This window comes from Cheilinus undulatus, linkage group 4, assembly GCF_018320785.1.
Source record: "Cheilinus undulatus linkage group 4, ASM1832078v1, whole genome shotgun sequence".
NCBI classification, from domain to species: domain Eukaryota; kingdom Metazoa; phylum Chordata; class Actinopteri; order Labriformes; family Labridae; genus Cheilinus; species Cheilinus undulatus.
In genome coordinates, this window is record NC_054868.1 from 12,659,420 (window position 1) to 12,721,459 (window position 62,040).

The window sequence follows — 62,040 nt, forward strand, 5'->3', positions numbered from 1 at the left end:
ATGCTTTTTTGGAAGAACTTTAAATTAATGTCCCCCGCCAAAATAATATTTTGTTTTAATTTTATTTTTCATGTACATGTGATATAATGTTGCTGGCTTTTAATTAAAGCCACTGCATAATATTTGTCTTTTGGAATTGTCCTAGTTTGAGTTATTTCTTTCCAGAGAGAGTACCGAGCTATATATATATATATATATATATATATATATATATATATATATATATATATATATATATAGTGTGTCGTTGTTCTAGAAAAAAAAAATCACGATTTTAAATGTAGGCTATATTGCACAGCCATACTCATTCCCAGTAAAAAAGAAACTAATTTTAAAAACTCCTGTCCGTCCCGGCACATCAATAGCCACACGGAGGCAGTATGAGCTCGTTTCTTATTATTACCATAAAACTATATTCAAAACATTGTTTCTGGACGCCGGAAGATAAGCTTAAATTATATGAGGGATCGATAGCTTAATATATTGAACAACAGAATTTCAAATCATTATGCTTTAATCCCTGCTTTAAAGTTTTTATTTCAAACTTGGTCTATTATTGAAAAATGTCTTAAAACAAAGGTTTAACACTCTGTTATTCGGTAATACCAAAAAATCTAATCTCGACCCTGTGTAGTTGCACTGCTGTAGTTAATACAAGAGAGACAAATAGTTGCTGATGAAAAAATAAATAATGCCTGTACGTCTCGAAACGCCCCCGTATTATTCAGCTCTGCTGTCCTCTATTCTGTGTGCTGCTCGCCCCCACCTCTTCCCCCCAGCGGAGAGGAAGAGCAGAGACAAGTGAACAACAAGCCAGGGCAAGGAAGATAGGAAATTGCATAGGTGGGTGTTTTCTCTTTTCTTCATTGCGAGTGCTGAGCTTTCTTCCTCCGGTGGACAGTGTACTTAATCAGCTCTAAGGTGTTTTTAGACCACGCCGAGTTGTTTTTGTTGTCTCATCTCTACTCACTTCTGCGAGCCTGCGGGTCGACGTCTGGATCGTGTCGGCGCAGCAGCAGCGACACTCGGCTAGGCTAGGCCTGAAACCGCCTCGTAAACACTTATGGACTTTTAAAAACAAGGCAAACAGTCTGCATAATCGGTAATGGCATGCTTTTTTTATATTATTCTCTCGATATGGCTGATTTGGGGTAGTTCTGGGTGGGCAGAAGAGTCAGGTGAACTTGCTTGTAGTCAACGCAGCGTTAGCAAGCTAGCTACCTAGCACAGGCTAATATCGCTAACACCAGTGCATGCCATTCGTCGGTTTGATTAAATACTTATTTGGAGTCAGACTAGAGAGGATTTAAGAAACTAGTGGTCGTAGTTATTACTTTTTGATTCAGATACTTAAGTATAAATAACCAAGCTAGCATGCTTCTATTCGGCTAACATAATAGTTTGATACACTAGCAGGCTAGTTTGTAGGTGACTTAAGGTGTATCATTTTGGCACGACACATTAAGTATTTTTGTTTTACTGACTTTTAACAACAAAGCAGATTTTAACTTTAGCTCTGCGACACCTCTCCATAAGATTTCGGCTATTGAGGGCAGGTGAGAGCACACGGAAGTAGTCGTTTCGCCCGCCGTGTCACAGCCCATGAGTTAGGAGTCAAAGTCCAGTCTCGGTTTACTGATCAGTTTCCTATTTTCTGTTATACCTGCGACGCCCACTCTCTGCGGACACTCGACCCGTGTGGTGCTTTTTAGGTGACTAATCTTGAATGGTGTGTGTTTTATTTGCATATTGGCTTCTATATTTTCTATTTTTCGTGCTAAAAGTCTACAGTGAAAACATAAGGTGTAACGTTCCAGCAGCTGTCTTTTGATGTGGTCTCCCAGGTAGGGAGGAAGGCAGGGCTGGTCCTGGTGTCGGAGCTGCAGCGAGGGACAAAAGCAAGAACCTGTTGTGTGAGTCTGGCTGTGTCGGGTGTGGTAAGGTGGCAGGCGTGTTTGTAGCCTCATTATTCAGCCCCTTATGTAAAGGCTTGCAACTACAGACACCTTCTCACCTTACACTTCTCAGTGTGAACGGATGCTGGATTATAATGAGAAACCAGACTTATCATGATAACCAGACTGCTGTTGTAGTGGATGTCTGTTGAAGTAGGCCTTTGTCTGTTGTGGGGTTTTAGTAATTATTTATTTGTATTAAGTTGTCACATTAAACAAGATGTTGAAACCAGTCCGGGAAATGTTTGCTAGCTGTTCTAAAAGTGTTATGATTTTTTGATTTCTACTGGTACAGTCAGTGAATTGGTGAGTTTCAGTGCAGCAGGACATGCCTGTCATATAACCCTTAAAGCCCTGCAGGTATGTATACTTTGACCTGTTGGAACAGAGATGGAAAAGATTGTGAGCGAGTTTGGGCATGATGTTTGTTCAGATATGCTCCAGCTGTAAGATGAGAAAAATAAATAAGTTGGACGGTTCCTTTGCTGCCTAGAATTTACTTCTAGCCATGCTGTCTGCTGGGGCTAAAGTTTTGCTGCACAGCCAGTTGTTTTAGCCAGGGCTATCATTTGTGAACCTCAGTAATGACGGCCTTCAGAGCACACCACGGGTGTGTCCCTTTGACACACAGGAGCTGGGGTTTTCTTACATTTGCTCCTCCCAGTCAGTTTTTCTCTCTCCCTATCTCTCTTCCCTTCTCTGCTTTCAGCGGTTACACCTGCAGTCTGTGTTTTTATTTGAATGTTAAGCATGCCTACTCCCTTGCCGTGCAGGGGAGGATGTGAGATGGTGTACGCAGGTGAAATCAAAGTGAACAGATTACTTAAGCTGTCTAATCTGCTGCACATTACTCTTTCCTAGAGCTGCTGGTTAACTTTATGGACATGCTGAATGTCACTTTGCACTTGTATGGTCCCCCACTGCACCTACTAAGCTACCTTCTTTTTCTCATGGTCCTCGCACTGTTATTGCGTTGTGATAAATCTTTACCGATAGCTGGATGTTGTTTTTTTAGAGCACTCTAATTTTTTATAGCATACTTGTTTAAGCATGAAAATTCTGTACAAAGGTCCCATTTGTATTTGAAACATTTTATGAAATGTATCTGTATTTGCTGAATAGTTGTGATTGCTGTAACATCTTTGAATTGTCTGCGGTTGAAATGAAAATTAAAATGAAGTCATTGCCTCTATGTACACCCCAGACTGAAGTAATAAATGTGGGTGTGTTAACATAGTTTCATCATTTGATGACTATCACATAACTGATATGATGAAAAAAGAATCTTTTTTTTAATTGCTTAGGTATAAATGCTCATTAAGCTTAGTATTTTATTTTAGCTAAATGTTGGTAAACATTAAAGTTGTGTTTTCTATATATTTTTTATATTTTAATAAAAATTGAAATATTAAACTTCCATTTTAAAATACAGGAATATCTTTTTGCAGACAATGTGGAGTCTGTGGTCAATTACATTGCTAACAGGGTGTTATGGCCAGCCAATTTCTAATTTTGGTTTTAATGACAGTATGAAAGCGTTATTATTGTTTCTTTTCATGTTGCCTGCTTAAGGTGGGGAGTCAAATTTAAGGTCTTGTTGCACCTAGTCTGTATTGTGAAATGTACAGCGGTAGAATGTTTGGATGAATTTCTTTTGCAGCTGATCCCATATCAGAGACTTTACAGTTGCAGTATATAGGGTGGCAGCTGGCAGGGCAACTCTGTGTGCATGACTGAGCAAGTGTGTATGTGAAGCCCCTGATGTATATTCACATTGTGTCTCTTGTGCTTCTGCAACACAGTATTGTAGTGTGAAATCACACACTTGGAACCCTATTACGCTGTTGTGGATGCAATATAAAAAGTACAAGGGTTTTATGACAATGAAACCCTGTGAAGGTATTATTGTGAAATTGCAGTGTTTGAAGGATGTTTGTCTATACCCAGAAGACAGTCAGCCTTGTATGCATAAATCTCATTCCATGGTTAGTCGTACATATACTGAAATTGACTGGTATGTTTTTTTTTTCACTCTTCTTTTTCCCTGAGTTACAGTTTCTTGCCATTTCCTTCCTCACCAAGAATAGTAAGTTGGTGTCCTGTAGATCAAACAGCTGGCCTTTCGGAGGTCTCTGAAAAGTCTGGAGGGCAATTGTGGGTGGGCGTGTGCAAACTAACACAACGTAGACCTCATGGGTAAATGTTGGGGGTTGGCTTATGGTTTCATGTCAGGATGGCAGAAGCGGTAGTAGTTGGATATGGGCCAAGGCTCACACACAAAATACACAACAGACACACACAGTGGCTAAATCTCTGTGTGACCATTCAAATGAGGCTGAGTCAGCGAAACAGTTGGCCAAGCCACAACAGCATTTTACCACAGCTTCACTTCAGCTTTATGTGGGTGTTGGTGTGTGTGCAGACTTGAACTGAATGCATGTCAGCGTGCCACAGCCACCAGTGACTAAGTGGCTGAAATAACTATGATAGCATATGAAAAGGATGGAACACACTGCAGACACTAAGCTTGGTGGGATCTGGGTGATAGCCCAACAAACTGGCTGTGAGTGTGTGCTTCACAAAGTTTTTAGTCAGTTGTGAACACTGATGGTGTGTGTGTACGACGGTGCTATGTGGCTCAGTAATCAAAGTGGCTTAACACTGTAAATCCAGGGCTAGCCCATTAGCAGATACGATTTAGCGTTGCTGCGGATGGCCTTACAATAGATTAACGACTAATGACTGGACTTTAAGTGGCCAAAGCCATTTTAAAACTCTCACAAGCAATTGCTTTCTGCCACAAGAATGTAAGTGGTGGGACTTGTAGAGCTAAAGAGGCTGTGTGGGTCTGTCTGTTGCATTAAGGCGCTGGGGACTGCCTTACCCTGTGCTCTTAAAAAGTGTTGACGTTTTGACAGAACCACAAAGAACATCCCCACAATCTGTGGTATGTTGACTTATCTGATTTATGGTGTCAGTTCTGCATTGCTAAGTTGAAATCTTGGTCCCTAATGTAAAGCTTGACAGCTGCTATAGGCACCCTTCAAGAGACAGACACTTTTTTGCAGCTTATTGCTGAATTTAGTTACCTACTTTTTCATTTTTGGGATTGAGGTTAAGATGCATTGGTGGTGAATAGATTAAGGTCTCAATTTTAATTTAACTGCACACTTTGGGATGCCCAGACCACCTTTTTTTGCTGCCAAAGCCAATTACCAATGAGTGAGCTACAGTAATATTTTGCAGTTTGATCAAGCGGCATCTTGAACAGTTGGCCAGTCTACTTAACTTCGTGATGCACTGGGATCACGAGCAAGTGGCGGTGTAACCAGTTAAAAGGAACACAAAAGTCATCATTTTCCAGTCAACAGAATACTTTTATTTTGTTCAGCAGAGCAGCAAAAATCTTTCAACAAGGCGCGCGTATCGTACAGTAAGAACAACTAGTTTACACAATTTGAGGATTCACTAATTAAATGTGCCAATTTATGTGAATTATCCCACTTATCAACAAAGTAAAAAATACTAAGCCTGTTCAATAAGATAAAAAGAGCATATAGTCAAATAAATAAAAAGCAATGGGTATCAGAACATAAACTTAGTTGCATTATGATGATGCAATTATTTTATATCACTGAGAAAATATTTATCTCCAGAAAACACTGTATTTATTCAAGCGGCTTACCAAAAGGGTTATTTCCTTTTCTTGCAGTTACATTTAAGTGCATCATGGTGACATCTCTTAATCTTTGCCTGAAAGTAATTTTATTGGCTGTATATCAAACACATAATATTGTAACTTTTTGTCACCTTGTTCAGTAGCTACTTAGTGTTTATCCTGCCCTTTTTGATACAGATTTGAACACAGGATTCACTGTTTAAACTAACAAGACTTAAAAGTTTTAAAAGGAATTTAACCAAATCTTCTTTGAGTGGTTGACTGATCATCATCATCATCAGCAGCAGTGGTACAGCAGGTGTTGGATTTTTTTCTGGCTGACAGCTGAAGGTGCAGCGTGCTAGTTTAACATGATTCACAATGCTGATGTGCTTACTAGGAGTGTAAAGGTACACATGTTCTTACTGATCCACTTTGTGTACCAATCTGAATATGTATGTACCTGATATACTTAAAATCTGAGTTCCCTCGTGGACTGCACGCTCAGACCATCATGGTAACCACAACAGATGATAAGCAGGAGGCTGAAGGTCTCCTGTTTGTGAACACTTTGGTGTCCCTGTGAAAAACAACAATGGACAAAGACAAGAGGACAAGATGAAAGCTTTATGTGGACATTATTCAGTAGGGATTCAGCACAATTCTGACATGTCAAATTTGATGCATTTGAATTGACACCACAGAGGGGTGAATATCACTGCAGCTATGAAAAGACACTGTAGAGCAGGGGTGTCAAGCTCAAGGCCTGGGGGCCAAATCAGTTCTATCTGGCCCACCAGATCATATCAGATTTTTATTATAACTGGCCCACTGATCTGCAGATTTCCTCCAGTTTAAACATGTAAGCCTAACCTGATGATTTAAAATGTCCGTGTACTGTCATAAAAATAAAGAGTTAAAATAATTAGATAAAAAGTCAGGAATGTGGAAAAATAAATTTCTGTTTTCATTTCATATTCTTGATTCTGCATCTCGTAGTTATCGGGCAAAGTTATGGTTTTGACTTTTCATTTCATATGTTGACCTTTTCAGTTCACATTTTTGACTTTTTATCTTATTTTCTACCTTTTTTGAGCCTCAATTTTAAGTAATATTTTGATCCTTGAACTTTATTTTTTTCTCACAGTTTTAACTTTTTAGCTCTTTACTTTGACTTTTATCTCATGATTTGGCCTTTTGTATCCTCCATCTTAAATTTTAAGAAATGTTTTGATATGTGAAACTCAAAATTTATTCATTTTTTTCTCAGGCTTTGACATTTTGAACCAGTGATTTTGAAATTGACCTTATATTTTGACCTATAAAGGTCATGATTTCAAATTTTCATCTTGTTTTGACCCTTAAAAATCATGGTTTAAACTTTCTTTCTTATACATATTTGCCTTTTAAAAACATGATTGGACTTTAAATGCCTTTTGAGTTCTAATAAGTATGAATTTTTATCTCAGATTTTGAGCCTTTAAACTTAACATTTTTATGTTTTTACATCTCAAAATCCTACATCATCAGTGCTAATGTTCCCCCCCCCCAATTCATTGCTGGTGAAAAATGAGGTTGACAGTTTATAGTTAAATGTTGGCCTTGTTCGGCCCTCAGGTTGGCCCCAAATTCAGAATTCGGCCCCTGCAGTGACTAAGTTTGACATCCCTGCTGTAGAGCAAACACGGCTCCCCCTGGCATTTTAATAGCCTTTTGCTGGTAATTCCAAGTGGGCGAAAGCAATAACAAATACTATTGACATTTCTATAGCAGCAGATCTATGTCTATATTTAGTGTTTCCCACAGGATTTTAGGACACTGTAGTAGAGGACCCTAACCTTCTAGGGGGGTCCAGGGGAACAGCCTTTACTTCCTGTATTAGTGTTTTATTTCATTCCATAATTTATAGTGGAGTTAATATTTTATGTTTGTTAGCCTTAGTAAGGCAAAATCTAGTTCAATGTTATGAGAATTTAATTTCTGTTGGGTTTACATTCTAGAGGGAAATTATTGGTCATTATTACCTCCGCCAAGGAGGTTATATGATTTGCAGGGTTTGTTTGTTTGTTAGTTTGTTAGAAACATAACTCAAAAATTTTTTGGACAGATTTTGATCAAATTGTCAGGAAATGTCAGAAATGGCATAAGGAAGAACTGATAAGATTTTGGGAGTGATCCGGATCACTGTCTGGATCCAGGAATTTTTTAAAGGATTCTTTACTCCTGGGAGATAGGGCTAATGGCGGAGGTCTGCGCTCTCCGAGTGCTTTTACTAGTTAACACTGTTTCTTTTCCCTTGTTGATGTAACTCTGGAACTTATCAAATCACAGAAACAGGAAAGTTTACAACAGCTGTACACTGTAATTCCTGAAGGGATCATGAATTATCCAAAAATAACCAAAATCAGAGATTTTTTCACCTGGCTAGAAGAAAAAGAAAATCTTTTACCTGACCGTCTCTTTCTTGTCTTCACTTTATTAGTAGGTGCAAAGAGTTTTTTTTACGCTTCTTTTTTTAATCTTTTATCCAAAATAAATACTGTTGATATTTTTTGTTAAGTGATACACCTGACTGAAGCTCCGTCTACTCAATCAGAAACTTGCCAGCATATTAAATTAGACATTAAGGTGCGTGAGAGAAACACAGTGGGAGCACGCAAATTCATACAGATAAACAGATCCTACATGGATATAAGGTTATGGGTAACATTTTTCACCTGAAATGTTTCAAGGCTTCGTCTCCTGTAGCTTGAGTGTCTGAAGCTCAGTTGCACAGTGTAGCGCGTTATCCGCGCCACACTCTGTGTGCACAGCACCGCTCACATGCACATGGGGGTTCACTGCTGAGCATGACAATGTAACGATGGAGGGGCAAATTAGGCTATGGCAGGGAGGATTAGAGATAATTGATGGGAAACCCTGATCAGTTTTGAGGACACAGCACACAAGTAAGCTGAAAAATGTATTTCCTTGTTCACAATTTAGAGATTAAGTTAAACCAGTCCTTTATGAACGCACAATCTCACATCAGTTCTTGGAAAGGCCCCATGAGCCCTAAGTACATCAGCTTTGTGAACCAAATGAAACCAACCTGCAGCACCTTTGAGTGCTGTCTTAAAGAAGGGTTCAGCTGCTGCAGAACAGATATCTTCTTCATGTATTTAATTCAGTCATGAAAAGGGCTGCCAGATTTTGTAGTTAATCTCATTAGTTAAAAACATTAATCCAATGTGGAACTCTGTATTGAAATCAGCAGGAAAAGTCATCAGCTGACTTTAGGGCTCTTTTAAGGCCTGGTTCACACTAAAAGATTTTAAAAATGTTAGCCAGTTATTTTTTTTCAGCGTGAGAGTACCCAGACAGAAAATAATGGCAGATTTAGCCCAGTTGTTCTTTTACTGTGTGCTACCTTATCCCGGGGTATTAAAAAAAAAAGCCATGGTATTGCTTTAATTACTGACACCAAGACAGTGCTGTGCCATGAGCACATGCTTATGAAATGCCTAGAGAATGTGTGTCTATGTCTAGGAGCAACACCACTGTCTTTTGTGGAGATACAATAAAAGTGATTAAAAACCCGTTAATGAGCCTAATTTAGCTCATACCACTTCTGCTATGAAGTTTTACTGTCTCGTCTTTCCAACAAATAGCAGAAAAGTGGCATCAATTGTGGTATCAATAAGGACTCTGATCATTAAGGAGTATCAGTATCAATATCAATAGAATATGTTACCCATATGTTACCCATCCCTAGTAGGCTATTTTTTGTAATTTATTTCAAAATCTTTTTTCTAATGAATAACTTTTTGGTAGTTGGCTGGAGCATTATTCTATTTTTTTTTATTCCTCCTCCAAATATTTCACATATTTTACTTTTTAGAAATGTTTCTTTTCTTACTAGTTAGCTGCTGATATTTTTGTTATATCATCACACTACACCCCACACACGGTGCTCCTCTCAGCTGCAGACATCAGATTATTAACCACAGGTGACTGGGTTGGAGACCGTAAGCATCAATTCCAATCAACTGATCACATAATTCTTATGAAAACTGGCCAATAATGAAATTGGCCAATAATGTCAAATCACTCAGAGCAGCTCTAATGTTTTGATTCATACATGTGCACTCCTGAAATCCCTACATCTTTTGCTTTGTGAGCACTGTCCTTTGTAGAAGCATATTAGTTTGTGGTTTGGCTTCCTGACTGGGTCAGGGAAAGTTACGACATCTACTTTCTCTTTTCGGGTTTAAAGTTTTTAGTTGGAAAGATAAATGTCGGGGTGACAGATGAGAGCAGCACAATCAACAAGTGAATGTTTCCCTTATTAGGACAGCGTCCAACTGCTGAGACAGGATATGACACGCAAAATCTCACTGTGGAATGTATGACAATAGTGAATGTGTGTGTTTTTGTGCAGCTCATACGTGTTTGGTTTCTCAAGTGTATGTTTTTCTTTCCCCATGTAGATGGAGATAAACAAGGCAGCATTAGCTTTACCAAAACTTGCCACAGTTCTGTTTGAGTATTCAAGGATATGACCTATGAGATTCACACACATATTTGTGACCATTATTTCGTCTCTGATGTGTGTGCACATTCACCAGCCCGAATGTGCACACTCAAACTCAATACAGGATTCTTTGTTTGCCCAGGCAGCCCTGTGTACGCAGAAAGAGAGCAGATTTGATCTACATGAGTCAGTTAACTTTGAAGTAGAAAATGGTTTTTGCCGTGCTTTGGAGATGAGCCACACTCGTGTCATCCCGTCAGTAGACAGGCATGGTTGAGGTAATCTTCCCCAGATTCCTCACCCTTCTCTCACCAGCTTCCCTGCTGAGGAGGTGGAATGGCTTCGTCATTGTACTAATTTGAATTCAGGGGCAATTTTCACTTATTTTGATGCCTAGACTATTTAATGTCATCAGTGGCACCTAAAGTCAATTTTAAGAAATCAACTTTTACTTCTTTGTTTCCTGGTATTCTAATCTCTTGAACTACTGTTCTCCGTCATTCGTTAACAAATTGTTTGTATTTTCAATGATTTTTTACATTTTAAGCAACTTATTTAAAAATGCTGGTGCTGTCCTCTTTTGAAAAAGCGCTGAGGGAAGCAAAAATGTATGTAAAATATGTTGACATATGAATTACAAAGAGTGTTAACATGGCCATATCTTATAATATGAATAGTTAACAGATTTGAAGGTTTTGTTTTTAAATAGGTGGTTAAGTTTTCTTCCTGGAGTGAAAGTTGTGCACTCTTTTTTTTAATCAAGCCCTACAGATTTTTCCCCAGTAACACAATCACTAAGACTCACTGCTGAAAATGTGAATAGGTTCTATCATAAAAACATACATTTTGTCACATTGAGTTGTAACAGTAAGAGTGATTCATAACTGATAATATCTCACAGAGCTGGGAAGGACTCTTAAGCCATTTGTCACTTAACATTGATTTCAAGAAAGCAGAGCCTTGGATGCTTTCTGTCTTTGGTCTTTGGGTTTTTGCTCTTTGTGGATGTTGAAAGGGTCAGTTGGTATAGAAATGGCCCTGATTTACCTATAGTCCTTGAGTACCATTTCTTATTGAATGTTAAATGTATAAAATGTAAATGACTTTGGAGAGAGAAAAGGGCAGATCATAAACCTTGAAGAGTTGCATAAAAGGTGAAAACAGATTCAGTATTTAAAGAGATATACAAAATAGATTATACAGATATGTTGGGGATTTAATATATTGATGGATAACTGATGTGAAGCAGTAAGATACTTGGGAGAGCACATTTGACTCTGTGTGAACACTGGATGTGTTCCACACTACAGCTAAATAGCCCTAGCGATCTAGCTACTGTGAAGATTTGGAGATACTTAGGGAGCTATGAAAAGATGTCTACTGCTGATGAAGCTTATCTCATTCGACTCAAAGGATGGCATTAAGTGCTTTATTGGCCCAGGTTTCATAGAATAAAATACACGTTTTTGCTATGAGTAAAGCTTGTTGTAAAGTTTCACCAAACACTTGTCAGAAAGAGCATCTAGTCCAAAAGCAACTTATCAACTGCATGCACATTAAATATCAGTACAATTAATATTGTATAATGATGCTATCGAACAACTTGGAAAACAAAGTAAGTATTGTTGAAAGCAGGGATAACAAGGCTGCTATCTTCTTCGCTCCAGAGAGCACAACCTCTTAATTCAAAAGCCCTCTGGCTTTAAGTACATCCTAACTTTTAGGTGTGATGCGGCCTCTCAACAACTCCTCTCAATGCTCCCACACTGTCTTTGCATCCTTTGCATAAGGATGTGCTAACAAGCTCAACATGCTGAAGCTGAAAACCTGCTGTAATAATCTACAGTCACGCATCTCACTTTCTATTTTTAACCCTGCATCACTGAAGGTGAAGAAACACGCTAGAAAAGAGCATCCTTCCCTGCTGATGTTGGTCCCTCCTTGAATTCTTCCAGAATAATCGCTTTTGCAAACGTATTCTTGAATTTTGAGCACTTTCACAATTCCTGCTCCTCTCCCTCACTGTTTTTCAGTTTGCTTAAGTTGTGTCTTTACTCACATTATCTCTGTACCTGCACTTTTTTATCTTCACAGTTCTCTCTTTTTCCTCATTTGTCACACCTTCCTGTGTGAGGCCCTGCAGCTTTTTAACCTCCAAATAAAAACTTCATTAGCACTTCAGTGTGTGCATTCATAGATGACACTGTGCCAGGAGCCCCTTCTGACTATGTCTGTATACTGGGTGATTCAGCATGGCTGTTGGTCTCTTCTTTAAATAAATCTGGGTGTTGGATCTATCTGGGTGTTGATCGCTTCTCTTTGGTGTTGACCCTATCCTGTCCTGTGCTCTGCTCTCAGTGTGTGAATGGAGCAGTGTGCGAGTACGGCCTCCCTGCTGGCCTCGGTGCGGGAGCAGGAGAGGCAGTTTGAGATGCTGAGCCGAGCTCTGGAGGAGGAGCGGAGGTCATGTGCCGGCACCCTGCCCCGCCCCCTCCCCAACATGCAGGTAACACAGAATACCCCCAGCCCACTACTCACAACCCTCCATGCTCACTTTCCATCCTTCAATCCCTTGGATTCTCCCTTGATCCAAAGGAGTTGTCTACTGTCATCGCTATGGTCACCCCATCTCATCTGAGTGGACATGCATGATGGCTGCAAAACTTAACCGCACTGTAGCAGGGGTTCCTCCTTGGTTAGTGTTAAGTAGGGGTGGGGATCATCAGGTTTCATTGATATTGATAACCTTATTGATACTTTTTAATCATGTCCCTGCAAATACTGCTATTGATTTGTTAATATTGTCATAGAAAAAGTTGTTTAATTTGTTGTACACCAGTTCTGGTGAATTTCCTTTTCTCAAATTAATGTCTCAAATTAAAGCTACCAACCTTTATCCTGTCGAATACAATGAGGATTTCAACATTGGATCAACGAGATTTACCCCCCAAAAATTAGGGCTGCTTTGAGAGGAAGAGGAGGATGACTTGCATGCAGCATGCATGCATCTATTTCTTGATGGAACAAGGTTTTGATCTCCATCCCAAGGTTGGGCTTTGAAGGTTGTTTGAATATCCTTTGAGTTAATGCTCTGAAATTCAAATGAATTAAGTTACTGAAATACAATAAAATGATCATGGAGGGTTGAGCTGAAATAAGATAAACACTTAAGTCAGATTTGCATTTTCTTTTGATATGCATACCTCACTGGAAGTTAACGTGATGCAGCCAGTTTCTCCCAAAGTTTCCAAAAGTACAGAGTTGCTCCTTGTGACAGAATTCTTATAAATGTTTTGGAATCATGACATTTTCGAATTATTTCCTCTCAAAGTTACGATGAGACTTTGTAAAGCCACAAGTTATTCATAAAGCATTTTATCCCTAAAGTGAGATCCTACGGCATCTTTTAAGAAGCTTGAGTGTTTCTCAAGCTTTGGAGAAAATAAAGAAATGTTCTAAGTAGAATTTTTTAATGAATTATAGTTGAGCTGGGACAAAAGCTATTAATGCAAAGTCAGACATTGCAGTCCAGTTTGGACTTCCTTTAAGTGCAAAGTGAGACATGCATTGTGTGTCCCTTTTAAATGTGATTTACTCCACAGGTGCCTCTTATCACTGTTTAGAGTCTATAGGACAGCTTGGAATTTATGCACTAAAAGATGTAAATCGGTCATAATGATCATAATTTCGGACTAGACAGTATAATAAAACCGATGGATTTCCCTGAGCACATTTTTTCTTCCTTTTTTATATAAACCAATCACAGCTTCTGAAAAGTGTGTCCTACCTAGGAATTGGGTCAACCACACCTCCTCAGTTAGATAAAAGTAATGCTGTGTGATTGCAATTATGTAGGACAATATTGCGTTTATGATATAATACAAAAATGGTATCATGAGTCTACCTGTGTGGGTGTCAAGGAAGTTGCAGTGAATAATGATAGTCTTGAAGTGTGCATTTCTCAACCCAAAACATTCAATTATTAAGTACAGAACCTGAAGTTTTTACAGTACTGCTTTGAGAATAACATTTTTCCAAAAATATACGTTTTTCCATTTTTGAAAATAAAGTACCATTACAATTTTAATAGTGACACGTTTGTGAACTTAAAGGCCTTTCTGTAGGTATTATTGGAAACCTTTTAAGTACTACTTAATACAAAAATAGTTGCAAGCACTTATGTCTTTACATGATTGCACAGCCTGACATCACAATTGCAATTAGATTAATTGTGCAACACTTGAGTAAGATAGTTAGATAAAGATAGTTTCTGTCCTTTCTCACACAGAGTTGTTCTGGATTGACCAGCTATCATAGGAGCTCTCTGAGAATATTCCCAGAATGTTTGTGAATATGGGCCAGACATATTAATATCTCCCATTTACTTTTCAACTCTCCACTGCTGCGTTAAGAATCTCAGTCATTTTGGAGTGTATGATTTTATTGGGTGAAGGATTTTAGTCTGCTAGACAGTAGGCCCAAGTTCACAGCAGCTTGGCTTGCAGCCCCTGATGCCCTGCCAAACATAAAAAACTCACTGATTTTCAGCCTGTCCTGACATCCTTTTAACTGAAGACCATCAGAGAAACATTGTTTATCATCATAGGCTTTTATTTGTCCTGCAGAGGAGGAGACCTCTTTATTGCTTCTCTTAGGAGTGTTGTGAATGATGATCACCAATAAATTTATACCTAAAATGTTATGGAATAATATTAGCTCAAGCTTAGTTTGCAGTCCCTCCTTGCATGATGCAGGAGGAGTGTTGCAGAAATACTTATTTTATTTTTTTTTTTACTTATCTTGCTTAATTGTTTATTGAATTTATGCTTTTTGATTACATTTATTTAGAGAAAGGTTAAGGCCAGACATGGGTGATGATACCTGTTGAACATGCTAATAAAGTAAAATATAAAGTTATGTAACTATGTTTTTCTCTTTGGCTTTCTCTATCATAAGGATACTCACCAAACTAGCAGCATAAACAGATTTTGTCCTCTATAACATCAATCATTAAGAAAGTATCAGATAATAATACTTCCCACATTGCTCAAGACTTGCACCTTCCAGTTGAGCTTTTCCAGGAGGTGATTAAACCCTCTGTTGCTTTCCAAATAGCTTTTCACCACTGATTTCCCCATCCTCCATTGATCCTTAATTAACAGTAAATGTGTCATTCAAAATTAAAGTCTGCCCATCATCATCTTTACATCCCCCGCCAATCAAGCTTAATAACCATGTGTAACTCATCGTGTTTGTCTCAACTTGCCCATTGAATATTGCATGCAGGGTGATGTCTTGCTTGACATTTTGTTTTGCTGCTGACCTTTTCCTTGACTATCCTCAAGAGTACAGCATGCCAGAAATATGAGTTATTTTATTTTGTTGTGTTTATTTCTAGTATAAGAAAAATGTTCCTCAGCTGCTATTTCAACCGATCAAAGTTTGTTGTCAGACTGTTTCATCTGCTGTGAATTCTCGGTCAAAGTCTTGGAAGCTTTTTTGTGTGTCAAAGCCAGTGTGTCTGCTGTTTGCTTACACACCCTCTTTATCATGCTCGAGTCACTAACCTGGTTCAGAGACTGAAGAATGACTTCATAGTTTGAGTCTGCCTCACAGACGGACTTGCAGGCACGCACACACATTTACTCACTCGTTTGCTTCCTTATTGACTCTCCTGGTCATAACTGTGCGTCTATAAACCAGCACACATGCACGCACACGTACACTTTTTGCCCTCAGGCTACCTTTGAAACACTCTCATAAACAAGTAAGCTCTCCAGCCCGCTCACTTTCTCTTTTTCATTTGCCGCTCTTGTGTGTAGGCACACACTTCCCAGGATATGTCCCGGTCCTAGGTAGTCCTAGTGGCTGATAACAAACAGAAATAAAGGTGGAGTGTGTGTTACAGTAAGAGCAGGATAGAAATGAAGCCTGTGCTAGCTCTTATCTGTGCTGCGCGTGTTTACATAGCCCAAAGGCTTCGGCATGCCTCTGCCACTCTCCCAGGCAGTGAAACACGACCTTAGTTCTTACTGACAGGTTCCCACATGCTTGCATCTCCCTGGCACTTTTGACTATTCTCTCATGCTGAGTCCTTATCTGAACTAGAGAGTGTGGTCTTTTGCTTCGTCTGTCTTGCTTATTTGCTCTTGGCAGAGTGGCACTTAAAGAGCTTGTCACTGCTCCTCACTGTGGTTTTATTTCCAGCCTCATGAAGATATTTTTGTTTTACAGATTCAAACACACACCACGTTTGTCAGCTCAAGACAGCTCTTTTATTTGCTGTTTAACACTCCCTCCTCCTGGCTGTTCCCCTTTACCTCCATAGCAGAGGAGATAAAACTGTAGATTACACTGGAGATATGTTAAGCTCCCCCTGTGGCTGGAATGGAAATTGCACCACACCCATCACCACTCCAGGGCAGTCGATGCTGGTGGTGTTGACTTATCCTTTGTCCCTCTTTTTGCTCATATCCATTTCATTACTAATTATGTAATGCATTCATTCCATTACCTTTTAATTCATATGTTTGTTGGATGAGTGTGTTTGTGTTACAGTTTCCTCATTTTGTTTAGTACAGAAGAGTGCATGAAGCTGAAAAGTGTTTATGCTTACATTCATAGTATTAATGTACATTTATGTTGAAAAATCCCTTAATTTAAAAATTATATATTGCTTTGATTATTGTGTAGCTATTATATCTAAGAAATAGTTGCTTAAAGAAGGAAATAGAGCAATTTTCAGCTGTGATGTAATTTTGAAAAGCTGAAGTTTGTGGATTTAAAGATGGATGATATGAAAATCAAGAATTACAGTTGATTGTGGTTGCTCCTTTGATTTTGATTAAAAAATGTTTTAGTAATTCATACTTTCAACCTGGTTGTCTATAAAAGTTAGCCTCCCTTGATGTAACTTGTTATTGTGAAAGAATAGTCATCCTTATATTCCCAGCAATAAGTATGTATGTATTTGTTCTTCCTCATCATAGAACGGCCGCATTCCTTGTGATGCAGACATAGAGAGGCTGACACTGAACGAGGGTTACATCAACGGGACACATCTCGTAAGCATTGTTTCAGCCCTCACATTTCCAGTGTGAAATTCATAACAAGATGAGGAAGTATGAGCCCTCTAGCAGAAAGATATTTTAAAATCTGTGTCTATAATCAACAGTTCAGTATGGAGCCGGGTCAGGTGGTGCAGGAGACATACACTGTGGAGGAAGATCCACAGGAGCTTCCTCCTGTTGTCTCAGTGGAGACCAGTGAAGATGGAACAACGCGGCGTACAGAAACCACGGTTAGTTGATCATTACAGGAGTGTGCAGTTAACCACACATGTATGGATATAAAAGTTTCTGGCTTGTTCTTAGTTGGCTTTCTTACTTAATGAAAGTATTATTGGTCAAACATGTTTCTCTTACTACACATGCACTTACAGCTTACACATTTCCACTGAATTAGACCTCATGTTTTCGCTCTTTTGGGTGTTAATGTGATATGCCAATAAATAATGATGAGGATAAAACCATGTGGTTCAGTAATAGAGTGTTATAAACTAAATGTTGGGTTTTCACACACAGCTGCTGTAAGTTTCCAATGAGTGACATCTTTAGTATATTTTTGGCATCTGAAAATGATTAGCTTAAAAGTTCAGCAATGCGTTATCTTAAAATTTTTGGGTGAAACTGAAGAAAACAGCAGCCGAATCTTTTGAATAATTAACAGAGGTGTGTGGGGAACACTGCATTTCACCTACACGTGTGTTTGAATGGCACAAAAAAGGTAGAGAGGATGTCCAGGACTATGAATGCTCTTGTCGCCCATAAATGAAAAACTTCTGAAAACATTCAACAAATTGAATGAATTGTTTGAAATATTGAAAACTCAGTATAAGAATGATAGCAGAAGTGGTCTTCAATGATAGACAGTTCAGCAAACTTGGATCGAACATTTAAACATGACAAAAGTGTGTGCCAAAGTTGTCCGAAAACCTTTGACCTCTGATTGAAAGGGAAAACGCAAGCAAATTTGTGGAGACATTTTGAAACAAGTTGAAGACAGCCCACAATTTTAATAGGGAGTGATTATATGCGATGAGACTTGGATCTTCCAAAACGATCCTGAAACAAAACAGCAGTCAGTGCATTTCAAAACAACATGGTCACCAAGGTTGAAGTAGCACGACAAAGAAAGTTCAAATTCAAGGCCATGATTTTTGTTTTCTTTTACATTAAGGGTATTATTTGGGAGGAGTGGGTTCCAGAAGGGTCATCCATGGATCAACACTTTCAAACTGGTTCTACAAAAACTGTGAGGAAAAGACAGAAGAACAAGATCACAGTTTCTGGCCCAAAACCAAATCACAGTGCTTGATCACTCTCTCTTTTGATCTAATCTAGCACCATGGGACTTTTCCCTTTTCCTAAGATCAAATCTGTGCTCAAAGGAACACTTTCTAAGTCTTAGTCAGAAATTAAGAAAATAACAACAGAGCTTCTGAGACAACTGTCCGAAGAAACCCTACTGCACTTTTTTAATAAGTGGAAGTCTAGTTTTTTTTGATAGCCATACCTCGTCAGTATAAGATCACTTCATCACAAGGATACAGATTTTGGGGAAAACCTTGATATATTTACAACCCTGTCTGCATTACTTTTGATTGTATCTAGACTGACTTGAAAGTGGGTCTAAAAGGTATAATTTACTTTTTCAGCTTGTAAATTAATACAATGTTTCTTGTATCTTACCTTTGCTTTTTAAGGTAAAGAAAGTTGTAAAGACTACCCATACCCGCACAGTTATCCCCTCTGTGTCAGACACACTCTCCCTGGATGGTGGTGGTTCAGTAACAGGGATGGGGGGCTACACTACACCCATGGACAGGGTCTACAGGCAAGCACCTGGAAGTGGTGTGCCCATGGACTACCCCACCCACACAGTGCCACGCAACTACCACTATGGACCTCCGGCGGGCTACGACGACTACCGAACTGGACTCCCATCTGAGACCTACACAAGCCTTACCAGGGGAGCTCACATGGATGATCGCTACAGGTATCACTCTGATGAAAATCATTTCTGAAATGAATCAGATTATCTTTTAGCCAATAATCTCACACTCATATTGCTTATCTCTCTTCAATGCAGACCGGTCCATCCGGATGGCTACAGAACTCTGGATCCTAACTACAGAGCCCACAGCAGGAACCAGCTGGACCCCTATGCTGCTCAGCCACAGGTATGTTCAACAATCTGTGTACCACTTCCTTCAGTGCTTTTCTTTTTTCAGAAACATATCTTCATCTCCTGACACCTCAGAATTTCCTTGGTAGTTTTAGTGTTTTGCCTTCATGGTATGTAGAAAAATGTCAGCGAACACAGTCTATAAGCTAGAGTTTCCCAGAGCACTTGAACTGAGGAGTAAATTTCTTTGGGTCATACTGCCTGTGTCTGTGTAGGTTGGGCGAATGGGAAGTGCCATGGAGCTATCCGCCATCCCCCGGTTTGTCCCGGAACCATATGGGCTTGAGGATGATCAGCGCAGCATGGGTTATGATGACCCAGACTATGGCATGGGACCCGCAATGCACTTCAGCACTGTGCCACGCAACTACCAGGGATTCCCTCATGGACCCCCACGTAGAACCGGGTATGTTTTGCTTTTCTTGTAAATGGAAATTGAAGTATATTCTTAGTGTTTTGGTATTCAAATCACTATCTTGTTGGTTATATTTCACACAAAAATATTTTTCATCTTTTTTTTATGTTGCTGCTCTTCTTTTTCTCCAGGAGTTATGAGGGCACCTTGGATGTTGACATGAGTGGTCCAGGGTACTGGCCAGGAGCACCCCTGGCTCAGGGTGAAAGAGGAAGCATGGCTTCGTTGGACAGCACTCTGAGAAAAGGTCCTGGCCCTGGTGGCTGGCGTCAGCCTGAGCTACCAGAAGTCATCGCCATGCTTAACTACAGAATGGATGCTGTCAAGAGCAATGCAGCAGCATACTTGCAGCACCTCACCTATAAGAATGATAAAGTAAGCTGCACCTTTTCCAGTGTTTGATTTTTTTGTTACTGACTTGTAAGAAAGTAGCAAGCATAGTTTTTAATAGCCTTGTTTCCACCAGATTGTCCACTTTGACCGAGTACAGGTTGGTCTGGTTGAGTGTACACCCCAAAATAATTTGTTTGTTATGAATGAAGTTATTTCTGTTTGGTTAAATGCTGAAGTTATTTCTGTGAACTATCTGATAGTTTAACAGCAATATAAAAGGAGAGAATTTTAATGGGAGAATCTGTCACATGAAAAAAACAAAACAAAAAAAAACAACTAAATCTTATCTGGTGTTAGAATCAAATGAGATTTAGTAAGAAATACTGGCTATGTTGATCTTGTTTTAGAAAAAGCTACAGCCCAAACATTTGCACACAGATTCAACAGCCACAAAGCGATCTTTTCACAGGTTCCCTAAAGTAGAATGATGTAAATGAATCACTGAATTACAGAGAATAAATTGATCTTAACCTTTATATTAAGAAAACTTTGACAATAATTCATTTTCACGCTCATCACGGATGAACCAGGTTATGTACCCTCAGGTTCTGCTTCGTACACTTAAAATCAGGCCCACATAAACGTCAGAAAACTGATTTGTGGCCACATATCACTGTCCACGGATCAATGTCGGGTCCAGATATCCCCGAATGAAGTGGATATTAGTCTGTTATTCTTCTGTTTTCACCCACACCTCATAGAGCAGACAGCTGTATTTTGTTTTGCAGCCCGGCTGAGCAGTCATGCCATATGCTGAAAATGATGTCTGTGCAAACCCCTATTGTATGTGTAACTCCACCTTTATTGCACAGATGGATAAGCCTGGCACCCGTATGGAAGGGTGGTACAGGTGGGTTGATTGGGACCAAGGTTGTTATAGCGAACTAATACTAACTAAATAACTAAAACTAAAATTCAAAAATCAATGTAGTTAACTTAAACTAAATTAAAACTAAGCTTTACCAATAAAAAGGAAAACTAACTAAAACTGTGTTGTGCCCTTACAAAACTAACTAAAATAAAATAAAAATGGAGACAAAATATCCTTAGTTTTAGTCTTTGACACAACCTAACTGACTGGCACTGACACCCAAGTCTGGGGAGTGTAAAATTGCCTCATCTGGTTGGTTAAGACTTCACATAGTGGTAGTTTTATGTCTGGAGTTGTTCTGAAACATCATCATTAAATGAATAAATAAGTGAAGAATAGTAGCCTGTTCAGATAGTTTTTAAAAAAATGTATGACGCTTCACTCAGCCCTGACATCTATCCGTAAAAAACAAAAACTATTACAAACTAAACTAAAACAAAGCATTTTTGCAAAATAAAAACAAAACTAACAAACCAGCAGTCAAAACTTAAAAAAAACTAAACTTAAATCAAACACAGGAAGTAGAAAAGAAATAAAAATAGAAACTAATGAAAAATCCCAAACTGTTATCACCTTGATTGGGACCCTTCCAACTACTGATAATGGAAACACACAAAACAAACTGAACCAGACAACTCAGTGGAAATTACCTAAATGTGTTCACTTATCCACATTTAACTTGCAAATGAGAAGTTATATTTTTTATGCTTTTACTTCTTTAAAGGTATTAGCCAAACTGTTAATTTAAATAGCCAGCGTTTACTGTTTTGTGTTTGCTCCTAAAGCCTTCTCAGCTCATGGTGGGACTTCTGTTGTGACCTTGGACAGTCAATGATTTTTTCTTTATTGGTTATGGTCTTTCATAAGCGACTGACTTCAAGGCTTTTCTTTTCTTTTTCTTCCATCATTTACATAGCTTAAAAAACTGAACCTATCTTGTTACCTTACTAATTTAACATTTTCTTTTACTTGCCAGGTTAAGTCTGATGTGCGTCGTCTGAAAGGCATCCCAGCTTTGGTCTCCATGCTTGATAACACAAACAAAGAGGTCTGTTTCACAATGTTCTCCATGGTTTTCTGTTAATTTTTTTCCTCTTTAGAGGTGTGTTATGATTGACCTTGAGGGGTGAAAGTGAGGCTTAAGGGATGCAATGTGGTTCTTATATTATACTGATAGGGTGCATTTTCCAGAGACTAGGGGAACTTGAGACATGCCACTAATACCAATTGAAAGGGAAATAGAAATAAGCATTACGTACTTGCCTTCTTTTCAAATCCTGTAGGTCAACATTTGTACTAAAAATGGTTTTGACCAGAACATTCTGCAGTTTTTCTATGATCCTTTCACATTTAGCACAAGCAGTAGCAAAGTTTTGCTGATGTTTGTATGGGTTTTACCAGACAAACCACATCGTGCATTCCACCCTCCAAGCAGAGAGGCATCTTAATTTCACATTTCATGCTCTACGGCCAATGACAGGTCTGAAGTCTTGCTGGCTGGAGAAATGGGTCACAGTTTCTGCATCCTCCAAGTATTTTTAAGTGAATACAAAAATGCAACACATTTTGTCTTCTTGTAAGAGTTTGGTTTTGTGTAAAAACAAATAATATTTATTATGTGTCTTTGCTAAATATAAGAAGCAAAAGTATTGATGTGTGATAAAATCTTTAGGAAGGGACATGCAATATGCAGTGCTTTTTTAAGACCTACTCTATTGAGACTATAGCTTAACTTACTTACTGTGTTGCTGTTACAGGTTCATTATGCTGCCTGTGGAGCACTGAAGAACATTTCATACGGCAAAGATCCCGACAACAAGATTGCCATCAAGAACTGTGATGGAGTGCCAGCTCTCATCAGGCTGCTGAGGAAGACCCATGACCAGGACCTGACGGACACCATCACAGGTGAGACGCACTTTGTAAACACACAGACGGTTAGAGATGTCTTTAACTAACCATAAAATAGTTGGTGTGAATGGCTGATATAACTTGTGGTTAAATGTTATGGGTTCAGGTACAAGTTACCTTCATCATTGTATGCATTAATTTTTGATTTTTATACATTTTCCAGGAACACTGTGGAACCTGTCATCCCATGACTCTGTGAAAATGGAGATCGTGGACCATGCTCTGCATGCCCTGTCTGATGAGGTGATGGTGCCTCATTCAGGCTGGGAAAGAGGGAGCAATGGAGCTGGAGGAGGGGAGGAGAACTGCAAGCCCAGACATCTTGAATGGGAGATGGCCCTCACTAACACAGCAGGCTGTCTGAGGTACTGAAAAGAGACTGTTTTACTGTGTTACTGATTATGTTAAGGAGATTTGAAGATTGAAGGAGGGCTGATGAATTCTGCAGGAGATGAAAACAGGCAAGCTCAACAGTCCGACAGAGCAGTGGGATGGAAAGTGCATTCGCAAAGTATTCAGACCCCTTCACTTTTTTCTTTTTTGTTTTTTTTTTTGTTTTTTTGCAGAATGATGCTAAAGTTGTTTAAATTTCTCTCAGTAATCTACACTCAGTACCCCATAATGCCTAAGACATTTTTGCATATTTACAAAATATAAAAGAATCTGAAATATCACACTGGCTTAAGTGTTCAGACTCTTTGCAAAAATGTTTGAAATTTAGCTCAGTTTACTCCCATTTCTCTTCATCTTTGCTGAGATGTTTCTAAGCCTTTATTGGAGTCCACATGTGGAAAACTACATTGATTAGACATAATTTAGAAAGGTACACACCTCTATAGAAGGCCTCACAGTACATAACAGAGCAAAAATCAAAGACCTGAGAGCAAAGGAACTGTTGGCAGAGCTCAGAGACAGGATTTTTGCAAGGCACAGATCTGGGAAAGGCTACAAAAATATCTTCTGCACTGATTGTTCCCAAAAGCACAACGGCCTCCATAATTCTCAAATGGAAGAAGTTTGGCACAAGCAGGACTCTTCCAAGGGCTGGTCACCTGGCCAAACTGAGCAATCAGGGGAGAGGGTCCTTAGAAAGAGAGGCGACCAGTAGCCCAATATTTAATCTGACAGAGCTCAAGAGATCTGTGTGGAGATGGGACAATGGGATATTTCTGTTTATTTTTGATAAACTTGCCAAAAATTCTTCAATTCTGTCTTCGCTTTGTCATTATGGGGTACAGTGTGTAGACCAAGGAGAGATGAATTTAAACGACAGTAGCATCAGACTGCAACGCAAGAAAATGGGAAAACTGTATAGTTTCTGAATGCACTGTATGATGGAGGGATGTAACGGTGGGTGGAGCAGAAGAAAAACATTCATGAGGCTTTCTTGAATTAGAGAGAGCAGTAGGGAAAGAGACTATGCTACTGCAGTAAATGATCAGAATGAGGGTAAAATCTGATCATAAAGTTTCCATCTCATTCAGAATACAAAGGATGCTTAATTGCACTTCAAAGACTTCCTGATGGATAATGTGGTTTACAGTTACTGCTTCTTATTCCATTTTGTTTTGATGGTATTACCTGTCAGTCTGCTGTAAAGTACAGGTGCATCTAAAAAGTCAAGATTAAAACAAGCTATACATGTTTTACTTTATGTGTAATGAAGCTTGATTATATAAAAGTTTAATGATTTAAAATAATTTACAGAAATAGATTAACCTTCTCATAATAATAAATTTGTCAGATGCACCTGTAAATTTATATAAAACCACTTGTTATCAAAAGAAAATAATCATCAATGACACAGCCGGCGGGTCCATCCAAAATTTTTAAAGACATCCGTAGCCTAAAAATTCTTGAGGACCAGACAAGGGTGAGAAGAGAGTTCTTGGAAAGAGAGCAAACATAATAAAGGGGCGTTGACCTTCACAGTGTAAACAGCATGTTAGAGCCTGCCAGTCCTTCACATTTGCATTCCCTCTGACAACACACAGTGAATGACTGTTCATTACAGTTCTACAGAAATACTTGAAAATAACTTAAATATTAGAAAACCAAACCAATTAAGAAGTTGATGTAATAGGTGTCAGGTTTTTATTTATTTTTTTTCTTGGATTTTGATTAACTTTGAAAAAATGTAAGTATTTTGGGGGATTTCTGGAAGGGTCACACATAAATGCTACTTACTGATACCACTTTTTACTTTTTTGAGTTTAAAGAAAGTGAATGAATGGACTATTGGTAGGATGTTTCTCCTGGATTCTCTCATTATTCTGCAAACTAAAATCTTTGATATGAGAATTATTAAAGAGTTGATGAAGTACACTGAACTGCTTTCCACATTATTGAGCAAATGACATTTTTCTCTTATTTTCCTAAATATTAATGCAAATGACAGAATATTTTTCAAGTCATCAGCCGTTAGAGCATAATTCAAATGTTTTTGAACAAACTTCATAATGATAACCTTTATTTAAAAAAAAAAAATAAAAACCTCAAAATGCACTGTTCCACATTATTTAGCACAACAGAGTTTTAAAAGATTTTATAGGTTGTAAAGAACTAAAAATGGTCATTCATTGAATTTGCAGCATTAGGCGGTCATATTTACTGAAATCAAAAGCTATTTCAATCAAAAACATCTTAACAGGCAAAATTACATGTTAGCATAGGAGCCCTTCTTTGATATCACCGATTTATTTGTATGAAATATCTAATGTTTTCATTCCTTCTCCAAGGCATTGCACTATTTGAGCCTTTTCAGTAGCAGAGAGATCCTTTTTCTTTCCCATATTGCTTGAAACTTGTGGCCTGCTTAATAATGTGGAACAGTGCATTTTGAGGTTTTCATTAAAAAAAAAAAAAAGGTTATCATTATGAAGTTTGTTCAAAAACATTTGAATTATGCTCTAACGGCTGATGACTTGAAAAATATTCTGACTATCATTTGCATTAATATTTAGGAAAATAAGAGAAAAATGTCATTTGCTCAATAATGTGGAAAGCGGTGTACACTTAGCGTGGACTTTACATGACATTTTTAAAAAATCCTGAAGTTGTGTCATTTAGGTAAGGGGTAAAAAGCAACCTTATTTTGTAACTGATCAGATTTGCAGTAAACCAGCTTTTGGTAACCAATTTAGAATTTAATAGATCCAGAAATCATAGAACAGGACAGAGTCCATAGCTCCCTTTGCTACTATGTGAGGCTACTTTAACTTTGATTCTCAACACTGCTGCAAGCAAGGGAGTCTAGAAGTTTCAATTTTTACCAATTACATGTCCCTACTAGCTCTGTGTGTTAGGAAACAGACAAATGAAATGACTGACAGGCATAACTATATTTCCTTGACTTAGTCTAAAGACACAGAAGGTTTTAAAACAGATGAATCTGTTTTCTTTGAAGTGTTAACTTTATGTTTGGAAGTTCAGCCTTTATTTTACTCTCTCCCTGTGAGGAGATTTACTGCTACTGAACTAACCTGATACCAGATCTTAGAAATAAAGTGAGCTTAGTGTTGAGCTAAGCTTATCTTTTTCAAGTCATACGACTCTCTTCTGTTCTGCAGTGAAGATTTGATTTGATCAGCGTTTTATATCCTGAATGTTTGTTGACTCCAGCACATAAACTTCCTGAACTCTCCAGTGAAGTGAAATCAGTGCCCCCTGCTGTGGAAGGGAATGTGTCCTGGTGTTGTGAGAGAGGGCGTGTCTGTCACTGGGAAAAACAGGCCAGCACAAAAGACTAAGGCTGAATATCATTCCACAGAGTTTTCTTTCTTATTCTTCTTTAAAAGCTTTCCACATCAATGGATGGAAAACTAAGTAGGTCTCAGTTTCCACTTGTTTCCATCCATCAAGTCCTGTTAGAGCTCTTACCAGCACTGAGTCACAGAGCAATTGAAGAAATTGGTCCATAGCTGTAACTTGATCTCACTGAACTGTACTCCCTTTGTAAACCAGTAGGTTTAACAGGAGTTTCATTCAAACATCTATGGGGGTGTGTGTAAGCATTGTGTGCTGGAATCCTTTTCTACTCATTTAAATCGGCTCTTTCCATTCCCCTTTAACCTCCTAACTACCCCATTAATGCCTCTAACTATCAAGATAGCCAATTTTTCCTTTGTTTGACTTTATTTTTCTTTTCCTCTTAACTTTCTCCAAGGAATGTGAGTTCGGAGCGAAGCGAGGCAAGGAGGAAGCTAAGGGAGTGCACAGGATTGGTTGATTCTCTCATGTACATTGTCCAATCCCAGATTGACTGTAAAGATGTTGATAATAAGGTATGTAGACCATTTTTAGACTAAAACCTTATTTGCACAGGACTAGTAATACCTAGGGACCTCTAATAATTTGTAATAATCTCAGGGGATGTCTGTTTTTTTATCCTGTGTGAATCAACCATGTCTGTAATTTGCGGTGTAAAAATTCTGGGGCAAATTAAGTACTTTATTTCAGCGCACGTAGAGGTCCACAGATAATTCTAATCCCTCATAAATAGGCATCTTTATAATTTTGGATGTTTTTTTTTTTTTTTTTTTTTTTACTGGCCTTGCAGCCTTTTGTGCTCCTTTTTCTGATCAAAAAACTAATAGAGGCCTCACGGGGTTTACACACATACATTATAAATAGTATTTTGCTTTCAGTTAATGTCAGCATATATTTGTAAAAATGGCTTTGTATGCACGTGAACACCACCTCACTTTTCATTCGCACAGCTCTTCTACTCTTCTTTTAAGCGCCCGATCTTATAGCAGTATCATTTAGCCGTTCCTTACATGCATAACACAATTTACGACTAGAAAAGTGTCGCTCATCACTGAGTGGTTGGGCTTCAACAGCTGATCTCCAGGAGGAGGGTTGTTGTGGATGCATAATGATCCAAAATGAATAGAGTGCAGAGTAATATTCACAGCATTAACTACATAAAAACTGTTAGAAGCAACAGGAAAGGTTCAGATTTAACATGAGGTTAACAGTAAGTATAGGACTAATGAAGAAAATGTCACCTGCAGAATGTGATGTGCATGACATTTCATTTTTGCATGAATTTGGAAATAAAAATTGATTTTGCATTTTCATTGCTATGTTCATGCAGCACTCTTATGGTTTCCTTCAGAATTTGTGTAAATTCTAGTACATTGTAGACTTCGCTTACCTTGTGCAAATGCACTATGCCAAACACTGACATCAGGGGGTCATTCACAAATTACCCGAGGTCCCTAGGTAATACTTATTCCATACGAATGGGGCATAAGTGTGTTAACAGGTGCTTGGAAGTATAACTGAATATAGGGAGGCAAAGGATTACTTGTGGTAATGAAGTTGCATTGCAATGTAGCCAACAGGCTTTTTTACAATATTGAACAATATTTGCAATAAGAAGACATCAGTAGTTCTTCATTGAGTTTCTTTTTTTTATTTTGCTCAAAATCCTTGCATAAGCCTGTTTGTTAAAAAAAAAAATTAAGAGTGCAGTACAATATCAGTTGAATACTCTTCTCATATAAGCACAAAATGAAATAGTTTATGATGTGCTCTGATTGGATGATGTGCACGACTTTGTTGTCTTTGAATTCTAATGATATTTTTCTTAACATCTCTTCCTCTATCACCCTGCCTTTCCTCCATCCTTGATTTAGTTGATAGAGAACAGCGTGTGTCTGTTGAGGAACTTGTCCTATCATGTGCATAAAGAAATCCCAGGCTGTGAGCGCTACCAGGAGGCTGTGCCCCTCAACCAGGGCCCCGCCCCCTCCAGCCAAAAGGGTGGTTGCTTCAGCTCCCGCAAGAGCAAAGGTCAGTGTCAGAGAGAAAGACAGACTGTATTTGTTCAGTCAGTAGGAGGAGTATTTGTGATGATGTCATCGTTGACAGCGGTGTCTTTGCAGACTGATAGAACACACACATACACAAACACAAATACACACTTGCACAAACAAAACCACTCACTCACACAGGAATGTGAATAATTTCCCCAGCGAGAGAAAGCTCATCCTCTCTCCTGCTGCTTTCTGTTTGTGTTTCACTGAGAGTATTGATTTGTTTCTGTCTCACCTACACTCCCGTTTACTGTCCATTGTCTTGTCTGTGTTATAAAATAATGTGACAATGAACACCTAGGTCAAATACTGCACACTTGAAACTGCTAGTTTTCTTATTTTTAAATCTCCTTTATACTGACATAGAATGAGGAGGGATAGAAACAATGAAATGTGGTTTAAAATCAGTAAGGACAAGAGAAATATGCTAGTTTTACATCAAAAACATAATGGGTTAAATTATAGAGACTGCATGAAAGGGAAATTTCAAGAAAAGAATGGCAAGCACAGTGAGGAGATATACAGTGCTTAACAAATTTATTAGACCACCCTAAATTAACAGCATTGGGAATTGGCAAAATCATTTTTTCTGTTTCTGCAATGGTCAATACACCAATATGTAGACGCTCTTTAACAGAAATGATATTTTGAATGCTAAAATATCATTATTGTTATCCATGAATTTTCAAATGTACTGATTTACAAAAAAACCCAGAAAAAATAGTAAAGCACATGAATATTTCTTGATTAATATATCAAATTATAGTTATTTACTTGCATTCCTGAACAGAAAAATTTGTTTTAGTGGTTGAATGTTATGCCTGATTCATTTCTGACTTCTCAGAGAAGCCCAGTGAGCCGGCTCAAATTTGGATGAATTCAGTTTGAAATCTCTCATTTCTGTTCAAAATGATAAAACGTGGAGAGCTCACTGAAAATGAAAGAGTCCGCATTAAAGCACGTCACGATGCTGGACGGTCTTTGAGACAAATATGACAGGTGGTCTAATAAATTTGTTAAGCACTGTATATCTAATGCAACCAAACATTTGCACAGCTTGAGGGTTAAATGAATACTTTTACAACAGATGCATACTTTTGTGTATTGAATAAATGCTGTTTATTAAATATAATGTTATGGTGTGCATAACAGTCATAAGCTTCTGTGTGCTTTCATTATCTTTATTAAGCCTTCATACTTGGCATGTCACATTGCTGATTTCTGTGTGGGGGCAGCAGTGCCGCTGGGATGAAGGCAGGTGTTATCTGGGTGGCTCAATCATGGCTGCTTTCCTTTTACTTACTGTAAATGCTTTCTCTTCCTCCCTTGCTGTTTTTACCCTTTTTGCCCCTTCCTTTCCTCCTCTCCTACTCTCCCATTTTTCGAGTTGGGCTACAGATGAGTGGTTTTCCAAAGGTGAGTTCTTACCCTCTCTAAAACTATGCTGCTTCTGCCTGTTGTAATGGTTATAGCACTAGAAAATAGCTGAGCTAACATGTTGATGTGACTGCCTTAGTACTAACATGCACGCCCTCTTTTCACCTTGAAGGGACAGTAGTAAAATACCCAACACGCATCCCTGTATTTCATCATTGCATAACCAAAGTAGAAAAAATGTACTAACACTGGAGCTAATCCTATACAGACATAGTCAGTTGTATTCGATTTCTGTTTCCAAGGCTGTAAATGTTGATGTTTGATTTCAGGGAAGAAAGATGAGGATGCAGCTGCAGATGTAATAGACATTCCAAAGAGGACAACACCTGCTAAAGGTAATTAAAGGCTCAGCTTTTTACTTAAAATGATGATGCAAAAAATGAGACTACTTTGCACTTCTCTGCACCCTTATTTGTCCCACAAAAATAATATTCAACCTTCTTTTGTGCCTCTTTCCTCCTGTGTCTCCTGCATATTTCCCATTAATCATATCTGCTGTGTTCATTCATTTCCCACATATATCATCCTCCTTCTGCTGCATGACCTCGTACCCCTCTTTCTCCCCTGTAGGCTATGAGCTTTTGTACCAGCCAGAAGTGGTCCGGATCTATACCTCTCTTCTAAAAGAGTCCAAAAACTCTACTGTGCTGGAAGCCTCGGCAGGAGCCGTTCAGAATCTGTGTGCTGGACGCTGGAGTGTAAGAACTGCTATCCTCTAGTATACTGTCATTTATACAGCAAAATTAAATCTAAGCAGGTGTATTTGTCCAATAAGAAAATAGAAAATATATAGTTAAACTGTTTTTAAGCCTGGTTGATAATGTGCCAGATCAACTTCATAGTTTGCCCTGGTCTGTCTGAGCGTCACGTACTTGTGCATTGGTGTTTACACATCGTTCTGTGATACTCTGCCTAAACAATCCTTGGCATTTTTATGCCAATTCCTGATCTTGTTGCCACATTTCCTGCTTGTTTGTCTACTGGAAACCATGGCAACTGAAACAAAGTGTATCATGTTGGCATTTGAGTTGATAGATATTGAGCAGTAGTTGATGATGCTGCAGTTACTGCAAATAAGAGAAGAGAGACATTAGAGGAATGAAGAGTACAGACACGAAAAATTGCATGTCTGATATTTTAAGATGCCTTGTTATATCGTAGTCTGCAGCCATTCATCCGTCTCTAGAGATCTCATTCCCAAAGTCTGGGTCAGTACTCAAAGTTGGGTTGTTGGGGATCTTTTGGGGGTTCAGCAAATGAGTTTTCATAATTTCTTTGCAACAGTATTCAATGTGACATTTATTTCTGCAGTACACATTATAGCCACATGGGGGGCTCTACCTTGAAACACCCACCTCCTCCACCATAAACAAGGGGAGTTGCTATATACCTTTTTGACAGGATGGTGGATAGAACAGAAAATTGAGTCAAACTTGGGGAATAACATGCAGTGCAGTGGGTTGGGCTTTAACTAACTAACTAGCAAACTAACTAGGTCACTGGTGCCTCAATGTATTTTTTTTTTTTTTGCTAGAAATTAGATCTATACATTTGCCTAGATTTTAATACTGTGAACTGAGATTGTCCCAAGAATCAGTACCTCAGTACTTGTTTATTACCATGTATAAAATGATGAAATATTTTTCACTGCAATAGAACTAAAGGTTCCAAATACTTTTGTGAACCAGATCAGACAATTTTTCAATTTTCAACCAACCCAACTTGACTGAGCACAGCAAAATATTGAGAATGGGATCCTGGCCTGTATTTAATGGTAGTCACATGTGGTGCATAGCTTAAACAACTGTGAAAAGGGCCAGTGGATATTTAATATTGGCATGTGTTCTTCAGTAAGTTTGGGTTTTCTGTCACGAATTTGCTGCTAGACTGTTACGTTTTGTCAAAGATTGAGCGGCAAGTTCACTGGATTAATGGGATACCTTTGTGTCTTTTTAGTATGGAAGATACATCCGTGCCTTGCTGCGCCAGGAGAAGGGTTTACCCATGATGACTGAGCTTCTGGCACATGGCAATGACCGTGTAGTCCGTGCCATGTCTGGAGCACTCCGCAACTTGGCCATTGATGCCCGCAACAGAGATCTACTAGGTGAGACTCAGAGCTCTGTGTGACAAAATGTCCTGCAGCCCCTGAAGATTGTTTTTCTATCAAGAGCATGGTGTCAGTATTAATCTGCGTCTCTATTTTCAACACTTCTTCTTGTGCTTTTATGTCATCAGGTAAACATGCAGTGCCTCACCTAGTGGCCAACCTGCCGGGTGGTGGTCAGAGTCAGCCAGTGCGAGCACTGTCCGAAGAGACAGTGGTGTCTGTCCTGAGTACACTGCAAGAAGTGCTTGGCTCCAGCCTGGAAGCTGCCAAGACACTCAGGGCCTCACAGGGAATAGAGAGGCTTGTGCTCATTAACAAGGACGGGTGAGGGATGATAGACTATTTTTAGAGGTTGTCGTTCTTTCTTTGAGTTTGGAGAATGCTTAAACATGAGTTTTGAAATGATTATCTTTATTTTCTCTTCTCTCCTGTGCACCGATGTCAACAGAAATCGTTCTGAACGGGAGGTGCGTGGGGCTGGCCTGGTGCTGCAGACAGTGTGGGGCTACAAGGAGCTGCGACGCACTTTGGAAAAAGACGGCTGGAAGAAGACAGACTTCATGGTCAACCTAAACCCACCAAGCAACAATACCAGGGCCAATGGAGGTTATGAGGATAGCACTCTGCCACTCATAGACAAAGGTGATCATTTACAGGATCAAATGTTTAAAAGATGAATGAGCCAAAGCAAGCCCTCATTGTCCCCTGAGTTAAATATTGCTGTCCAATTTAAGAATTGTTTGTACAAAAATTTACTGGTAGATGTGAGCCTCCTTTGTGTTGACATTTAACCGTACATGATGCATATGTTTAACTGTCAGAACAGATTTATGTTGAATTTTGTCCCTCTTTTTCTTAAGCATTATTGTGTTTTTTATCTTTACTACTTTTCATTTTAATTAACACGTATGCCCACTTCTGAAGAGTTCGAACAGATCTCTGTAAAATATTGAGTGTGACTTACAACAGCTTTTCATGTAGGGCTTAGGAATGCTCTAACTTCTGTGTTTTTCAAGCAACACAAGTTGTGTATTTGACTTGCGCTCCACAGAGCTTAGAGACTTAACTGTTGCAGTGTTTCAGAGAATCAGCACTTCTAACAGATTCTCTGTGTGTTATGGTAAGTTGTTTGTGTACTTTGTAGAATTATGTAGGAGCTGCAGTTAATTCTTTTGTATTAGTCTCAACCTGTTGACATTTCTGGGTTGCCATTACCCACGTTTATGCAATGTTTACTTTTTAAGATCTTATGCACTGATTATACAGTTTTCAGACTAGCCCAAATACAGAGCAAAGTAACATAAAATATGTAGTTTGAATACTAGCTGGCTCATGTCTCACACTTGAAACACTTACAGAATACTCAAACACCTACACACTTTTCTATCTTTGGCAGGAGATGGTGTAGCTGTTAACACTGCCTGTGTGAGGGAAACATTAAACAGTACAAACTGTTGCTCATTATGTTATGTCCTTCATCTACAGGAGGAAAAGGGGACCGAAATGAAATGATTCCAATGAATGACATGGGACCAGGCAAGTGTGACCACAGAAATTTCAAACACAACCAACAAAATGACGAGCTTTGACTACACCACTGTGAGCAGTTGTGCAAGACTCTTGCTTTACCTCTGGTACCTTATGGTTTATAAAACTTTTCCTCTACAGATGCCTACTCCACACTGGACCAGAAAGGGAGAAGGAACACTCTGGATAACACTCTTGAACCTGCTGACAGAGATGCAGTACAGGTATATCACATGCACACCACAACTGCCCTTCACACACATAAGCAGCATGGCTGAACTCAAAAGAGCATAAACTCTGTTACATACTTCTGCATTCCTCTGCATATCTGAGTATAACTTCAAGTACTCAGAACAGACAATTTGAAGACAAGATCAGGATTTTCAGGTACTTTCTGTGCAGAATAATCCCTGTTGCAGATGTTATGCTCTGTTAGAACCAGGCAATACTGCACAAAAAAGAAAACAGTTTAATGGTGGTCCATAAGATCACAGCTGATCCATGATCTATTTATATCACCCTGTATGGTTGAAGCTGCATATGATCCATGGCTTGATCAGCTGTTGAAATAGGAAGTAAATGGTTTCATGTTAAGTTTTTTAAAATGTATTAAATGAAAGTAATTCAGTGTTTCACTCTCATTTTCAGTATTTATCATGCAGGTATCAGTGGCGCAGTCAGAAACTTGATGGAATTAACTATCTGCTGTAGTCTCCCTGTGTTTAGTCCAAAAACGGAGGATCCAGTTAGATCTTGTCCCAACGCCCCTCTCTTGTTTAGTCTGCCTCACACAGCACATGCTGCATAAAGTTTCCTCTTAAAAGTCTCTCACAAAGGTTGAGGTCACGTTTTGTCTCGTTTTCATGCTTCAAAAAGCTACAAACAGCAACAAAACTGCTCTCGCCATCTCTCTCACATACACACATAAACAGCATCACCAGCAAACACAACTAGTAGCTAAAAAAAAAAAAATATTCAGTGCCATTTGGTTTACCATAGGTAGGCCTATTTACTGCTCTTTTATTTACTTAAAGAAGGCAAATCAAACAGGTATTTCTATTTTCATGGTAATTTAAGTTACTGACAGTTTAGGAAGGAAAAAATGGTACAAAGTTGGGGATTCTGCTTGCGGTTTTGCTCTCGCTGTGGGATTGTGTGCAGACATACAACCAAAATATCAAACATGCTAGAAATTCATCTGACTAGTCAGGAGCAGCCGGCAGGGCTGTAACTGCCCACTTTGCCCCTCTGTACACCCCACGATACATGACACATGATCAGGCAGAAAGTGAGCCCGACTTCCAAGTGAGTCTAAGTGTGTCTAAGCCTATTTCATGTGCTCAGCCTTGTCAGTGCATGAATGAGGGGAGAAAGGACATTTTTATAGATAACAGCAGGTATCAGTCATGGCTAAGTTACTTTTTGGACATTAAAAATGTCTCCCATTTGAAAAACAAAAAAAATCCAAAAACAAATTAAATTGGTGTCAAAAATCCTTGATCTGATCCAAACTGGAGGATTTGTAGTCTATAACACTTGTTAGTACACTAATAAGTTAAGACACAGGATTTTTAACTTAATTATGTTTAATTATAAGTTTTAAACAACCTAAATTAAAAAAAAGATGGTTAAAGAGCCTGAAACGATAGAAATAGGCAAGTCGAAATGTTGTAATGCCTAGTGGGCAAACCAAATCACCAGAATTGCTGCTTGTTGTGAGTGTTTGACAAGACATAAGAGAAACGCAAAAAACTTACTTTTATCATAAAGTTAATTTTAAGTGTAAAATTATATTTGTTAAATACTTTCCCTGACAGCTGCTACTTTTTCCCCAAACATCTGTCATAGTTTCTAAAATAATTCATGCAGTACTGAGGCTGTAATAACTGCAAACTTGAATGGTGGAAATTTTAGCAGAGAGTGAATTTAGTTCGATATGTGATGAAATGGTTACCGACATCTCCACTTCCTTCTAAAAATGATACCGTGTGAACAAATATGCTTTCACACGCCCACAGACAGCATGTTGCTGCATGTCTTGTTAAAGCACTACACTTGATGTGTGTCTTGCACATAATTTCTCACAGGTGTTTTTTCACCTGAAACATTACCTAACATCAAACTAACCACTAACACTTTTTTCTTCTCTCGTGAATATTTTATTTTACTAAAATTTTCTCTCTTGTTCCTTTTTCCCCCTCTTCAACAATTTATGCCCTTTCTCTTTCTCTTTGGATTCTCACTCTAATTTCTTTATTAACCCCTTATCATGTGGCCCTTTTCTGAATGTCTCTGTTGGTCTCTATCTCTTTCCCTTTTTCTCTGTCTACACACTCCACTCTTTCCTTTGTGTCTTTCTTTCTCAGGGAGGGATGTATGGGGAGAGGCAGGCCTCTTTGCCTCTAATGGATTCTTACGATGGTTAGCTACACCCACTGTCACACTGCATGTCAGCGCATGGTATGTGTGTCCCACCAGCTGCTCTCCACTCACTGCATGGCCTAATATCTCAGTTGTGTATCAAGAACTATGACTTTGTATGTTTCATATGTATTGCCAGTGTTATTGAGCATCCATTGTAATGAATTTGGACTATTATTTATGTTCTCCTTAGACTTTTTTTTTACGTCTCTTTGCACAGTTTGTGAAATTTGTGTCAAACATGTGTCCACTTTCTCGCCAGCAGCCACTGTTTGGAGTTGTATTTTTTTAAGCCTCTTCTGTCTGAAAAATCTGAGTTTTTAAATGTGCGATTATTCCCACCCAGGCATGAGTTTTGCACTTTAGCTGGTCCGCGTGATCAATTCCGACACTTGTGCCTCTTCTTTTCTTGCAGAAAAACTGATTGTGTGCATCACAAGACGACAGCCTCCTCCCACCTACTGCCCTTGCTGAACTGACAATGAGGGACCACTACACTATGGGTGGAACTACACACCATCTTTAACACTCTTCTGTCCCTCTCCACTCTTTTGCAGCCCCTCTCTGTTTCTCTTTCTCTCTCTCTCTCTCTTTGTGACATTCCTTCATTACAGACTAACTAATGAAACCACAAGGAAAAACTGATGTGGATGCTCTCTCCGTGTGGACAAACTGGACAAGACACTATGACCACTTTGTTAACTGCGAGTCGCTGAACTCCAAAACACTAACCACTCAATCAGATACCACAGCTACAACACTACAACTCCATGTAGCAACACGACAACTGGTTTGGACAACACTACAACAGAGACTGGATTCATCCTGTAACTTTTCTATTTGTTGGAAATCAGAACAAAGACTGATGAAGCTAACTGAAAAAGAACTTTGGGATCAGAATAGGACACTTTTTGGTGAAATTTTACATAATGGCTTGATACTCTGGAAGAAATTGAGAAAAGTTTTGTTTTGATTGCTATTTACTGAAAAAATACTATCAACAACAAAGACAACCAATGTTAAATGATTTAATCAGGCGTGTAAAGCTTCTGCTTCTGTTTTGGTAGTGGTTTTTCCTCTTCTTGCTTTGCTCTGTACCCAGTAATGCACATGTGCCAAATGACACTGCTAATGCTGCAACTGCCAATACTGAATGCGAGACCTTCATACACTCAGACTTTTTACAGCAGCTACTGTCACCTGCTTTGTTTTGTGCTCCGTTTGTGTCGGTGACAGTCCATTGCCAAGATGCATGGGGATGCTGCGTTTTCTGTATATGATTGTGAGCTACAGATTTAAGAGTTGAAATACTAGAAAGGGTATACCTTCAGTCATAAATGGAGGGACAACAAAGTGATTGTACATCTTGTTGAAATAGACACTACAGTCTTTTCTGTAAAATGTAAACCCCTAAATTATACTGAAATTCTTGGGAGATACCACAGAAATCAGTAGGTGCATTACTTTTTATCTGCAGGTCTGTGATCTTATGAATGTGTACCAACAAAACTCACTCTGAAAGTATCCGTTTGGGCTAACTGGAGTGCCTCGTCTAGTGGGTTTGCCCAACATTACAAGGGTAACCAATTAAGGTGTCTTTTTCCAGCAGGTTACTCTTGTTGGGATTACTGTATATAGAACTCAGCAGTTTTCTATTCTGCAAAGTTATGGAACATGTGAACTTGTATGTATGTAAGAACTGATTTTTGTCCTTTCGATTGTTTTTTATAAGGTATAAAACTATTGAGTTCTGTATAATTTACTGCTTCACAAACCCATGGCCTACCTGGCATTAAACAAATGGACGTAAATGAGAGAAGACACAGTATTGTCTATTTTTGCCCATGTTTCTTAAGCCCAGTGCTTGTTCTGTAGATAAATGAATAATCTTAGTGCTGAGTGAGATGTAGATACTTACTGAGTGGATGATTAAAAGAAGCACTGGGGGGTATACTGTGTGTTTTTCTCTTATTTTTCTCCTTTTCTTGGTTTCTGTGCTAATTATAACAACAGGATGCATCATTTTCTCATTGCCTTTTTGAGAATGGACTGACAAAACGAGGAGAATGAAACGAAAGCAAGGGTTTGTGTGAAAATCTGCAAGGAGGCATAGATCACAATTTGCTACCAGTCAGTGGAGGAAAGAAAAGCACATTTAAACTATATATACAAGAGAATATTTGTTGATTTAAATAGTTTTATGTATTTCTTTTTAATGTGGATTTGGGTTTAATTGTTTTTGGGTGCTCTGGGTGAATGCATATGCAATCAATTTTTATGTTGAAACATTCAGTTAATGTCTTAATAAAATGCTAAACAGGTTAGCTAAACAAAATCCTCCATCAGTCACCAGATACTGGAACACTAATGGGAAAACTCTGATCATTGACTACACCGTAATCTCTTTGCCTTGGCTCTTAAAGTTGCACATTCTCATTTATGAATGAATTATGTAACTAGCAATACTGTTTTTAATAAAAAAAAAAAGAAAATGATTTATCAGAGCATGTTGTTCCAGTTGTCTTTTGTTCATCGAACAATAATCAATTAAGAAAAGTTTACTTTATTGTACAGACCGGGAGAACACTGGTGGCTGTTTCAATGTCGTTTTTAACACTTGTGTAATTAATGGGCCAGTAGGTGTCGCTGTCTGTGTGCGAATCATTATGTATGAAACAAATGCAGCAAACGTGATAACATGCGATTTATATAGCACGCGATTCTCGGGCTTTAAATTTGTGTCATTGCTTGGAACACTGGTCAAGTGTCCAGCACGTGCAACAGATCATACAGGTAAGTCTAATTGTCATGCTAGCGCTACCTCGTGTTAGCTTTTGAATGTCAGCTTAACAGATGGCTTAGCTGACAACGTTGAGCTTCATCGTCACATGAGCGTGAGTGCAAATTGGATGATAATTGGAACGACTAACTGTGTTAAACCTCGGTTTTTATTGTGAATAATGCGGATATTGCATGTTTTAAGCAGCTTTTTGTGTAATGTCAGTTAAAATATATACATGTGCTAATGTTTAGCCACATTTTAGCCACAGATTGTACTGCGTATCTCTGACTAACAAAAGGAAAAGAAATGAAATGTCAGATCGGTTTTCACTGTCTGACTTAGCCCTTCTCATTACTTTGCGGTTATTTAAAAAATTAAAAGTATTGATTTAAGTGCAAGTCACACTTTGCAGGAAGTACATCAAAGTTGCGCGAGCTTGCTTGTGTTCCTCCACGTGCAGCGTGTCTATCACATGAATCTATAAAAAAAGTCACCAACTCAAGCTAACTTAGCAAGGTTAAGTTAGAGGTTGCAAATTTTACTGCAAGTCTGCAGTTCTCCTCTTATATGAAAAAGGTAAAAACATGGAAATATTTCTGTTCACGTTTTTTTTTCTTGAAGAGTGTTGATTCATGTTGATATGGGTAGCACTTGATATTATAAGCTCAGTTTTTAAAAAGATCATATTGGTAGGCCTTAAGTGTAAAGATGGTACAAACAGCAGAAGTTGGACTTCACTATGACCTTTGACCCTCTCCTTCTTGCCACCAGCGCCCCCTATGTCAACATGCAGAAGTACCATTGGCCAGGATTTAAGAGGCAGCTTCTTGCAGAGCTGCAGAAACAACAGAACAGCGCCCAGTTTTGTGATACCCTGTTGCAAACTGAAGGTAGGGGTAGGCTCAATACAATTAAATAGGGATGCACGATATTGTCTGTCTTATATCAGTATTGGTAGATATCAGCCTAATAAGTGAAATATTGCTGATTTTTACAACCAAACTTATGGATATAAAAAGTGCCTGTCAGCTGTAAATATTGGCTGTACAAACAAAGTTAGAGGAGTTTTAGGTTGGGTCAACAGACAGACATCAGCTGAAGTCTTGTTCTTAATTCATCAACATTCCTGACATTTTAAAAGTGTGTTTTAAGGACTGAAAATTATTACTTTATTCCTCTTAAAAATCTTAAGTTTAAAAAACGGAAGTTTGAACTACATATAAATATCAGTATTGATATTGGCATTGGTTAAATTCATTTTGTCAAAATTGGCATATCAGATATAGTGCATCCCTACAATTAAACATTAGTACAGCATCCTTAAAGGTTTAACCGATAAAAGAGCTGAAATGTTTTCATTTTGTGGTCTTTTGTTTTCTGTGTTTTATAAAGGTATCTCAGTCCCAGCCCACAGTTGCATCCTTGCAGCCCTCAGTCCTTACCTGTCTCGGAAGCTGTCAGCATCAGCCTCCCCTCCATCAGGCCAGAAGCACCAGCTCCAGCTGCAGGCTCTGAAAGCTCAGACCCTGTTGAAACTTGTGGGTCTACTTTACTCTGGGGAATTAGAAGTAGAAAGAAGTGAGGAGAAAAATGACATCCTGTCTGCAGCCTGCCAGTTTGGGATCACAAATCTTGTTGGAGACCAAAAAGATACGGAGGCAATGGAGAAAGAACCCCAGGACGAGGGTTTGCATTGTTGCAGGGACATAGAAGAAGGAGGCTGTGAAAGAAATAAAATAAGAAAAATGCAGGATGCGCAAGTACAGTCAGACATTTCCATGGGAAGAACTGAAGAAACTCTAACTGAAGAGAGAAGCTGTGTATCCGTAGGCACACAAACTGTTGTAACTGATGAACAGGCTGATAGCAGTTTTTCTTTTTCCACCCAAAGTATAGATTCACCCCAAGAGCCTACATCAAGTCTTTTTCGGAGTACATCACAGACCCAAAACACAACACTGGAGCAAGACTTCAGCTCAGCTTCCTGCCCACCCATTCCCGGCATGTCCGTTGAGGCATCAAGTGATGGAGCATCTATATTACACCAATCCTCTGATAGTGTAACAAACTCCACATCAACTTCAGCTTTATCCAACCACAGGATGGCTTCCTCATCTTCTCCATATGATAGGTTGGACTCCCCGACACCTCACGTATATGGCACATACCAGCAGTCATCTGAGAGGATAAGAAATGGCAAGATGGCTGACAGTAGTGAGAATACAGGGCAGCAAAAACTCCATTCCCATAGGAATATTATGATGGGAGCAGGAAAAGACATGGCTAAAGAGAAAATGCAAGATCATGAAAATGCTGGGATGAGGAGCCTGGCTAAGACGAAGCATATGCAGCAGGTGATGGAGGACACACAAATTTCTATCAAGGTAAAAAAAAAAAAAAAAGTTTAAAAATGTTTAAACCCCAACATGGCTTGCTTTGAATTCATATTGATTATAAAACATGTCAAAGATAGAATTTGCACCATCTTGTGGTAGTGACTTCACCTTTTTAGACCAAATCAAAAAAATACACTGCAGTAGAAAACCTCAGAAATTGAGATGTCTTTACCTTAGAGCAGGGGTGTCAAACTCAAGGATATTTTAAATCACAGGTGTCAAACTCGAGGCCCGTGGTACAGTTGAATCCGGCCCGCAAGATCATACGATCTTTCTATTATTACTGGCCCACCAGTATGAGGTCTGCAGATTTCCTCCTGTAAACGTGTTAACTTTGATGATTTAAAATATCCTTGTTAAATAATAAAAATCTGAAAAGTAAAGAGTTAAAGAAATTAGATTAAAAGGAAAAGATAGGAAGGTGGGAAAAAAATTAACGTTGTCATTTCATATTTTCAATTTTGCATCTCACAATTCTGACTTAAGCTTATGATTTTAAGTTAATTGATGTTTTGACTTTCAAGATTCACAATTCAAAATTCTAAGTCATATTTTTACCTTTTATACTTGTGATTTTGACTTTCTATCTCATTTGTTTGCCTTTTAAAACATTCTTTTGCCTTTAAATTTCATGTTTTGACATTTTGAACTGATAAGTTTAACTTTATATCCAAACTTTGAGCCTTTAAACGTATCATTTTGACTTTTTTCATCTCAGAATGACTTATCAGTGTTATTTATATTTTTTTCATATTTTACTAATGGTGAAAATGAGGTTGACAGTTTATGGTTTAATGTTGACCTTGTTAGGCTCTTAGGTAAGGTCTAAATTCAGAATCTGCAATTGACTTTCTCAATCCTGGCCTAAATAGTCCGGGCCTCAGGATTTCTCATCGGAGCAAATCTGGCCCAGGACTTAATATGAGTTTGATACCCCTATTTTAAATCATCAAGGTAAAGTTTACATGTTTACTGGAGGAAATCTGCAGACCTCATACTGGTGGGCCAGTTATAATAGAAAGATCGTATGGTCTTGCGGGCCGGATACAACTGTACCACGGGCTGGATTTGGCATTGAGATTTAAGTTTGACACCTGTGCCTTAAGGGAAGCGTAAGTTTGATAATTTAATGCATCTAGTTTACATTTTACTTAAGTAACTTTTTAGTTGTTCTGTCTTTTCACAGATGTGTTTTTTGATGTCCGTTGATTGTTGAAACAAATGTTTATGAAACCAACTTATTGTTTTGAACACAGTTGTGCCTCCCTCTGTGCAGGTGAAGCTGAGGAGGAGGACCAAAGGAGAAACATGGGAGGTTGTGAACATTCAAAATGCAGATGATACTTTGGCAGTTCTTACTTCTTTGCAAGAGGTAAGTTGGCATGACTGTTTCACAAAAAACTAAATCCCTCTCACTGTGGTTTGATTGATGCTGTATCAGTGATAGTTAAGTTGTAATTTGAAGCACTTCATCTTTTAAGTTTTTTTTTTTTTTTTTTTTTTTTTACTGTGAAACACTTTTTTTAAATAGCGATGCTATGCTGCATCAGTTTAACATTGGTGATGGCGGATATCTGCCATCTTGCCAAACAGTGGCCATTGGTCAGTCATGTGGTCTGAACCAACATCAGTAGCTAATGTTGTAGATTGTCTTCTTCCTGCTCCTCTCTCAGCTCCTCAGGAGACATTTGGTGTTCTTTACAATAAAATGGTGTGTATACATCAGTATCAGCTTAAATAAGTTTGGAAATATCTGAAAATCTGATATCAGCGAAAATACAATATCCTGCATCCCTTCTGAGTAGTATCACTTGATGGTTGGATGGGGTCATGGATCGCAGTTGATCCATGACCCATTCAGGTCAACTCCCATGGTTTGGACTGCATGGGATCTGCCCATTAACAGGAAATTTATTAGCAAGGTGCACAACTGATGTTCTGCTGCTAAATCCTTCTGTGTACTCTCAGTTAAATGAAGGAAACATAGAGTAATAAGCCATATAGTGGGGGATATTTCATTGCGAATTGTTTCTTTGTTCCAAACACTTTGACTTTCCCTCATTTCACCCAACTTCATTTATCATTCAGGTATCATGCACTACACAGGTGTGCACAACATCCATTCCAACTTAACATAAGTAAACTTACAGCCTGCTGTGTTCTGGAGCCGTAAACCCAAGCAAACAGACTCTTTTACAGAGGCAAAGAACAATTTCTGTTTCAAATGTATTTCTGAAGTGCTGTTAAACAAAGCAAAGAATTTTTAACAGTTTTTTCAAAAATCCTAGTTTTTTTTTGGATGCTGAAATTATTTTACTTTTCAAACAGACATGAAAATATTCCACAAAAAACAAAAACTACCAGGGTCAAAATTATTAGCCCCCCTAGTTCTAGTAGTCAACAGTGTCTCCTTTTTTGCTGGATAACAACCGGCAGTCGTTTGTTGTAGTTTTCAACAAGTCTCAGACATGTCTTCTGAGAAATCCCAGCCCGTTTTTCTTTGGCAAATCTCTCAAGCTCCTCCAGATTTGATGCCCTTTTGGCATGGACCTTTGTCTTCTGTTCACCCCACAGATTTTGAATGCGATTTAAGTCAGGGCTTTGTGCAGGCCAGTCAGTAACGCTTACTTTGGTCCTCTGGAGGTAGTTCTTCACCAGGAGGGACGCATGTTTTGGGTCATTGTCATGTTGGAAGAAAAAGCGATGACCCAGACCCAGTTTTTTTGCTTTCTGCTTCAGGTTTTCTTTCAAAATCTCCACATATCCTTCTGTCTTCATGGTTTTTTTCCACCTGGACAAGTTTTCCAGTTCCAGATGCACTGAAGCATCCCCACAGCATAATACTCCCACCACCATGTTTCACTGTAGGGACAGTGTGCGTTGGGTTGTACACCTCTCCCTTCTTTCTCCAAACATCATCAAGGTCTTTGTGGCCAAAGAGCTTCAGTTTAGTTTTATATGACCGAAGGAAATGTTTCCAATATTCATAATCCTCCTCCAGGTTGTCCTTAGCAGAATTCAGTCTGGCTTGAAGGTATCTCTTCTGTAAAAGGGAAATTTTTCTTGGTCTGCAACCTCTCAGTCTGTTCCTGTACAGGGCTCTAGTGATGGTCTTCTCTGAGACTACAGCTCAATCCCAATTCTCCCCTTAACCCTCAATTTTAACCCTCAGTCTCAAAATGGGCAATCAAAATGTCCCAATACTCCTGAGATTTAAGCTTATGGGGTAAGATTGAGGGTGTTATCCCCCTCTGTTTTGAGCTGTTCCTGGACCTCCCTTGGTTTTGAGGGTGATCACTCAAAGAAAGATGGCGGTGAAAGCAGGGAGGAAATTGAGCTATGAATGTAAATTTCTGTGGTAATAGAGATCTAAAAATTACGAAAATCACTCCAATATCTTAGTTTAATGATATTTCATGGATTATTTGCCTTTTCATAGCGTAACATTTACTTTAATTTTCATGATCATAAGCCAGCAACTGTGCGCGGACAAGCCTACGAGGATGTCTGGAATTTTAATGCCTTGTCCGGCGTCCGGCTCAGCCTCAAGCCGGATGCTTATTTGTCCTCCTTTGGAGAAAGTAACGCAGCATATTGTCTATTCCTCTCTTTCTCTGCACAACAGTTCAGTGTTTGTGTGTTAAATGTGATCCTGGTATTATACACTGCCTGGCCAAAAAAAACAGTCGCCACCTGGATTGAACCTAGCAAATAGGTACGAGCCTCCTAATGGATAATTACTGCATGGGCGATTATCTTTCAGCTGGCAACAAGTTATTTAACCCCAGCTGATGCAACGAGTAACTCCTCATTTCTTAAACAATGGATTTTTTTCTTTCCTAATGGCACGGGCATATTCCAAGATGACAATGCCAGGATTTATCAGGCTCAAATTGTGAAAGAGTGGTTCAGGGAGCATGAGACATAATTTTCACACATGGATTGGCCACCACAGAGTCCAGACCTTAACCCCAATGAGAATCTTTGAGATGTGCTGGAGAAGGCTTTGCGCAGTGGTCAGACTCTCCCATCATCAATACAAGATCTTGGTGGAAAATTAATGCAACACTGGGTGGAAATAAATCTTGTGACATTGCAGAAGCTTATCGAAACAATGCCACAGCGAATGCGTGCTGTAATCAAAGCTAAAGGCGGTCCAACGAAATATTAGAGTGTGTGACCTTTTTTTGGTGGTGACTTTTTTTTTGGCCAGGCAGTGTATATACAGCGTTGACCAAACATAAACTTTACCTGGCCGTCACACATTAGTTATATATTTTTGGAAATTGGTGCAATCCGTGATCAATAAAGTGTGTTTGGTGTCCGCTCGCTCTCTCTCTCGCTCTCTCCTTAAACTTGCTGCACAGACACTTTCATCACGTCTGTCCAGTAAACCACCCGTTATTTTGTGACCTCTCCTGTCAAATGTCAACTTCTATCATTGTTTAGTTTGTGAATTTGTGATAAAACTCTGAAGTTAATGCGCTGGTTCTGATCAGGAATGAATTGACGTTGTCAAACTTCCTTGTGTAGATCAGCTGTTTTAAAAATCAGATTGCAGGTGAAAATAAATAAAGAAAATGTGTATTTTAAGGTGATTCAACAAAAGATGATAACACTGAAGCAGAAACATAGAGAGGAAGGGAAAGAAGCAAAACGGATGAGCTGCTGTGTGTGAGGGAAGGGGAGATGTGCAGGGGTGTGTGTGAGCGGGGTAAGGGGGGCCAGATCATCTGGTTTATATTATTTTTTATTTTGAGGAGAAAACCCCAATAGAGAGCTAATAAAGTGGAATTAATGTTATGATGAAAATTATTAACCCATAGTGACCACTTTTTTAGACAGATGGAAATGATAAATATCCTTATTATTGCAACAAGGAATATGATCATTAAAATCAGTGATAATTTTACTAACCAATAACTGTGTCTTTTGTACGCTACTAACTTGGGCTAAACTGCAAAGACTTTCTATTTCTCATTATTGTAGGAATAGATCCTTTAGTTATTTTAAGATACTTTTGAGTATTGTTCAGTGAGTATGTTTGGGCACATCTCTCACTAGTTTTCTTTACAGTGTCTTTGAAACATTTCTCTGCCTACCTCTGCCAGGCTTGTTCTGTACTGTGTGGCTCTCAGTGAATTTCTTGATTATACTTCTCACTTCAGTTCTTGACACTATAGTGTGGAAATGTTAGTGTATTTAACTTGCATTATTAGAAATCATGAAGATGCATTTAATTTTTCTGTGTTGTTAAAATGTGCAGATTGAGTTATGGCTCACTGAGGAGTAGAAAAATTAAACTGTTTTTTTCTTGTTTTGTCTGAAAAAAATTGAAAAATTTTTGGAACCTTTTCAAACTGAAATGTTTGACCTGAAGCATCTTAACTTCTCTTTCCAAAGGATGTGTCCAACCAAAAAAGGCAACAGACAGCTCTTACAAGTGGCACGCCTCCGTTGTCATCTGTTCAGATGGATTCAATTACAACACCACATACCCCAGCTCTTCAGCCAGCTACCACCAGCTTCACTGAACCAACGCCCCTTCACAACAACACCACCTCTGACTCCCAGACTCTGTCTAGTGACTGCTTCTCGCCAAACCAAAACGATTCACTTGAGCCAGCCTCAGTCGCTCAGACTCAGGGACCCGTGGAGGACTCTGATGAGCAGATAGAGAAGCTGCTGGAGGACATCATGATGGGTCTGAACATCCTGCCTAATTTAGAAAGAGACCCTAAGAAGTCCCATCGACTTCAGACTAGCACTGATCAAGCAGCTGCCACCTGCCAGATAGTCCAGACAGAGAATGGGGGAACAGAGAATGGGGGAACAGAGATTCAAATGCATTCTGGCATTGGTGCAGCAGGGTGTGGGTGCTACCAGGAGTTTGGGACACAAATTGTCATCTCTTCAACAGAAGCAGGTATCAAAATACTTTATTTATTTTCTGTTTCTTAAAAAATTCCTCTGACAAGTGTGGCGTCTAATGCATTATTGATCCATTGTAGGTTACTGTGTATCCAGTGTGCCAGCAGAAAATTGTAGAGGGACATAAATAATCTTTCCTTTGGTAGTTTACATTTCAGCACAACACTCTGAAATAAATCAGTCATAATTTCCAATGTCTGTATATTAGAAATAGACAATATGCTTTCATCAATTATTAAATAATGGTAGAGGATGACTGAATGATGAATTTCACTTCAGCCTGAAAAATTTTCTTTTATCACTTGTCATTTTCAAAGCCTTGTAAGTTCATAGTAGCATAAGAGTTTTCTTCAGACACAGCTGCAGTGTCAGCAATGAGGCATGTAGTAATACGTTCATTACGATACTTTTGGCAACCTACAACAGCAGTAACTATTGGCCATTGGACAATTAAGTTGGTGAGGTTATAGCCAACAGACCAATGTCAGCTCAAGTCTTTTTCATTATTCATCATAATTCTTTACACTTTGAAGTATATCTAAGGACAGCCATTTGTTGATTTGTTCATTAAGACACTTTAAATTATGTGTTTTAGTGACTGAAGTGTTAAGTTTGAACTAAATGTCAATACTGATATCTGAATTGGCTTAAATTATTTCGTAAACATCTGCATATCTGCAGTTATCCAATGATGCATATCCCTAATTACATTATAATGTGCAGCTCTAATAAAGGCACATATTTTTGTCAAAATTTTGTTTAAAGGAGAAAATAAATCTCTGTGAATCCAAATGTAACAAGATATTAGACGTCACATTACCCACATGCCAGGCACTTAAGCTTTTTTGACCAGAGTTTGATTAACTGGGATTTTTCCATCTGTTACATAGGTATCCATGGTTGTTTTGCCCAGCCCAGCTGCTCAAGCCTTTCATCATCAACCCAACAGCAGCAGTGCTCTCCTCAGTATCACTGCTCTGTCACCTCCATGGGGCAAAAAGATGGGCTGAACCATTTGGGTATGGCGCTATTTAAAAATCAAAATCCTAAACATGATGTATCTGCAGCACCAGCCATAACCAAAGCTTTCTATTTAAGTGGGCAAAAACTTCATTACCCAGAGTGCACTCTTTATAAGCCTGTACAAGAAGATCAGAACGTCCTGGAGTTTTTACCCCTGACAAATGGAAATGAGGCACATTCCCCACTTGCTGTTTCTGTACCTTGCATGGATGAATTGCGGCTTCGTCCCTGTCTCTCTCCATTGGAGCCATCTTCCTCAGAAGCAAACTATCAGCCTAACCTCAGTGGCCCAACAAATTGGCACAACAGAATCCAACCCCAGCCAGCTCTTCACAGGCCTCCATGGCTCAGTGAAGACCCTGTATCACTACAGTATCCCCTCAGTGCTATCACTCACAAAGAGAAAGTGAGTGGTAGTGGATCTTCACAAGATAAGAACTGCAGCTTTTGGGTTAAGCAAGGGCAGAAAGATCTGAAGCGGATTCCTCAAAATGGAGAAGTCTGTTCAGAGTCAGGGCATGTAAACAAAGGAAAAACAATAGATCAACACAATGTTGAAAAAAGGAAGACTAATCCCAGGAAGAGGAAGGGAGATTTAAAATGCAAAAGAAGTGACTCTAAGGGAGATGCTGCGGCACCCAAAAGGAGAAAGAGAAGGCAAACAAGTGAAATACAGGAAGCTGCAGGTTCTCTTGCTAACAAAGAATTGAAAGTCAGCGATGGAACGAAAAGTCAGATCAACCTGAGTGTTTGTTCTGTCAGCCTGTCAAGCAACAACGTGCTGGCGAAGGAGAGAGATATAGCCTCTAGTTCTTCAAATGTGCCTGCCCAATTTGCAGGAAAACCAAATGATTTGTCAATCATTCAGGAAAGTCTGGAAGAAAACCCCAGGGAACCCAGCGGTGGGATCAGGACCAGGAGCTTTTTAAAGAAGTCTCAAGAGACTCAAACTAACACTATCCCAGAACACAGCTCTGATTTGAAAACAATGGTTCACAAAGCTAAGATTGAAAATAAAGATGATTCACTTCCCAAGCGGAAACGTGGAAGGCCACGGAAAATTAAGCCTCAAGAGAATCCAGAGATCTCTAATGCCATCGCTGAGCCAAAGGATGGCACTGCTGAAAAAGAACCAGGGGTTGACAATAGTGTGTCAAGGGGGGAGGAAGACGAAAAGGCAGAGACGAGGTGTAAAAAACGGAAGAGAAAGAGAAAGGAAGAGGATGTAGTTCCTATGGATGAGACCCTATGTGCTGAGAGCACAGGCACAACACAGACCGATATCAACAACAACAAGAACCCAGCAGTGAAAAAACCCAAACGGCCTCGGATGGTCTCTCTACAGGAGTTTCAAAAGCTTTTAAAACACCGGCACTTCAACACAAGGATGTCAAAAGAAAGCAGAGACAAGAATTTAGATAAAACTGCAGGAAACACAGAAAATGAAGAAATAGTCCTGGGTAGTGGATGTGAGGAAACAACCCGGAAGACAGAAGATGATATTATTCCGCTTGAGAACACAGGTGAGGCTGAAGAGTCCCGCAACATCTTTAGTGTCACAGTGGATCAAAATCAAACTTTGAACAAATCTGGATCTGGGTGCAATGAGTCACAGCAAGATGACGCACGAAACTCTGCTGGTAAGGGGACCAGTTTGTCTGCTGAAGAGCGATATTCTGTGTTTTCTTTTGACGTTTTGGAAGAAGAGGTCGAAAAGTTGGCAGCAGAGGCGGAGCAGCCACAGGTGGATCTCCATGAAGGTAACATGTTTGTTCCTGTAGCTGTGGTGTATCATGGATTTTAAAGCTCCTTTATTTAACAGCCTGTTGTACTCTGAGAGAAATAAATTGAAAAGCAATCACTGTCACCATCTAGTGGTAATACATGCCATCAGTGTAGATGAACACTATTTGCATTTATACCCAAAAAGGTATCACGTGTATATTGACTGTCATGCAAGAAGCTATGTTCATTTACTTTCCGACATCTATAAACAAACAACTAAAAAGTACTCTATCACAAGTAGCCCTTAAGCCAGATTTTAAATAAATGAAAATACACATAAATTGTCAGCAAGATGTCCTTAAAATGTCTCTCAGACTTCCATTGCACAGTTAAATGGCAGATACATCACTTAAAGTGATTTATTCCTTTTTTATTTTTATTGCTATATATGCTCATCGTTGAGCTAGTTTATTTATACTCTTTGGTTGCACTATTTGATACTGTTACAGTTGCAATCAAATTTTTCAACCCCTATTGCAAATCGGGTTTATAGTGAAAATGTACAGACTTTCAGCGGTTTGCAATGAACAAATTAAAAAAAACGAACTGAAACAGCTCAACACAACTAATGCTTCAAGTGGTTTTCACACATCCAACTGAAAATGCAACTTAAAACAACTTCTCCAGTCTCATGATTGTTCAACCCCTTCATGGCAAGCATCTTAAGTACCAAGTAGAGCACCCTTTTGCTTCTGTGACCTGCTGCAAATGAGATGCATATCCAGACACCAGCTTCTGGCAGCGTTCCTGTGGAATCTTAGCCCATTCCTCGTGTGCAATGGCCTCCATTTCAGTAATATTCTTGGTTCTGCATGCTGCAACTGCCTTCTTCAAATCCCACCAGAGATTTTCTATGGGGTTCAAATCAGGCGACTGTGATAGACATTGTAGAATCTTCCAGGACTTCTTGTGCAACCAAGCCTTGGTGGAATTTGAGGTATGCTTGGGACCTTTGACCTGTTGGAAGGTCCAATGACGCCCAGGTTCAGTTTCCTCACAGACTGCATGACATTTCCTTCTAGGATTTCCTGTTACTTCAAAGAATCCATCTTGCCTTCCACACGCTGCAGGTTTCCAGTGCCAGAGGATGCAAAGCAGGCAAAACAGAAAAATAAGTCCGCACACCAGAAGCTGCTCCAAAGCTTGTCTGATGAAGGGCTGGGGCCCGAAACTTCACATGTGGCGATGATCTTCATCAGATAAGCTTTGGAGCAGCTTCTGGTGCTCAAACTTTGTTGACCCCGTGATGATTTAAAACGCGTATCTTCCTGACAGACAGACTGCTGCTGTCTAACTTTAATTCTCTTCATAATCTAATAAACAGAAATTACTGACTACTAACCCACCCAATAAAAAATATTTGTAAAGACGTTAAAAAAATGTCTCCACTTTGTCTAAACAACGTCTAGATTTAATTGCAAAGTGAAAGGTAAAAAGCTGTAATTTCAGGTCATTGAAAAGACGTTTCTATAGAGATGTTGCCGTAATACGTCATATTTTAAATGACTATTATTGTGCTAAATATGGACAAAATCAGACGGACAAACATGGCTCAATTTCCTACCACTATCTTTTGACTAAATTAAGGCTATGACTGACCGAATTTAGCCTGAAAAATGTGTAAATGATGTCAGGTTTTTGGTGGGAAAGGGAAGATTTAGATCTGATTCTTTTGATTTTTGAGAGCTTTTAATATGTTTTATGTTTGAAGGTGAATCAGGAAACAAATCAAATATTAAACTCCATACTTATTAACTCTTTATTATTGATTTCAATAAATGTATTCTCAATATTTCACTCTAAATTCTTATTTCAAACCCGTTTTAAACCCAGCCCATCAGTTATTGAGCCTTTAAAAACTTTTGATGTTTATATTCTCTTGAGAGTCCGTTGAGTCCGTTTATCGTCGGTTATAAACTCTGTTTCTCCTCCATTATTTTTCTTTGCTGTAGTTGTGAAGTTTCGCTGACATAGACTGTGTAGCAGCGTCCAATCAGAGAGTGATATCCAATAAGGGGGCGTGTCTTGAGTCAAAAGAGGTCCGGGAAGCCTGCTCTCATGTGTCTCTGCTCGTCTGTCTTCAAATCTCAGTCCTCAGTCTTATGGCTTCAGTCTTAAAACAACTTAAGGGTCTGTGGGATGGTCTTTAAGATGGCAGATCAGAAACTACTCCCGGTTCGAGCGAGGACTGAGGGCCAAAAATTAAATGACTTGGGATCCACCTAGCATCTCTAGGAAGATTCAGTGCCTTTGCTGTTTCTTTGTATCCTGTTGCTTGTTGTGGGGGATTCTGTTCAGAGATGAATAATTTTGAAACTGGAGAAGTAGTCGTAAGTTGCATTTTCAGTTGGATTTGGGGTAAACCACTTGAAGCATTAGTTGTGCTGAGCCATTTCAGTTCCTTTTGTTTAGTTTGTTCATTCCAAGCAATAAAAAAACCTGATTTGCAATGGGGGGTTCAATAAATTTTATGGCAACTGTAGATAAAAAAAAATGTTGCCATTTCTGGAAAGATTTTTTTCATCTTTTTAATATGTATTTTTATTTTAATTCTAACTGAATAAGAATTACTTTAAATGAGACAGTAGAATCGGTTTTTGTCATAAGAAGCCCTCCATAAACCATCTCAAATTACTGACCTTCTCAGTAGTTTTGAATGTAAATATCTTGTTTTTGGCAATATCTGGAAACAATGAAACATGAGGACTTGTTTCAGGCCACAACCAAAACAATTTCTATTTTTTTCAAAGCATCCTCAACTCAGCGCTTTCACCAAACATTTTTGATAATCCACTCTACCTCCTTTTTGTGTAGGACAAGCTTGTGATGAAGCAGTGACAGATAGAAAACAGACTATTGATAATGATGGCTTCTTTGGTGACGACTCCTATCTGCCACAAGAAGGCAATAATATGCCACCGGACTACAATCTGAAGCCCCAGACCCCCAAGACAAATGGTCCACCGCCACTAGATGCTGATGACTGTCAGAAGATCTCAGGTTGTTTCCCAACAAAAGAAGATGAAGGGGACGATGATGAAGTAGAGGTCGATGTCCTGCTTTTCTCCCCAGACAAAGTGCCTCGGACCAGATACCGTGAAACCGGAGCGGAACATACGGACATGGTTCTAGAGGAGGAGGAGGAGGAAGAGGAGGATGGGAATGAGATTGATGTGACTGGAGACGAGGCAGAATAATTGTTTATCCTCAAAAAAAAAAAAAAAAACTGGGATTGTTTTTACTCTGACAAGTTCAATCTTTGAGCTTATTTAGCCTTAACTTATGTTCTAGTTAATGGATGTTCACATGTATGTCAGAGTAAGTGTGTTTTGTCCCTTTTTCTCTTTTCACCATCTGGGGATTTTACGCTTTGTCCAAGGAAAATCAGGCTGCAGGCTAGTTTTTGGCCTTCCATATAAGGTTTATTATGTTGTCCATTAGCAGTATGCTTTGGCATTAAACTAATAGGGAGCTTAAGTTCTTAATGTTAAAATTTATCTTTATTTATCCTTTATATTTGTAAATAGTTTAGACTAAGTATGACTAGTATGTATGTGATGTTAAATTTCCCTCTGATAAAGGACCCTTATTTTGAGCTCAAATTTGTAAAGTTTGTTTGATATGTACAAATTAAAAATTGTTCATTAAAAAGTCTGTCTGTACTTGCTTGTGACCAATATGTTATGTTTTTTGTTCACATACCAGTAGACGGTAGAGGGCGCACTCCCTCTAAATGCTGTTTGAATTAAACTTTATTGACAGAGGAAATGTAGGCGGAAATAGTACACACGTGTGTTTCATGCAGGCTTGAAGGTTAAAGAAGCAGCTGCCGGTAGGTTTTGGGTCCGCTGTCTGCAGGAGAGGGTCACCTGGACGGCTTGTTTGTGTGGTTGAGGTCCGGCGAGAGCAACACTGAAGAAGACATGGATCCCATGAAGGCACAGCAACTAGCGGCAGAGCTGGAGGTGGAAATGATGGCTGACATGTACAACCGGTAAATGCAAAACAAGCTAACCATAGCTAGCAATCTCTGCTTAATGCTACCCGTGGCCTTAGGAAACCCTTGACTTCATTCCTAATCTTTATCGTACTTATGCTTTGTTGTTTCAAAGAACATAGAGGCTTGCTGAAGACGTAGCATCAGTCCTTGAAGAAAGTTAGACGGAAAGACCAAATGTGATGATGCATGGGTGATTAGACTACAGACATGCAGTGACAAGAGTCTGTCCCAACATTAAACGATAGAACAGCAGGAAGTATGAATGACCCTTTTACTGTAAGATAAATCTGGGTTCCGTTCATTCTGTTTAAAATTCATAGCATGTATGCTTGTGGGTCTAATGATCCTAAACTGCTAGCGTGCTAAATGCACGTCATCAGCAAATTCAAACATTTGATACACATGATGCACAGAATCACATATAAATCAATGAACAGCAGATAGAAAGTAAACATATGACGATAATCAAAAAGTCAACATTTCGTAATTATTCGTTAAGAGTTCAATGTTTTATCTGAGCTTGAACAATACTTCCTCAATCTATTCAAGTTCATGGCTTATAAACGCCTTTTTAAAGCACATCTGCCGATATTTACAGTCGTTATTTTAACAAAAAATCTACCTGTATTGTGATAAATATCGGCCATACGAACAAACCAGTTGTTGGAGTTATAGGATGGACCAACTGATCTACTTTAGCTGAAGTCTTTTTCTTTATCCATCATATTTTTTTTAACGCAGGGCTGAACGATTTGGGGAAAAAATTTGCAATTTAATATACAATTCTTTTTGAAAGTTAACCATTGTATGTGTTTCTCAACAAAAAGAAAAAGCAATAAATTATTCTTTTACAACTAGAGCTGAACCAATTGCAAAAAATAATCTAGTTGCGATTTTCGATTTGATATAGGATTATGAGCTTTAAACTAAAAAGGAGAAGGCTGGGGTGGAGGAGGTGAAGCTTTGCCAGCAGCAGTGTGATGTATCAGCATTGATGCAAGCAGGGCTTAGTGAGTAATACATCATATGTAAAGACACCACTGTGTTGAGAGAAAGAGCTGTAGCCTAATTGGCTGTGGGAGCTGGGAGGCTATAATTAGGATCAACTGGCTATCAGCCAATCACGGCTAGGGGTATGACTTACATGAACCAATGCTGAGCTTCATTAGTATGAAATAGAATGAACTAGGGCAGAATGATAAAAACATATATTTAATTGCAATTATTGTTGCTCATTTTGCAAATCTGATATCAATTGATTTATTGAATGGGGATTATTGTTTTTATGTCACTTGTCTTAATTTTGAAACAAACGTACATAAAATGCAAAAAAGGATGATTTTTGTAAACCAGTTTAAATAATTACACTTGAATGTTTGTAAAAAGTCCATACAATCTCTGCTGCTGCAAAAATGAATGTATTAAACTGGTATTTTGACATATTTCAAGTTAAAGCAATATTGCAACATCTGCGATTTGTAAATTGCTGCATGACATATTGCGTTTTTAATCTTATTTGCGATTAATTGCCCAGCCATAGTTACAACTAACACTATATTTGGTAGATTAGACCAAGTCTGGGTTATTCTGGGAAAAAATATGTAATTGTGATTATTTTGACTCATTGCATATTCATTATGAATTGTTGTATTGAATGGATTATTATTATGACACATGTCTTTCTCATTTTTAATTGACAATAATACAAAAACAAGGGAAGTAGGATTTTTTGTGAATTATTCTTGAAAAAATTGACACTTGAATGTTTGCATGATATGTAGAGCACAACATCTCTGCCTCAAAAAATATACTAAACTAGTATTTGAAACACATCAAAGCAGTATTGTACCATCCAGGATTTGAAAATTGCAGTAGGATACAATGTGATTTAATATGAATTTTGATTAAATCCCCAGCCCTAATTTAAAGTGTGTCCCAAGGACTGAAATTTGATCATCTGTTTATCCTCAAAGTTAAGATTGTTGTAAGGACTGTAGTTTTAAGTCTGAACTTCATTTGAATATCACTGTTGTTATCGGCTAAAATTATTTTTTACATATTGGCTATTGGCAAAAAAATCCAGTATCAGGCATCCTCAAGATTTCTTAAAAAGTTTTTTTTCTTTTTTTGCTGTCTGCAGGAGGAAACCCTCCACGTTATCACAACCTGTAGAAAAGAAGTCGTGCACCTATAATAATAGGTGGAGCTTTTCACCTTCCCTGCATCAATGTTACTGTTAGACCGGGAAAGGAGCTAGAGCCAAAGACGTTTCATGTCTCACTGTGAGCATTTGTGGCAACATTTAAAAGTGTTTCCAATGCATAGATACATGAGTGGGCCAGCCAGGTACTGCTATTAAGTCTATTTACAAACTATTTTTTCTTCTTTTAAAAAAAAAACAACATCCATATGAATGTGAGAGGTGTCCATTTATACATGAATGCACTACTTAAAGGGCAGCGTGTCGGATTAAAAATTCAGCCTCATACTCTGTTGTTTTTTACTTTTTTTCTGTCACTGCTTGCTGCTGATATCACCTTACACTCCATGGGGATGATTACAATACACTATCTCATCAGCATAAGTCTCCTTACATACAGCTCACCTGCTGTAATTATGGAATATCAAGTTCAGTTTTTCTAAAGGCGAGTGATATCTAAGCATATATGTGTACTGTTGATGAATACTATAAAAGGAGCAGAATTACACAAAAAATAAAACATACCACTTTTTTCCCAGACCAAATACTTACATTTGGTTTCTCCAGGATACCATGTAAAAATATAAGTGTGTAATAATACCATAACTGTTCTTGAAATTAATTTGAAAGTTAATTTTATTTTCATCAGATGTTTTTTATCCCTCCACTTGACAATCTATTAGTGCATTTTTTCCATTCTCCTCTACTTTATACTTTCATACTTGCTTTATATGAGGCAAACATCCTTTAAAGTGGTAGTGAGTGCAGTATCTGCAGTGTTTGATGAATACAAGTACCAGTACTTAGACTTGGTATTAGCACGATACCCAATATTTTTGCATCCCTATAACTGACCACTCCTTTGTTGCATTATATTTTAGCTGCGTACTTATATTATCTCTAACAATTCAACAGTTTTCAGTGCCAGAGCAATTTAAATTTTTTTCTTGTAGCAGTCTGTCATACCACTGCAAGTGCATGTCCTTTCCAGCAAGAACCAGGACACTCTGCCCCTAGACATTAAGATGCAAAACATGGACAGAGCTATTGGGGCTTTTCCACTAGGACTTTTGGCAGTGCTGATCCAAACCAAGACATTCTGATTTACTTTTCCATCACCATTTTCAGCGTGCCAGGCTATGCCGAGCTACACCCAGAACGGTCCTGTCCACTCTGGTGACGTCACACCGTTTCATCATCATTCAGGGATGCCTCACAGATGTGTTTAAGTAGCAACTGCTGCACCAAACTTTGAAATACCTGCTGGATTAACAATAGAAGAAGAACCTTTGAAGTAGAAACGATTGCCAACTCTTGAACAAAATGCATCTTACTAAAGCACAGCTATTAACATCGTGGACTCAAAATGCCACATCATCAGCTCTAGATGTGTCCTCAAATGAGTAGCTCTGTTGTGGTGGAAAGCAAATCTCCTCCCGTGCTGGGCTACCATTCTGGGTCAAACCAAGTGGAGCCAAGCTGCTCAACGTAATGGACAAGCCCCATATGTGGAATGAGCAGGAGTCGAATGGGACTGAGCTTTTCTCTAGCTATATGCTTCTAAACGCCATTCAGTACTTGTAAAGCATATAACTGATCAGTTTCACATAGTTAACAGAAGGTTTAGACCTCCTCTTTTTGGTGTTTAGCTATTACTTCTTTACTCAGCACTTGATGCTTTTTAAAAATGTAGTGAAGTATGATACTTCCCAAAGAGTACACTTAAGTAAAAGTAAGATAATTACTGATTTCAAAACTACTTGAAAAAGTTCAAGTACACCCAAAAGCTGCTCAGTTACAGTAACTTGGGTAAATGTGCTCAGTTGCTTTCCACCCCTGATGCTCAGGCATAGGGCACAAACTAACACAGAATAATATTGATCTCTGCCCCTTAATGGTCATATTGACCCTTGATTGACTTTTATTTAACAACTATTACCGATTTCATTGATTCATTGATTCATTCAGTGTTGCAGCACTATTTCACCTATGATGGTTGAAAAACCTGACTGTCCCCTGTTTTTCCTTCATTCCCCAGAATGACCAATGCTTGCCACAGGAAGTGTGTACCACCACATTACAAGGAGGCAGAGCTGACAAAAGGCGAGTCTGTGTGTTTGGACCGCTGTGTGGCCAAATACCTGGACCTTCATGAGAAGCTGGGACGCAAGCTGACAGAGCTTTCTGTGCAGGATGAGGAGATGATGAGGAAGGCAGCGGTTGGCAGTGGATAGAGACGCTGATGAAAGAAGAGAGGTGGAGCATCATCGGGGATTTCAAGGCTTTGGGGTGGGACTGGCATACTTGGTTTCTCTCAGATGAGAGACTAGTGTTTTAACTAGGGGGAGGGTTTTGTTGATATATAAAAGTAATGTTGGACATCTTCAGCAGAAAGGGGGACACTGGATGCAGCTGGTGGAATCACTGAGCAACATGAGGACATTGATTAATTGCTCATAGCAGTCCATGACCTTCTCTGGATAGGTTGGATAAATATTACATTCAGCTTGGCTTGGTTCTCCAGAAGTCACATAGCCCCCAACTGAAGAGGAGAAGGGCCTGGACCCATAATATCATTTCTGAGTCATGCTTTGTGCTGTTTTTGTTGCTCAGAGCGTGAAAATGCTTTGACTTCCACAGAAATTCAGACACTTCACTGAGGTATCAACCATCTTATACTCTGTGTAGGTCAAAACAGAAACTTAGACAAATTGCTATTCAGTCTTTGTTCCCAAATCACCCTTATTTTTATTTTCAAAAGGTTCTAACAGAATATAATATTCAGTTAGAAATACATAACAATTACTGGATGTTTGTTCTGCTAACGATATAGGTGCATCAGTTTCGTGCAAAATCATGAAATACATTGAATCAAATTAACAGATAAGGATAAGGCCATGCTAAGGATCATCTCTGGCTGATGCCAAAATGTCTTTTTATACAAGACACTATGCAGTTTACTTTCTTTCAGCTGTATGATGCTGTGTTGGCTCTTTGACAAGAACTCGGATAAAGTCTTTCAACCAGGCCATTCTGGTTGCATGGACTTGTGTAAGATGGACTGAACTTTGCTGGTTTGTCATGCTTGTGTTGACTGTGTTGTCATATATGTCAGTGGACCATGTTTTTGACTGTGATACTTCTTTTCTGTAATGACTGTCAGTGGCAACTTTTCACCACACACTGGAAAAGCTGCTCTGTATTTTGTTGTTATGAACTGAGATTAAAACAATGGTATCCTTTGTCTTATTAACACAAGGGCTCGTGCTATTTTATATCTGGCAATTATCAAAAATTAAGGCTTTAACCCTCTATTGAATATTGATTTTAAAAAAATCACCCCACTTTTTGGCAGCTTGGGGGTCCTTTTTGAGATATCAACCCAAAAAAATGCCCCCCCAGGTCCATCCTCCAGGTATTCCTCAATTAATTTGTTTTTAATCATAAAACATCCTTATTTGAATTTCCACTTTCTTACTTTTTGAGTTAAACCACTTTTTTCATCACTACCCCTCTAACGCACAACATGGGTCAAAAATGACCCATATCTATTTCCTGTGTTATTTCATGTAAATGGCAGAGAGTTTCTATGATATTTCTTTAAAAAAAAATTTTTATCAGTAACTATTCCAATTATGCAGTAAATATCTTGTTTTTGAAATATACAAATCATCATTTTTATTTTCCCTTCCTTACTTTATGAACAATCAGACCTTTTGTATTTCTACATCAAGTTTACACACATGGGTCAGAAATGACCTGCACACATAAAAGTACATTGTGGGATACTGTAATGTATTTCAGACACTTCACAGCTCAACACAGCTGCCCTTGCACATCTGGTAGATGTAAGAATTTGTTTTTTGTTGTTTACAACCTTACCTCTGAAAAAAAAAAAAATAAAATTACAGTTCTGAAAGATTACTGTAAAGCTAGCTAGCTAGCTAGCTGTTGACATTGATAATCCATTTTATTTATGCTTTATTCTATTTTCTTATTTAGTTGATAACCTTTGTAGTCAGCATTGCTAGGCTGCTTAGAAAAGTAGCTAGCTAAGATATTTTAGCCAAACAGTGAGCTAATCCATAGTTAGCTCATTCTAATTTAGTTTCTAACATTTGCAGTTAGCTATCTACTTAGCTAAGTTTATTGCTAGACAGTTTAGAAAAGTACTGTAGTTAGCTAAGCTATTGTAGCTGATCAGTGTGCTAATCTATCTTAGTCAAGTGGTTAGCTAAACTATTTCAAGCAAACAGTTAATCTATCATACTCAAGCATTTAGCTAAGCTATCTTAGACAAGTCATCAAATAAAACTATATAGCAGAGTGTCTGCTAGACTCCCTCTGTCAGAATGACCGGCAGTCCTCAAGAATGCCGGCCATTTAGAACAACTATCGGAAATTTGCTTTAACATTATTTTGCTGTATTAACAACAGCAAAACACATAAATCTGATATTCTGTGATACATTGATACGTACAAGTCTGCGCTAAATGGGACTGAGGACATTTTTATTTCCAGACCTGACCCAAAACTGAGACAGTAGAAACCAAGCTAGCAGTAAATCTGAGTAATTATTACCCTGTTATTACAGACACATGATTAGACCCTAGAACCAACTGCACAAAGTCTTTCTCTTATTTTTCTTTGTGTAGGTGGTTTAAAGTATCAGAATCAAGACTGCGCACTTTTCCTTACACATGCAGTCAGTTACACAATATATGCCCATGTTAAACTCATAAACAACAGTTAGCTTCACATTAGGAGCTGGGCAAAGAGCTTGTAATGCCACATATGAAGAGGCACATGGAGGGCACACTGAAACTCCATAAGCATGTCATTGAGGCAATGGGAAGATGTGGGTTACAAAAAGACAACACAGCCACCACTGCACAAAAAGACTGTGATTTTTTGTGAGGCATGCAAAAGTTAGGATGGTAGTTTGTGCTTTACTGAAAGGCTGTGCTTAGTTGACCACAGACAGAACACAATTCGGCAGTTTTCTGCTATAAAACAAAAGTACAGTTCAGTTCAGTCGCTGCTTTATCTGTTATCTGTGTATGTGTGACAAAATTACAAATAAACATGTTGCAAATATTGATTACAAAAGTGTTTGGCCCCACTTACTGCTCAAGAAATAATACAAGATCAAATCATTCAATTATAAATCACTCATGGAAGGATGGGTCATTTTTGACCCATGTATGTAATCTTGACGTTGTAATATAAAAACTGGTTCTTTTCATAACATAAAGAGGAAAAAAAATAAAATAATGATATTTGGTAATCAAAAAAAAAAAAAAACATATTGAAAGAATATCTGTAGCAATTTATCTTATAAAATTAATTTATTTCAAAAGTTGGAACAAAGATAAACTCAGCCAGCATTAAATAGCCAGGGAAATGAATGCGGGTCATTTTTGACCCATGTTAGAGGGGGGGTATTTATGTTGTGCATCAAAGGGTTAATATATTACCAATTGTCGACTTTCTATCTCAAATATTTGCCTTTTAAAAACAGTATTTTGCCTTCAAATTCCGTGTTTTGACCTTTTGAACTAATAAGTTTGACTTTTTATCTCAGACTTTGAGCCTTTAAACTTATCATTTTGACCCTTTTTTAAAATCTCAGAATGTTTTATTA

General features: G+C 38.6%; 3 protein-coding genes across 9 annotated transcripts; all 3 read left to right on the forward strand.

Moving 5' to 3' along the window:
* The first annotated feature begins 738 nt into the window (after positions 1 to 738).
* Positions 739 to 38,777, forward strand: ctnnd1 (catenin (cadherin-associated protein), delta 1). Of its 6 annotated transcripts, none has more exons than XM_041784615.1 (22): positions 739 to 843; positions 12,485 to 12,632; positions 17,116 to 17,190; positions 17,301 to 17,426; positions 18,891 to 19,183; positions 19,277 to 19,367; positions 19,588 to 19,778; positions 19,919 to 20,162; positions 22,028 to 22,099; positions 22,809 to 22,959; positions 23,126 to 23,327; positions 27,128 to 27,245; positions 28,605 to 28,761; positions 30,183 to 30,200; positions 30,491 to 30,556; positions 30,792 to 30,919; positions 32,178 to 32,328; positions 32,460 to 32,655; positions 32,780 to 32,973; positions 33,817 to 33,867; positions 34,000 to 34,082; positions 36,225 to 36,318. In XM_041784615.1, the coding sequence occupies exons 2-22, from the start codon at positions 12,492 to 12,494 to the stop codon at positions 36,282 to 36,284; spliced, it is 2,808 nt and encodes a 935-aa protein (XP_041640549.1). In that variant the 5' UTR covers positions 739 to 843; positions 12,485 to 12,491; the 3' UTR covers positions 36,285 to 36,318. The 6 variants fall into 6 exon arrangements, with proteins under 6 accessions (XP_041640549.1, XP_041640552.1, XP_041640551.1 ...); XM_041784617.1 differs by lacking the exons at positions 739 to 843; positions 36,225 to 36,318 and adding exons at positions 874 to 1,102; positions 36,695 to 38,777; XM_041784614.1 differs by lacking the exon at positions 739 to 843 and adding an exon at positions 874 to 1,102.
* A 157-nt stretch (positions 38,778 to 38,934) lies between these two features.
* LOC121507717 (BTB/POZ domain-containing protein 18-like) lies at positions 38,935 to 53,805 on the forward strand. 2 transcript variants are annotated; one of them, XM_041784032.1, is made up of 7 exons: positions 38,935 to 39,072; positions 39,833 to 39,951; positions 40,454 to 41,445; positions 42,734 to 42,829; positions 46,861 to 47,383; positions 48,279 to 50,171; positions 53,011 to 53,805. In XM_041784032.1, exons 2-7 carry the CDS (start codon positions 39,849 to 39,851, stop codon positions 53,391 to 53,393), a joined length of 3,990 nt encoding a protein of 1,329 aa, XP_041639966.1. In that variant the 5' UTR covers positions 38,935 to 39,072; positions 39,833 to 39,848; the 3' UTR covers positions 53,394 to 53,805. The 2 variants fall into 2 exon arrangements, with proteins under 2 accessions (XP_041639966.1, XP_041639967.1); XM_041784033.1 differs by having other exon boundaries at positions 48,279 to 48,407.
* Positions 53,806 to 53,976: 171 nt separating this feature from the next.
* On the forward strand, positions 53,977 to 59,654 carry timm10 (translocase of inner mitochondrial membrane 10 homolog (yeast)). Its single transcript, XM_041785356.1, has 2 exons — positions 53,977 to 54,190; positions 58,435 to 59,654. The coding sequence occupies exons 1-2, from the start codon at positions 54,120 to 54,122 to the stop codon at positions 58,628 to 58,630; spliced, it is 267 nt and encodes an 88-aa protein (XP_041641290.1). The 5' UTR covers positions 53,977 to 54,119; the 3' UTR covers positions 58,631 to 59,654.
* The last annotated feature ends 2,386 nt before the right edge of the window (positions 59,655 to 62,040 follow it).

Coding starts and splice junctions, on each gene's coding strand:
- ctnnd1 (XM_041784615.1), top strand. CDS start 12,492: ATGGAGCAGTGTGCGAGTACGGCCTCCCTGCTGGCCTCGGTGCGGGAG. Junction 17,427..18,890: donor CGCGGCGTACAGAAACCACG/GTTAGTTGATCA, acceptor TTGCTTTTTAAG/GTAAAGAAAGTTGTAAAGAC. Junction 33,868..33,999: donor AATGAATGACATGGGACCAG/GCAAGTGTGACC, acceptor TTTCCTCTACAG/ATGCCTACTCCACACTGGAC.
- LOC121507717 (XM_041784032.1), top strand. CDS start 39,849: ATGCAGAAGTACCATTGGCCAGGATTTAAGAGGCAGCTTCTTGCAGAG. Junction 39,952..40,453: donor TACCCTGTTGCAAACTGAAG/GTAGGGGTAGGC, acceptor TGTTTTATAAAG/GTATCTCAGTCCCAGCCCAC. Junction 41,446..42,733: donor ACACACAAATTTCTATCAAG/GTAAAAAAAAAA, acceptor CCCTCTGTGCAG/GTGAAGCTGAGGAGGAGGAC.
- timm10 (XM_041785356.1), top strand. CDS start 54,120: ATGGATCCCATGAAGGCACAGCAACTAGCGGCAGAGCTGGAGGTGGAA. Junction 54,191..58,434: donor ATGGCTGACATGTACAACCG/GTAAATGCAAAA, acceptor TTCATTCCCCAG/AATGACCAATGCTTGCCACA.